The sequence below is a fragment of the Bos javanicus genome, chromosome 21 (assembly GCF_032452875.1).
Source record: "Bos javanicus breed banteng chromosome 21, ARS-OSU_banteng_1.0, whole genome shotgun sequence".
NCBI classification, from domain to species: domain Eukaryota; kingdom Metazoa; phylum Chordata; class Mammalia; order Artiodactyla; family Bovidae; genus Bos; species Bos javanicus.
In genome coordinates, this window is record NC_083888.1 from 30522024 (window position 1) to 30592706 (window position 70683).

At 44.9% G+C, this 70683-nt stretch overlaps 3 protein-coding genes across 8 annotated transcripts in view; 1 reads left to right on the plus strand and 2 right to left on the minus strand.

The window, feature by feature from the left end:
* Positions 1-640: 640 nt before the first annotated feature.
* CHRNA5 (cholinergic receptor nicotinic alpha 5 subunit) lies at positions 641-29121 on the plus strand. The gene is made up of 6 exons (XM_061394711.1): positions 641-1237; positions 16478-16629; positions 20938-20982; positions 22621-22730; positions 24645-25476; positions 28595-29121. The coding sequence occupies exons 1-6, from the start codon at positions 1111-1113 to the stop codon at positions 28754-28756; spliced, it is 1428 nt and encodes a 475-aa protein (XP_061250695.1). The 5' UTR covers positions 641-1110; the 3' UTR covers positions 28757-29121.
* On the minus strand, positions 26019-47724 carry CHRNA3 (cholinergic receptor nicotinic alpha 3 subunit). Of its 6 annotated transcripts, none has more exons than XM_061394705.1 (7): positions 47348-47724; positions 45615-45754; positions 45457-45501; positions 44245-44354; positions 38172-39183; positions 32951-33075; positions 26019-28701 (listed from the first exon to the last, which is right to left on the minus strand). In XM_061394705.1, the coding sequence occupies exons 1-7, from the start codon at positions 47430-47432 to the stop codon at positions 28698-28700; spliced, it is 1521 nt and encodes a 506-aa protein (XP_061250689.1). In that variant the 5' UTR covers positions 47433-47724; the 3' UTR covers positions 26019-28697. The 6 variants fall into 6 exon arrangements, with proteins under 6 accessions (XP_061250689.1, XP_061250690.1, XP_061250691.1 ...); XM_061394706.1 differs by having other exon boundaries at positions 32937-33075; XM_061394707.1 differs by lacking the exon at positions 47348-47724 and adding an exon at positions 47194-47237.
* A 3929-nt stretch (positions 47725-51653) lies between these two features.
* CHRNB4 (cholinergic receptor nicotinic beta 4 subunit) overlaps positions 51654-70683 on the minus strand; it is a 19130-nt gene continuing 100 nt past the window's right edge. The window contains exons 1-6 of the mRNA XM_061394712.1: positions 70543-70683; positions 65442-65590; positions 58861-58905; positions 58648-58757; positions 56870-57860; positions 51654-51891 (exon numbers count right to left, since the gene is read on the minus strand). The exon at positions 70543-70683 is cut by the window's right edge and continues 100 nt beyond it. Coding sequence (XP_061250696.1) covers positions 51751-51891; positions 56870-57860; positions 58648-58757; positions 58861-58905; positions 65442-65590; positions 70543-70597 — 1491 coding nt within the window. The 5' untranslated portion in view covers positions 70598-70683 and the 3' untranslated portion in view covers positions 51654-51750. The remainder of the gene's footprint in view (positions 51892-56869; positions 57861-58647; positions 58758-58860; positions 58906-65441; positions 65591-70542) is intronic.

Here is a 70683-nt window from a genome sequence, read left to right on the forward strand (position 1 = left end):
GAGTGATCACACCATTGTGGTTATCTGAAGAACTATGGTTGTGAAGATCTTTTTTGTATAGTTTTTCTGTGTATTCTTGCCACCGCTTAATATCTTCTGCTTCTGTTAGGTCCATACCATTTCTGTCCTTTAATGTGTCCATCTTTGCATGAAATGTTCCCTTGGTATCTCTAATTTTCTTGAAGAGATCTCTAGTCTTTCCCATTCTATTGCTTTCCTCTATTTCTTTGCATTGATCGCTGAGAAAGGCTTTCTTACTCTCCTTGCTATTCTTTGGTACTGTGCATTCAAATGGGTATATCTTTCCTTTTCTCCTTTGCCTTTTGCGTCTTTTCTTTTCTCAGCTATTTGTAAGGCCTCCTCAGACAACCATTTTGCCTTTTTGCATTTTTTTTTTTCTTGGGGATTGTCTTGATCACTGCCTCTTGTACAATGTCACGAACCTCGGTCCATAGTTCTTCAGGTACTATCTATCAGGTCTAATCCCTTGAATCTATTTGTCACTTCCACTGTATAATCATAAGGGATTTGATTTAGGTCATACCTGAATGGTCTAGTGGTTTTCCCTACTTCCTTCCATTTAAGTCCGAATTTCACAATAAGGAGTTCATAATCTGAGCCACTGTCAGCTCCTGGTCTTGTTTTTGCTGACTGTATAGAGCTTCTCCATCTTTGGCTGCAAAGAATATAATCAATCCGACTTCAGTATTCACCTTCTGGTGTAGTCTTCGCTTGTGTTGTTGAAAGAGGAACAGGCAGGGTGGGGCCAAAACCCGGGGTCTGGGGATCAACTGGGCAGGATGGAGGCGGGGCTATGAGCTGGAGGGGCGGGGCCAGACAGGACGAGGCGGGGCTTGGGCGGGACAAGAGGTAGTGGGGCGGGGTTGGGGGCGGGGCCAGGCTCCCGAGTCTCCTCACGCTCCCTGAGCCCGCCCAAACCCGCCCGGGACTGGAGGTTACCCTGGCGCCAGCGGAGGAGCGGAGCACCGGGTCTACTGCAGCTGCTGGCACTTGGCTCCAGCTCACACTCCCGGTTCTGTTTCTCGGGTCCGCGTTCCCCGCGCGACCGTCGTGTGGCGGCTCCCTGCGTTGACGCAAGGGTCCTGGTCGATGGCTGCGCCGGGGTGGGGGCGCTGGGTCCTCGGCCTCGGGCCCCTCCTGCTCCAGGTCTTCCTCCCTTTCCAGCTGGTCGCAGGGCGCTGGGGTCCGGAGGGCGCGGGGGGCGGCGTGCGCCGAGGTGAGCCTGGGCGGCGGAGGGCGGTCTGGGGCGTTCGCCCTCGAAGCGGGCGGAGGGGCTCGGAGCGGGCGGAGTGCGGCTGGCTGGGACCTCGGGGCGGCCGGGGCAGCTCCACGCCGGTACCCGGAGGTTGCAGCCGTCACGGAAAACCTTGTAACCGAGGGCGGTTATATTCTTCTCCTGGGGGCTTGGAGTGAGGTTTCAGCCTAAATGCTCAGATGTGTTTATTTAAATGTAGAGAAAAGGCCACTTTGACTTTTGTTCCATGACTCTCATCAGTCTGGGTGACTTAGTATATATATACTTCGATACAACTTTTTCAATAAAAGATGCCCTCGTTATCCATCAGGGCTTTACTTTCTTGGTTTCAACTGGGTTTCCCACGTTGTTACTTTATTCTCAGACGAGTATGGAGGCTCCTTCATACTTGCCTGTGAATAAAGGGGGGTCGAACACCCCACTGTGAATAAAGTGGGGTGAATAAAGAGTCGAACACGACTGAGCGTTGCGCTCGCACACACAAGGCTCCTTGGGTTTAATACTAGGGATTAGGGTTTGATCTGATTTGATTTACCGCTTGTCCCTGTCCTCTAACTTGACCCTTGGCGTTTCAAATCTTTCCTTTTGCCGATGATGAAAAGTGTGAATTGTGTAAGACTGGGGAGCGGACTAACTTGGCTGCAGAGCTATATCCATCCTGAATTCTTCCTTAGCATCTTGGAATAGAGTTTTTTCTTCTAGCCTTCTCTAGTTTAAAATGTTTGGGACAGGAATAGAAACAAAAGAAAATGCTTAGTACTTTTTCAAATTGAAAGCTTTAGAAAGTTTGTCAGCCCTCTCAATACCTTGAAGAAAAAATACTACCGCTTATGGAGCGCCTGTAGTGTGATCGCCTGGAGAAGGGAATGGCTACCCACTCCAGTATTCTTGCCTTGAGAATTCCATGGACAGGACCCTGGCAGTCTACAGTCCATGGGGTGGCAGAGTCAGACACGACTGAGCGACTAACACGCACAAGTTCCGTTAAGCAGGAGATAAAAGCTGAAGTTCACTACGCCAGTATTTCAGTTTTTATGAGTAAGGAAACTTTATTTGGGTATAAGCAGAACCTTTTCTTGTCTTTCCTTCCTTAAGGTTTTAAAACTCTGATTCCTGATTCTAGGAAGTGATAATCTTGAAGACTAGAATTATTTATTGCAGGATGTGTTGCTTTACAGTGACTGTAGAGAAATAATTAGGTGAAGGATGATTTAAACAAATAAAATCTGGTGCAGAAGGTGTCATAATTTAACAGAAAGAAAGGAGTGTGATTTTGGAGACAGGCAAACCTGGGTTCAAATTATGACACTTGTGTATCTTCACTTGGACAATCTTGTCTCATCTGTCCTCCTCCTTTGAAAAACGGATGATACTGCTTACCTCTCAGTTGTTTTCAGGATTAAATAATACACGTGAAATGCCAAGCACTGTGCCTGACACTAGAAAATAGTAGTCTCTATGCCTTTTGGAGAAAGTGGATAACTATCATGTTGTATTACATTTATATATATATTTTTTCTCTTGGTCCCACATGAGCTTCTTAAGAACTGTGATCTTATCCTGTGTATCTTTGTATCTCTTGAGACCTAGCTTATTGTAGCAGTCCAGTAAATGTTGGTGGATGAATGATGGAACAGTAAGATCTCTCTGGATATCAGTTTCCTCATCTGTAAGATGAGTGAGCATTAAAGGCTTCCCTCTCTAGCTCTAAAATTCCAAGAAACTGTTGCTTTTAGCACGTGATCATTTGAAGAGTAATGTTGAAAAGACAATGGAATTGCACACTGGCTAATTTATATGCTTTTGTGTAAAACTGCAGAAAGTGAAAGTCACTCAGTCGTGTCCGACTCTTTGCGACCCCATACAGTCCATGGAATTCTCCAGGCCAGGATACTAGAATACTGGAGTGGGCAGCCATTATTTCCTTCTCCAGGGGATCTTCCCAACCCAGGGATCAAACTCAGGTCTCCCACATTGCAGGTGGATTCTTTACCAGCTGAGCCACCACGGAAGCCCCAGAAGTACTCCATTAATTTGCTGTGTTTCCTTGGGCATATTGCTTGACCTTACTGAACCATTATTTCTCCATCTTTAAAATTAGAAAGTGATAATAGATTTCAGGTGCTTCCAATCATAATTAATTTTACATTTACATTTTATTGTTTTCATATTCATCCTAGGACCTTAATAACTCTTCCTTGTGGTTTCCTGAGAGCCAGTCTCTAGGAAAAGAAAATGTCTGGTCTGCCAGCTGCCATACTTATTTAACTGGTGGAAGGTCACGGAGCTATGAAAGAGTCTCAGGAGGCAATTTTGTCTATATTAAAGAGTAGATAATTAACCTAGTACATTAAAAGAATATAAACCTTTTAAACCGACCCGACCCTGATTAGGAGAGGGATTTATGGAAATTAGTCATTGGTCAGTTATATTTCTTAGCTGTATAGTTGTGAGACATTTTCAATGGTTGAAACTTTATTTGTAGTGACTGAGTTCTGTTTCATTCAAAGGGAAATAAAATAATTATATTGTGGAAAATGAGAGCTATGAAAGATTTTTTTCTCCTCACCTTTAGTCATTTTCATTAACATATTAAGAAGCTAATAAAATACACATATAGTGACTGTCCTCTTTACTCTTATTATGATTGCTGCTGCTGCTGCTGCTAAATCGCTTCAGTTGTGTCCAACTCTGTGCAACCTCATAGATGGCAGCCCACCAGGCTCCCCCGTCCCTGGGATTCTCCAGGCAGGAATACTGGAGTGGGTTGCCATTTCCTTCTCCAATGCATGAAAGTGAAAAGTGAAAGTGAAGTCGCTCAGTCATGTCCGACTCTTAGCGACCCCATGGACTGCAGCCTACCAGGCTCCTGCATTATTATGATTACATCCAAAAGAAGGTCGAGATGCATTATGTAAGGACACAGACTCTTCACACAGTTTAATTGAAAATAAAAATTATTTTTGTTTTCTTGCAAATGCTAAATATGCTCTGATTAGACTGAGCACCTGGAAGATAGGGTTTTATTTGTGTATCTCCTGATACGTTTCAGTACCTGAGTTTGTAAATGTAGCCTGTTGATGGAACCTTAAAAAGGTTTTCAATCATTTGTCAGAATAAGGCTTTTTCGACCTATAATGTACAAATTAGATCTAGTAAGTAATTTTTTATAATTAGGATATGAGTTTTTTAATACGTAATTTCACTACAGAACATTTTTCTCTAATAGCATTACATTTCTTCCCTAAAAAATTGGAATTAAATTCTTTCAGATGTAATTTTAAATTTAATATTAAATAAGCATGTCTTGACAATGAGAGTTGGTGAATATTCCTTTTGGAAAAAAGTTTACAAAATGCGTCTATAAAACTGCTCTCCAAAGTGGCAAAGGTGTGGTTTTATAATGGCAACAAGACAGAAGAGATTCTTTTTAACGGTCTTTTTCTGCTTGGTGACTAAAATTTTAATTTAAATGTTTTGTTTCCGCTTTGGGGACGCCTGATATCATTTCTTCTAACGGTGTTTGATTCAGTGACCACATGCTCCTTTCTTCTAAAGGAGAATTATAGTCTTTTGCCAATAAAAATAGGAATTAAATATGAATATTTGAATTCTGACAAAAAGAACAATATAACCTTTTAAAGTTAATGAATTATTTTTGGCTCTGCTGGGTCTTCATTGCTGCTCGTGGGTTGTCCCTAGTTGGGGCGAGCAGGGGCTTCTCTGCAATTGCAGTGCTTCTCATCGCTGTAGCTTCTCATTGCGGGGCATGGGCTCTAGAGTGCTCATGGCACATGGGCTGAGCCTCACGGCCATGTGGAATCTTCCCAGACCACAAGATGCCTGTAGTACCGGCTGAAAAATATCTCCAGATATTGTCAAATGGTTCTTTGGAGCAAAATTGTCTCCCTTTTTCCCCACCCTTGAGAATCACTGCTCTTAGTCTTATATACCAGGGCTTCTCAAACTTTAATGCACACAAGAATCCTCTGGGGATGTTAGAATTGCAGCACTGATTCAGAGACATGGGCTGAGCTTCTGCATTTCTAACAAGCGCCTGGGTGGTGAATGCTCCTGGTCAGAGTACCACACACTGCGTAGCAACGTTGCAGACAGTTTCCCATTCATAGAAAGTGGGTGGATTCTCAAGAGGATGCAATGATAGTAATTATGAAAATAGAGGATTTACAATGAACTGTAGCCCAAACAGGAGAAGACTAATAAGAAGTAAGCTCCATCCCACCAGCCTAACAAATAGAGCCATTTTCCTTTTTCATGTTTCTCCCAGGCCCCACTACTCATTCATATTTGGTCAGTCCTAAGGAGGAATTTTGCAAGAGTCTTATCAAGGTCACACAGGCTATAGTGAGCTGAGGCAACTTCATGTTCTGGCGGCTGTTTTAGTTCATGACACTGGAAATATATTAGCTCATAATACATATTTATTGCCTGTTGAGAGGTTTGTGGTGTCAAATTACGATAGTGAACCCTGCATTTATTCAATATGATGATGCTTAAACTTTTAAAGTGTGCAAGTTGTCTCTTTTTGAAAACTATTGACTAGACCTAAATTTAACACCACCTAAGGTCATTTTCTTACAGCCAGTGTTCTGAGAGTCAGGGCAAGATGTTAAATTAGGTTTACTAAAGCATATCAGTTACAGAGAAACTTTATCCAATACTTCTGTGATAAAAATCAATAGAAAATATAATGAAAATCCTTGAGTGAAAAAAAAAAAAACCTCTGCATTTCATTTATAACACTTAAAATAATGATTGGTAAGCATGCCTACTTGCCACATTGACAATGTTGGATATAGTATGCATTTCTTCTCATTTACAAAATGGTTGATTATGTTCACTTTTTTACCTTGCTATTGCTTAAAATAGACCTCTTTGGACTGCAGCAGAGAGGATCTTTTAAAAAGTATATAAGACACTTTTTGTTAACTTAAAAAAATACAAGGAGACTTGTAGGGGAAGATTACTCCAGGAATGTCTTAATTATGAATTGAGGGTATATAATATATATCACTCTTACAAACTTTTTAGATATATTATTTCATTCTATGATGACCTGTAAAGAAGAAATGGAAAGCTATTGGCAGTAACCAGCAAAATTGAAAACGTGTACCCTTGACTCAGCACTTCTACTTCTGAGAGTAGGTGTCATGGAAGTCCTTGTATTAATACAAGGATTTAACTTGTATGTTAACTACAGCATTTTTTCACTGTAGCACTGTAAGAAATAATCAAAAGCTAACAACAGTATAAATGCCTACCAGTGGTGAGAGCTTACATAAATTATGATACAGCCATAACCCAGACCACTTCATGTCTTATGAGGAAAGCATGGAGATGGATGGATGTACATTGACATAGAGAATTGAATGAAAAAAAAAGCAAGTCGCAAAACTTAAAAAAGAAAACATTTGTTCTTCCTCTGTGTGTGAGTGCATTTTAAGATGGCCACACAACAAACTTAAAAGTGGTTAGCCTTGGAGGAAGGGAGATAAAGAGGAGGAAATGGACAGTTTCTACTTTTCATGTGCTTTTGGTTGGAATCTTGACAGTGATCATACGTGACTTTTGTAATGAAAGTATTATTTTGAGAAGAACAGAGACAAATCTGGGTTCTAGTTCTACCTCTGCTGCCTTCTAGCTACTGTTAGACCAGTGATTCTTAAAGATTCTTCTTAAATCTTTAGCATCTGCTACAACTCTGGTATATTAGAGCCTAACATGTGATACCCAGTTTAGTTTATTCTTTCATTCATTCAGCAAATGTTGAGTGGCTGCTTCCTGTGTCAGTCTTGGTGCCAGAGGTAGAGCAGAAAACTCTGGTGCCTGGCTTCCTGGGGGACATACTGAAGACAAATTTGCATATTTATTTACTTTCATCAGATCATACTATTAAACAGTATGGCTGTGCAGAGAACACCCCACAATGTGAAGGGCACTCCCTGCAAATGAGAATATGGCTGCAGCCCTGAAGTCTGACACAGCGTTACTCAACACTATTGAGTTTGGGCTGGATAAATCTTTGTCATAGGGGCTGTCCTGTGCACTACTGGTGGCTCAGATAGAAAAGAATCTGCCTGCAACGTGGGAGACCCAGGTTCAATTCCTGGGTAAGGAAGATCCCCTGGAGATGGATATGGCAACACACTCCAGTATTCTTGCCTGGAGAATTCTATGGACAGAGGAGCCTGGCAGGCTATAACCCATGGGATCGCAGAGTCGTACATGACTAAGTGACCAACAGACACACCGTGCCCAACAGGATGTTTGGTAGCATCCCTGGCTTCCATCCACTGCTCACACCGCCCCCTCCATGTGACAGTTCAAAACATCACCAAACATTTTCAACATTTTTCCAACAGATAGTCTTGTTTTATTTAAGTAAGTTAGAAAGTGGGGACACATGAATTTAATACCTAATTACTGGTGCCAAGTATTCAAATCACAGTTTTCAGCTTTGCAGTTTTGCATCCTTTCTTAATCACCATACTAAAATTAAGGATCAAGCTGACATTTCTTTGAAAATATGTGTGGTTTCAGTAAGTAACTTAAAAGTGAAACTTTTTTGATAAGTCATTCTTTTAATTCCTCAAACTTGAGACGATACCAGAGTAATGCTACTTGAGGAGTTACAGATGGATTTGTGAAACCCAAATTTCAATCTCACAGAGTTAATAACAGTATACATATTGTACCTTTTATGTATTCAATTTAGTTTTTTCTGTCATTATATTTTTAACTACTTCAGAAGAATTGTCCATTAGTTTTTTGTTCTTATTCTTGTCCTACTTTTAGTGTGTTTCACTGCTAGGTTCTCTTTGTTTTTCTGAGATAATGTGATTCATGTGCTATTAGTAGGTTGGTATTCTAATTATTATTATTAGCTGTAAAGGGTAGAGACTTGAGGAGAGCTTTTCACTGAACTGTCATTGCAGTGTTGAGGGTGCCCAGTGCCACAGATATGTTATTCCTTCATTATTATTATTTTTTTTTTGTGCAAGTTTCCATTTTCTGTGGTATTCTATAGGGAGATGATCTTTGTTAGGCTATCAGGAAAGTTTTATGTAGAAATCAGAGCTCTACAGGCAGTAATTGCTTTGTGATAGTACTTTGGTGTATTTGCCTTTTGAGGTCTATCAGTTATCCTTACTTTAGCAGTCATTTATAGGCGAATAAGAATGACTGTGCTGGTACTTACAGGCACAGTTTTACTTAATCCTCACAATAACCTTATTAGGTTGGTGTTGTTTTAGACCAGTTTTACAGATGATAAAACTAATATGCAAAGAAGTTATATCTCCAGGTCAGACAATAAGTATTAGAAGATAGATAGAACCCAACTCGTGGACTTAAAATCTACTAGTTCTTAGCCAGCATGTTATATTGCCTCTCTTCATACTCAAATCTGAGTAGCACAAGGCCTCTCTACCTTTAAAAAGATGTCTAGTGGGACTCTTAATCCTTAATAGTGAACTTCTGTAGCTCTTGTGACAGTTGCTTTCACAACCAAGGATGAAATTCTGAATTACTAGAAATAAATGGAAATTGTCAGATGGTATTAACTTCTTCATCTGTTCAGGTATGCATTCAACACACAGACCATCTGCTCTGTGCCAGTATGTTGTTAGGACCTGGGGTTGTTGTTCAGTCGCTCAGTCGTGTCTGACTCTTTGCAACTCCATGGACTGCATCACACCAGGCTTCCCTGTCCTTCACCACCTCCCAGAGTTTGCTCAAACTCATGTCCATTGAGTTGGTGATGCCATCCAACCATCTCATCCTCTGTCAGCCCCTTCTCCTCCTGCCTTCAATCTTTCCCAGCATTAGGGTCTTTTCCAATCAATTGGCTCTTTACACCAGGTGGCCAAAGTATTGGAGCTTCAGCTTCAGCATCAGTCCTTCCTTTTCCTGAATATTCAGGACTGATTTGCTTTAGGATTGACTGGTTTGATCTCCTTGCTGTCCAGGAGACTCTCAAGAGTCTTACCCAGCACCACTGTTCAAAGGCATCAGTTCTTTGGTACTCAGCCTTTTTTATTGTCCAGCTCTCACATTTGTAAATGACTACTAGAAAAAGCATAGCTTTAAGGGTCCCAATTTCTCCACATTTTAACCAAAAAACATGTTATTATCTGTATTACTTATTATAGCCATCTTAGGGGGTATGACATGGTATCTCATAGCTAAAGGTTTTGAACATCTTTTCGTGTAATTATTGGCCCTTCTTTCACTTGCTCCTTGGAGGAAAAGCAATGACCAAACTAGACAGCATATTAAAAAACAGAGACATTACTTTGCCAACAAAGGTCCATCTAGTCAAAGCTATGGTTTTTCCAGTAGTCATGTATGGATGTGAGAGTTGAACTATGAAGAAAGCTGAAGAATTGACTCTTGAGAGTCCCTTGGACTGCAAGGAGATCAAACCAGTCAATCCTAAAGCAAATCAGTCCTGAATATTCAGGAAAAGGAAGGACTGATGCTGAAGCTGAAACTCCAATACTTTGGCCACCTGATGTAAAGAGCCAATTGATTGGAAAAGACCCTAATGCTGGGAAAGATTGAAGTCAGGAGGAGAAAGGGACAACACAGGATGAGATGGTTAGATGGCATCACTGACTCGATGGACATGAGTTTGAGCAAGCTCCAGGAGTTGGTATCGGACAGGAAAGTCTGGCGTGCTGCAGTCCATAGGATTGCAAAGAGTTGGACACGACTGAGTGACTGAACTGAACTGAACTATCTGTTTTTAAATTGATTAGGTTATTGAGTCTTTTATTATTCAAGTCCCTTGTCAGATGTATAATTTACAAATTATTTCTCCTGTTTCTCTCTTTAAGTAGTAAGGGAAGAAAAGCTACTCTTAACTTAGTACTGTGATCAGCACTAAGTATAATGCTGTAGGAATGCCAAACTAAAGAAATGATTCCTGCATTCCAGGACATTGGTTTCCTGGAGACCCATGACTTATGTGACATAATTGAAAAATAGTGCAGAGCAATACAGCAAGTCCCTTACATATGAACCTTCAGGTTGTGAACTTTTAAGATGTGAACGTGCCCCTGTATGCCAACTGTTGTACTGTACTTCTATATTTTCAAGGTACTCTAAGATGAAAAATATTTTATTTTTTGTGTTTGTTTCTTATGTATTATTTGTGTGCAAAGTATTATAAACCTACTCAGTACAGTACTATTCAGCTGTGTTAGTTGGATATCTAGGCTAACTTTGTTAGACTTACCAACAAATTTGACTTATGAGTACACCCTCAGAACAGAACTCATTCATATGTAGGGTACTTTCTGTATAGTAATTGCCACAGGATTCCTAGGAACCTAGGTTGAAAGCGATTGCTTTAAAGTATTTATTTTGAGTAGGATGAGCAAATGTTAATTATTCACAACAAATTTTTAAAAATAATTTTTTAGTTTGATTCAGTTTCTATAGAAGTTAGCTTATATATAGTATCACATTTTCTGAATCAGTCCTTACTACTAGATGGTAAATGTGGATTTACCTGTCTTTGAGTACTAGTGCATTTCCAGCATTTGGCATAGTGCCTGATACAAGGCATATTCTGTTAAATGTTTGTTGAATGAATGAGCAAACATTGGTGGGGCTTGAGCTGTCAGGGGATATAACCTTAAACCTCTTTTCCAGTTGTCATGAGGTGGAAGAAATTAATGTGGAAAGAGGAAGAGGCTGCGGGGAGCTGAGCTCTGCCGCTGATGAGCTCTGTAGCGCTGGCCTTTCTGGTCTATATCCTCATTTGTTAAGTAAGGGGATGTGCTGGATCATCTCCTTCTTAATATTTTGGGGTTTATGAGCAGTATAAACTGAAAACACTTAGAACCAGATGAAGAAACATAGCCTCTAAGTAGAGTGTGAGTGCACCATTAAGTTTCTGTGCTAAAATACCATGGACCTTTGCACCTATCATTTCTGTAACATTGAACTAGGAAACTGTTATTTCTAGTATTGGATGTACTGAGAAGGTGTTCACAAGGTAGCACCTTAAGGGTTCCCATTAAGTAGAATGATTATCATTTTATTTATTTATACCCTATCTACTTTCTTTCAAACAAAATTTAAGGTGGCAATTCGAGTTAGTATTTTTTTTCCCCTAAGACAAAGTTTCCTTCAGTTCAGTTCAGTCCAGTTGCTCAGTCGTGTCCAACTCTTTGCGACCCCATGAATCGCAGCACACCAGGCCTCCCTGTCCATCACCAACTCCCGGAGTTCACCCAGACTCACGTCCATCGAGTCAGTGATGCCATCCAGCCATCTCATCCTCTGTCGTCCCCTTCTCCTCTTGCCCCCAATCCCTCCCAGCATCAGAGTCTTTTCCAATGAGTCAACTCTTCACATGAGGTGACCAAAGTACTGGAGTTTCAGCTTTAGCATCATTCCTTCCAAAGATATCCCAGGGCTGATCTCCTTCAGAATGGACTGGTTGGATCTCCTTACAGTCCAAGGGACTCTCACGAGTCTTCTCCAACACCACAGTTCAAAAGCATCAATTCTTCGGTGCTCAGCCTTCTTCACAGTCCAACTCTCACATCCATACATGACCACAGGAAAAACCATAGCCTTGACTAGACGGACCTTTGTTGGCAAAGTAATGTCTCTGCTTTTGAATATGCTGTCTAGGTTGGTCATAACCTTCCTTCCGAGGAGTAAGCATCTTTTAATTTCATGGCTGCAATCACCATCTGCAGTGATTTTGGAGCCCAAAAAAATACAGTCTGACACTGTTTCCACTGTTTCCCCATCTATTTCCCATGAAGTGATGGGACCAGATGCCATGATCTTCGTTTTCTGAATGTTGAGCTTTAAGCCAACTTTTTCACTCTCCACTTTCACTTTCATCAAGAGGCTTTTTAGTTCCTCTTCACTTTCTGCCATAAGAGTGGTGTCATCTGCATATCTGAGGTTATTGATATTTCTCCCGGCAATCTTGATTCCAGCTTGTGTTTCTTCCTGTCCAGCGTTTCTCATGATGTACTCAGCATATAAGTTAAATAAGCACGGTGGCAATATACAGCCTTGACGTACTCCCTTTCCTATTTGGAACCAGTCTGTTGTTCCATGTACAGTTCTAACTGTTGCTTCCTGACCTGCCTACACATTTCTCAAGAGGCAGGTCAGGTGGTCTGGTATTCCCATCTCTTTCAGAATTTCCCACAGTTTATTGTGAGCCACACAGTCAAAGGCTTTGGCATAGTCAATAAAGCAGAAATAGATGTTTTTATGGAACTCTCTTGCTTTTTCCATGATCCAGCGGATGTTGGCAATTTGACCTCTAGTTCCTCTGCCTTTTCTAAAACCAGCTTGAACATCAGGAAGTTCACGGTTCATGTATTGCTGAAGCCTGGCTTGGAAATTTTGAGCATTACTTTACTAGCATGTGAGATGAGTGCAATTGTGCGGTAGTTTGAGCCTTCTTTGGCATTGCCTTTCTTTGGGATTGGAATGAAAACTGACCTTTTCCAGTCCTGTGGCCACTGCTGAGTTTTCCAAATTTGCTGGCATATTGAGTGCAGCACTTTTACAGCATCATCTTTCAGTATTTGAAATAGCTCAACTGGAATTCCATCATCTCCACTAGCTTTGGTTGTAGTGATGCTTTCTAAGGCCCACTTGACTTCACATTCCAGGATTTCTGGCTCTAGGTCAGTGATCACACCATCATGATTATCTGGGTCATGTAGATCTTTTTTGTACAGTTCTTCTGTGTATTCTTGCCACCTCTTCTTAATATCTTCTGCTTCTGTTAGGTCCATACCATTTCTGTCCTTTATCGAGCCCATCTTTGCATGAAATGTTCCCTTGGTATCTCTAATTTTCTTGAAGAGATCTCTAGTCTTTCCCATTCTGTTGTTTTCCTCTATTTCTTTGCATTGATCGCTGAGGAAGGCTTTCTTATCTCTTCTTGCTGTTCTTTGGAACTCTGACAGAATGTGGTCCACTGGAGAAGGGAATGGCAAACCACTTCAGTATTCTTGCCTTGAGAACCCCATGAACAGTATGAGAAGGCAAAATGATAGGATACTGAAAGAGGAACTCCCCAGGTCAGTAGGTGCCCAATATGCTACTGGAGATCAGTGGAGAAATAACTCCAGAAAGAATGAAGGGATGGAGCCAAAGCAAAAACAATACCCAGCTGTGGATGTGACTGGTGATAGAAGCAAGGTCCGATGCTGTAAAGAGCAATATTGCATAGGAACCTGGAATGTCAGGTCCATGAATCAAGGCAAATTGGAAGTGGTCAAACAGGAGATGGCAAGAGTGAATGTCGACATTCTAGGAATGAGCGAACTGAAATTGACTGGAAGGGGTGAATTTAACTCAGATGACCATTATATCTACTACTGTGGGCAGGAATCCCTCAGAAGAAATGGAGTAGCCATCATGGTCAACAAAAGAGTCCGAAACACAGTACTTGGATGCAATCTCAAAAACGACAGAATGATCTCTGTTCGTTTCCAAGGCAAACCATTCAATATCACAGCAATCCAAGTCTATGCCCCAACCAGTAACGCTGAAGAAGCTGAAGTTGAACGGTTCTATGAAGACCTACAAGACCTTTTAGAACTAACACCCAAAAAAGATGTCCTTTTCATTATAGGGGACTGGAATGCAAAAGTAGGAAGTCAAGAAACACCTGGAGTGACAGGCAAATTTGGCCTTGGAATACGGAATGAAGCAGGACAAAGACTAATAGAGTTTTGCCAAGAAAATGCACTGGTCATAGCAAACACCCTCTTCCAACAACACGAGAGAAGGCTCTACACATGGACATCACCAGATGGTCAACACCCAAATCAGATTGATTATATTCTTTGCAGCCAAAGATGGAGAAGCTCTATACAGTCAGCAAAAACAAGACCAGGAGCTGACTGTGGCTCAGATCATGAACTCCTTATTGCCAAATTCAGACTTAAATTGAAGAAAGTAGGGAACACCACTAGACCATTCAGGTATGACCTAAATCAGATCCCTTATGATTATACAGTGGAAGTGAGAAATAGATTTAAGGGCCTAGATCTGATAGATAGAGTGCCTGATGAACAATGGAATGAGGTTCGTGACATTGTACAGGAGACAAGGATCAAGACCATCCCCATGGAAAAGAAATGCAAAAAAGCAAGATGGCTGTCTGGGGAGGCCTTACAAATAGCTGTGAAAAGAAGAGAAGCGAAAAGCAAAGGAGAAAAGTTTTCTTAGATGCTATTAAAAAACATTTAAAAAAATTTTTTAGGACCTACTGTATAGCACAGGGAACTAGACACGGTATCTTGTAATAACCTAAAATGGAAAAGGAACTTCCCTCAACAGCATTTCTGGACACAAACCTCATGGTTCTGAAAAGTCTCTCAGAAATTCAGTGCCTGGCATAGATGTTTTCACTATACACATGATATACATGACCATCCAATATTTACCCAATCCCATCAGAGTGTTATCGCTGTCTTTTAAACAACCTTAAAGTTTTGGTGTTTCAGAGACTATAACATTTTAAAATAGAATTAGAATAGGAGAAACTGGTCAATAATGCTATTTTAACTTTAACCTCTGAAATTAACAGCTTTTAAACATTACAGAGAATGACTCCTTCGTGTATAACATTCTAATTGAATCGCAATAGCCCCAATACTGTGCATTTCAGCAGGAGACTTTTACAGAGGCGTGGCACAAACTTATGGTATTTATAGGTTAGATCAAAGAGCTTAAATAGCCTAGGGAAGCAAGACATAAACTCTGAAGACTGAGCTGCTCTATTAATTAAGGAATAGGCAGTGAGAGAAAATCCGAGGATGGATTTCCTCTAGCTAAAATAACTAGATACTTTTTAATAGCTCTACATAGAAAACATGGTCTCTCATAACAAAAAGAGATTTTGTGAAAGTGCTAATTTTCTGTCAAATCATTTTTTCAGGTTAGAGAAAGATCAACACTAGCTACTCCAAACCTGCAATATATACTTTATGATAAACAAGCCATTGACATTTTGTTTTAAATAAGTGTTTTTTCTTTGTAAAATCATGAGTTTTGAGTAAATATCATCCTTGAATTTCACAGATTCCACATTTCCTAACAGATACTCCAGTGTCCATAAAACACTAAAAACCCATTTCTTTAAAGAGACATATTTAAACTCAGTAGAAGTGTAAACATTACTATGATCCATAAATCTAATTAATCTTTGGCTATGGCATCTCACACTTTTAAAATTTTGTCTTTTTTTTTTAAGTCTTGAACCCTAAGGTAATTGTATACAATGTGTAGCAAAGATATGACAAAGCTGAATAATTTACTCAATATTTTTGTGTCCGTATATATTAAATGCATGTAAATTAAAGCATGCAGTTCATGGGGTCTCAAGGAGTTGGATACGATATAGTGACTGAACAACAACAACAAATTAAAGCAGGTTTATTTTATATTTATGCTGCATGCTAAGTTGCTTAGTCGTATCCGACTCTTTGCAACCAAGTGGACTATAGCCTGCCAGGCTCCTTTGTCCATGGGTTTCTGCAGGCAAGAATACTGGAGTGGGTTGCCATTTCCTTTTCCAGGGATCTTCCAGACTCAGGGATTGAAGCACGTCTCTTATGTCTTCTGCATTGGCAGGTGGGTTCTTTACCACTGGCACCAGTTTACCAATACATTTTAATACATCTGTTTTCTAGGTTTGGAATTTTATGACAAGCAACCCCCCAGCCCTGGTAATTTAAAAGCTTTTGTTACTTAGATTTTAAATTACTCTGTGTTAAGTACTGAATGCTTCTTATGGAACTCAGCATATTTCCATGTGAATAATCTGATTTAACTAAGAAATATATCTGAGCCAGAGTGTCCCTCCTGGATCACAAACATTTATATTAATATTTTATATTAAAATCTCCTATGTCAATAGCCTAAATAATACTTTGTTGTTGTTCAGTCGCTCAGTCGTGTCCAGCTCTTTGTGACCCCATGGACTGCAGCATGCAGGCTTCCCTGTCCTTCACTATCTCCCAGAGTTTGCTCAAACTCATGTCCTTTGAGTCGATGATGCCATCCAACCATCTCATCCTCTGTCGCCCCCTTTGGTTCATTCGTAACGCTGAACTTTTTAAAAGTCTATGTGTTTCGTGGGAGAGAAGCCAATCCACTAACTTCTAAAAATTTGTTGTACAGGATTAGCTGAACCATCCGTTGTTGCCAAACACGAAGATAGTTTGTTTAAGGATTTATTTCAAGACTACGAAAGATGGGTTCGTCCTGTGGAACACCTGAATGACAGAATAAAAATAAAGTTCGGCCTCGCAATATCTCAGTTAGTGGATGTGGTAGGTGTGCGCGTCATTATGTATTCGTTTCACACAGGTTTATGCAGAGCGTCTTGTGCACGCAAGCCCGTGCCAGGCCACAGAGATAACGGGTGAATGAACACGGCCGTTGTCCTCAAGGAGCTCACCAGGGAAAAACAATGATTACACCGCAGACACAGGAATACTGTATGTTTATGTAATCTGGTAGAGTTTAGAAATCATTTTATCTCATTTGGTGATTAAAATAGGCCTATTCTTAATAAATTCGAAGTGATTAAATATTTTATATGGAAGTTTCTCCTTAAATGTGTTTTAAAAATATGACCAAAAGATCAAAATTTTAAAAGAAAAAATCCAAGAGTTAGAGTTGTAGATTTTTAGAACCAAAAAGGATCTCAACAGATTATTGCTTCAGTATCACACTTACAACGTTTCTGAGATCGTTTCATGTGAGATTTACCAGGAAGTAAATTCTCTTCATAAACTTGTTTTTGTTGTCAAGAGATTCTTTCTATTTTAAACTAAAAGGTTCACACTAATTTTCAAACTAGTTTCTTCTTGTTCTGATCATATTAATCAATATTTCCCTGTTGTGTTCCCAGAATAGTTGACAAGTATGTGTGTGTGTGTGTGTGTTGGTGTGTATAATGTAAGTGTGCCTTTATTTTCTGATTATAGAAGCAGTGCATAGTTTTTGGAAAGAGTTTTGAAAGTTCAAAAAAATACAAATAAGAAAACAAAAATTGACTGTAATTCTACCACCCAGAGGTGACCACTGGTCATGTTTTGTTGTATTTCTTGCCAGTTTTTTCTTTATGAGTATGTTATAAAATTGTGATATTATTTTAGATATAATTTTGATTACTACTTTTTCCCCTATTGTTATGTGATGAACATTTTTTATGTTAATACATAATCTTTAAATTAATTTTTAATGGCTATATTTAATTTATAATTTATTTTAAACATTCTTTTATAATAGCAGAAACTTTTGTAAAATTGTTCCCGATTTTTCCTATTATAAATGACAATGATGAATATATTTGTACATAATAAGCAAGGAAGGTGGTGAATCAAAAGATATACAGTTTTTGAAGTCTGTTGATTAATATAGGTCACCTCATTCCTTCCAGAAAGATCAATCAATATGGATTCTGTGCTTGATCCTTTGCAGGGCAATCCAGGGAGATTTTAAATATAAATTAAAAATAGGGAAGTAGGATGTAGTTACTAGGACTTGCTTTCAACCTTTCTTTCCAGTTGGGATCGTGAGCATGTAAATGGAGTAAGGGTAGAACACTGCAGTACTAAAGCGTGATGTCACAGAAATCTGGCTATTCAGATCTTGGTGACTGAGACTATCAAAGAAGGCAGAGTGCTTGAGCTGGCCTTGTGCTAAGCATAGGATCTGGCACGCAGAGAAGAAAGCACTTTAATAACAAGGAACAGGATGATCACAGTGATTACGTAAGTGATGCTAAGCCTTTTTGTTGAGCGGTTCAGATCAGTGGTGTGACTGGACAGGAGAGGAGGTGGCGAGTGATACCTGGCTGCCACCGTGCCTTTGCTCCTGCCGTCGCTGTTTGGGGGACTTTCCTTCTCAGCACAAGCCATTTTTCCTGCAAGGCCAAATTCGTCTGTCAGACTCTGAAATCCAAACTTCTGAAGACAGTCTCTCCTCTGATCCAGTTACACTGACTGGCACTCATGTGCTGCCTCCTCACTAAGGCAGAGTGAGCCTTAGTCCTTGTGTCTCTTCTAACATGGTGTCTGGCACAGAGTAAATGCTGAGTGAATGAGAGATCTGATGGGTAACAGACATGGTAAAAGCAGAACTTTAGGAAGATTAATACAAATACATGGCTTTGAGGAGGGAAAGATTAGAAGCTTGAGAGGCAAGTTAGAAGACCACATATAAGAAGGAACAGGACTTGACCACTGAGTATGGGGGGAGGCGTCTGATTCTGAAGCCTGGATGGTTAGAAGGGTAACCAATTGGAAAGTAAAACCTAGTTGTGATGGAGGCAGGACAGAGAAGATGATGGATTTGCTTTTGCTATGAGGCCATCATGGTGCATTCAAAAGAAAATGTTGGCGAGGCCCCTGGAAGGTCAAGTCTGGGTCTGAAGTGAGAGACAAGGCTGAGGATGTCATTTTGGAATTACTGGCCTAGGGGTGATTGTTAAAAGCTTTGAATTGGTGCGTTTTTAAAGCAGAGAGAGCAGGAGCCTGATCCTTCAAAAACATTCATAGAAAGTGGGTGGGTTAGCCAAGCAGAGAAGTTGAGGAAGGGTGGCCTCTTAAGAGAAGAGCCCAGAAAATGTACAGTCATGGCAGTGGGAGGGTAGGGGGACTGTAGTGAAGGAAGATGAGGGCCAAGGGTCCTGGACATTGAGACCAGAATTTCACTGAATTGCTTATCAGTAGGTTTATGTTCCTTTCCATCGCTGAAGTCTTTGCCCTGCAACCTTGTGGTCATGTTTAGTGGCTCTGGAACTTTCCTCAGATTCCCGTTCCATTGTGTTCTCGCTCTCTTTTTAAAACCTCAGTGTTGGCTTGTTTGTTTTGATTTTATTTTTATGGTCAGGTTAAAATCAATCTACTAATCCTAAAACTTTTCTGCTTTGCTTATGAGTATTAACATTTCATTTATTTGTGGTTTCTTCCTGAGTGTCATCTTACACTTTTCTTTCCTCAGTTGCATCCTCCACTGGGTTAAACACACGACACATGCTCGAGAGACACTTGAGATTGAAATAAGCTATATCCCCTGAGTCAATGGCTACTTCCACATCTTTTGAGCCAGTTGTGAATTTATGGATTATTCTTTTATCTATGTTACTGTTGAAGATACTAAGTACTGACTAGGTCCTACCTCACAGGGTAAAATTGATGTGTGTTCACATTTTCTGGGGAAATGGTCTATAATTTTCGTCAGAGTCTCACAGATGACCTACTGGCATGCAGCATGCCTATTATGTGTTTACCAAAACTCCCCTAATTTTTGATGCCTCTGTTTAGAACTTCTGCCTGAAAGGCATATTCTAATAGAGGGCTCAGCAGTTATTCTGGATGGTGTGTGACTTTGGGGTGGGCAGTAGAGCTGGTGGTGTAGGGTTTAAATTTGGGAGTTTTGAGTTCCAGAGTAGATTTTACCCACAAACTGGTGGTGTGATTTTAAGCAAGTTTCCATTGGGCCAGTTTCCACGTTTGCAAAATGAAGGGATTATGATAGAAAAAATCTCTAGTTCCTTTCCAGCGCTAGTATTTTAATCGAGGAAAATTGCTCTTTGGAAAACACAGCATAAGCGGGATGGCCATGCTGTTTCCTAGGACCCATTCTCCATGTAGGGACTAACAGCTGCCTTTGTGCCTAGGGGTATGCTTTTTTCTGTCCTGCTCCTTTCTCCTAGGACTTTCATGTGTTGTTTGGATGGGATAGGCAATGGGGATACTCTAGTCACCTAAGCTATTTATACCCCATCCTGTTTCCCCAACTGTAGCGACTGCCTTGGCTTCTGTGGGTCTCTGTGCTCTGAGCATTGTATCCTATACAAGGTCCGTTTGTGGTTGATGACCATGATGATCTTTTAGTGGTGCAGTTGGCTCTATGACATTTCAGTAAAATTTAATGGAAGAGCTGCCACTTTAATTAGGCCTTGAAAATTCAGTGAAGGACTGGCATAAGCAAAGATGAGACAATAGGAAGGTCTAAGTGGCAAGGACCCCTGGTTCTCTAGAAAAGTCGGATGTAAAAGCTTTATGAATTTAACATCCAAGTCTCTGACCTCCACACTTTTTCTACATAACAGCTCCATAGAGAGATTGACATTTGTGCCTTTGCAGAAGCAAATGACAAGTTATAGCCCCTCAAGAATGCATACACTGTATCTCACCAATTGTAGGATGTACATTTCCCCACGTTTTAGTACTTCTGAAATCAAGATGTCTTATAATTAACGACAGCTTACAATTCATTATCAGCCTTTTTCTTTCTTCCTTAGTGCTAAGTACATAAAATAATGCTGTGCTTCTTAGATTGCATCTTAGATTTAAGGAAATGTAGTCTTTGAGACTATTAACGTTAAATGGGAAAATGCCAATGGTGGCCTTTATGGCAGGTTATCTGAAATACAGAGTATGTTGGAAGGAATAATGTGAGATTAGGCTGGAAAAAAAGATCCTGCTTTTCTAGAGAACCGGAGTGATGAACAGAATGTACTATTCTATAGAGAGGAGTGCTTATATAAAATCTGATAAAATTCTTAAAGAATTATCATTTCTGTAATTGAAATAATCAACCTTTTAAATTTTTTTATTTTATAGGATGAGAAAAATCAGTTAATGACAACCAATGTCTGGTTGAAACAGGTATGTATTGAATTTGAAGGGCCATGTAACTGTTAACTGGTGCCATTGTTATTACAGAGTTTGTAGCACAGAAGGGACATGAATATTTGGTCTCGGTGGACAAGCAGGAGGCAGAAAAGTGAGGTAGATGGAGTCTTGTATTCATGCAGTTAATACTGAGTGCCTGGCATTTGGCAGGCACTGTTCTGGGCACTGGGGAAGCAGCAGTGAACAAAACAGACAGAAGTCTAGCCCTCAAGGAACGTCATTCCAATGGGGGGCAGTGGGATAAATAGGAAGTTGTATAGTACTTTTCAAGCTGATAAGCTTGGAGAAAAACACTGAAAAGGCAGACAGGAAGTGTTGGGGACTGGACTTTTAAATTGGATGGCAGGAGAAGTGCCACTGAGAAGGTAAGATTTGAACAAAGACTTGAAGAAGCAAGCCACGCAAGTATCTGGGGGAGGAGTGTCCAGGCAGAGGGACACAAACGTGCAAAGGCCCTGAGGTTGGAAGGTGCCTGGTGTGTTGAGGGAGTAGCAAAGAAGCCAGCTGCTAGGGGTGAGTGGCCATGGGGATGGGAGTGGGAGATGAGGTCAGTGAAGCTACCAGAGGCCGATGGGTACTCCTAACATAGGTTATGAGTAGTGGCTTCTAGGCCACTGTAGGATCTTGGTTTTTACTCTGAGTGAGATGGGAGCAGGCAAGAATGTAATGATTTATTTTTATTTTCATAGTCCCTTTTATATAAAGGAGTTTTTCTTTCTGTTTCTGGACCGTCATATGTGCCCAAGTGCTGTTGAGTGCTTCCCTTTGTTTGTTCTTTATTACTCCTGACTTTATTTATCTTTGATTGCACTGGGTCTTCATTACTGCGCACAGGCTTTCTCTAGTTGCAGAGAGCGGGGGCTACTCTTTGTTGTGGTGCACAGACCCATTGTCATGGCATCTCTTGTTGTGGAGCATGGGCTCTGGGGCACGGGGGCTTCAGTGGTTATGGTGCAGGGGTTTAGTTGCCCTGCAGAATATGGAATCTTCCCAGGCCAGAGATGGAACCCATGTCCCCTGCATTGGTAGGTGGACTCTTAACCACTGGATTACCAGGGAAGTCCTGTCCCTGATTTTTAATACTTACTACCAGTTCTCTAGCCCCAAACTCTTTAAAGGCGTATGTGCTTTCCTTGGGGTGCAAGTCTTTACCTGATCACAGAATTATTACGATGTGGAGGTGGGATGGTGTGTTTAACTATGTGGAATGTGTCATAAATCTGTCTGCTCTTTGCATGGCCTAGTCCAGCTAAGTCAATGACAAAACGGCTAGAAAAGAGAATGTTTTCCTTGAACCTGGACCTTTGCCTGGCCTGGACCAGGCTGTAGCTCCTGGGTATGGTTAGCTGGTAGAAGAGGTGTCGAGCAGAGCAATGAACGCACCCAGCTCTGGTCCTCACCTGTCTCATGAGGGCCATAGTTACAGCCACCTCAAGAGGGGACAGGGCTGTCCCCCAGTGCCCATAAGAAGGATGTGGAGGTGAGTTTTCTCTGCTGGGAGTAGAGGTGACTTCGTGTCTAAAATATCTGAGTTTGGCAAAAAGAGTAGAGTTTTCACTGTTTTTGGCTATTGCTTTTATTGAAATTGATTCAGGTTTCTTTGTTTTAAAGGAGTGGATAGATGTGAAGTTGAGATGGAACCCTGATGACTACGGTGGAATAAAACTTATACGTGTCCCTTCAGACTCTCTCTGGACTCCAGATATCGTTTTGTTTGATAAGTAAGTTATAGTCAAAATACCATTTTATGTTTTCTTAATAAAGAAATCATATCACCATTAGGCACCAGTATTTTTTTTTTATTCCCTTTGAACATTGTTTGCCTACGTAAAGTCCCATGACTTAATCTTGTGTTCTTTTGTTTCATGAGCCTACAAATATGTTCTGTGGATTCTCTCCATTTTTCTTGTGAATTATTTTCTGATCATAAAAGTGTCCTTGGATTTTAAAAATTTGTAATCCATTTGGAAAGTCCAGGAAGGTATGAAGAAGTTGGGGGAAACATAATCAGTCCCGTGAGCCCACCACATGGAGCCAGCCACAGCTGCTGGCTTACCTGCACAGTGAGCTTACTCTGCCTGGCAGTGCGCTCAGTGCCGTGCATGCTTTAGCCATCTGAGTCTCAAGATAACCTCACGAACTAGGGATGACTACATTTATGTGCCAGATGAGAAAATGGAGGCCAAGGGTAGTTATGTTTTGTCTAAGATCACAGCTCACATGTGGTGGTGGGGGTGGAGGTGTTCATAGTAAAGCAGCCTGACATTCCTGTTTACCTCCTATCTTCAAGCCTACATATTTGCTGACTGCCTTCCAGATTTTTTGGTATTATTTTTTTTAAATAGTTAAGGTCATACTTTATGTTTAAATGCGCATCCTTTTAATTTGCTTAGATGTTTAGATGTTTGCTTGATGTTTCAATAATTTGGAAAATTATGTTGTCATAATTTTCCCACAGTGAGGAATGTTGGGTTGATTATTAGCTCGTATTAATGAGTATTCTACCTAAATGTGTTTCAATTATGGTTTTTGACTTAGGGGAGAGGGTATTTCTGGATGCCAGTTTCATTTTTTTCTAGGACCAACCACTCCAGGACACTGGGGAATCTGTGCTCATCCTAATGTACTTTATCTTATTTGCAAAAAGGCATTGGCTTGAGGACAGAGCAAAGGCTGAGCAAAAATGTTTCTCACTTTTCAAACCTTTACCTCCATGCTTTTCAACATGGAAGGAGTGAACGGAGCTGCAAGGTAGCATGATGCAGCTTCCTGAAGCATCATTTTACTCGAAGTCACTGCAGTTTTATATTTAACATGGATATATTGCAGAGGAGCGTGCAAAAGCTACATGAATTTTAACATAGAGAACAATAAAGATAGCTCATGTTGGTGGTGGTGTTTCCCGCTAGACTTCTCCAGTGTGTGAGTTCACGTGGTAACAGACTTCGAGAGGGACAGCTGTTTTCCAGGGCTCTGCCCAGCTTGGGACTGTTGTTCTTTCCCCATGACTGTAGGAAGTGTCCAGTATCTGTCATGGAGGGGGACAATCACTGGAGGGAGTGGGTCTAGGAATATGGATTCAGGTTCTGGCTCTATGCATGTCCACTGTTATAAACAGCCTAGTTATATTTTGTGTGTGCATGCATGCTAAGTCGCTTCAGTCGTGTCTGACTCTTTGCGACCCCATGGACTGTAGCCCCCCAGGCTCCCCTGTCCGTGAGATTTTCCAGGCAAGAATGCTGGAGTGGGTCACCATTTCCTTCCCCAGGGGAATCTTCCTGACCCAGAGCTCAAACCCGTGTCTCTTGCATCTCCTGCATTGGTTTTTTACCACTAGCGCCAATTACCTTTTGTGTGTAATCAAAGTGAAATCATTTCAACTACATGAATCTCTAGATTCTGTAAATACAGATCTGTTGGTCCTGGAGTAGACATGGAAACAGTGGTTCGACTTCAGTAGAGTTAGATATTTAAGGACTCTAGATTCCCCTACATGTTGTAGGTATATCTCAAGTGTAATAATTTTAAGAATATTTCATGCTATAATGTAAGCTTTCTTATAGACATTAGGCTTGTAAAACATACGCCCGGGTTGTTCACTCTCTGCCTTGTTACTGTGTGTGTGTGTATTTCAGTGCAGATGGACGTTTTGAAGGGGCCAGTACCAAAACCGTCGTCAGGTACGACGGCACGGTGACCTGGACTCCACCGGCAAACTACAAAAGTTCATGTACCATCGACGTCACATTTTTCCCATTTGATCTCCAAAACTGTTCCATGAAATTTGGTTCTTGGACTTACGACGGATCACAGGTTGATATAATTTTGGAGGACCAAGATGTAGACAAGAGAGATTTTTTTGATAATGGAGAATGGGAAATTGTCAGCGCAACAGGGAGCAAAGGAAACAGAACCGACAGCTGTTGCTGGTATCCTTACATCACTTACTCGTTTGTAATTAAGCGTCTGCCTCTCTTTTATACCTTGTTCCTCATTATACCCTGTATTGGGCTCTCATTTTTAACTGTACTTGTCTTCTATCTTCCTTCAAATGAAGGTGAAAAGATCTGTCTCTGCACTTCAGTACTTGTGTCTCTGACTGTCTTCCTTCTCGTTATTGAAGAGATCATACCCTCATCTTCCAAAGTCATACCTCTGATTGGAGAGTACCTGGTGTTCACGATGATTTTTGTGACACTGTCTATCATGGTCACTGTCTTTGCTATCAACATTCATCACCGTTCTTCCTCAACGCACGACGCTATGGCTCCGTGGGTCCGCAAGATATTTCTTCACAAGCTACCGAAACTGCTTTGCATGCGAAGTCATGTAGACAGGTACTTCAGTCAGAAGGAGGAAGCTCGGAGCAGCCGTGGACCCAGATCTTCTAGAAACGCCCTGGAAGCTGCACTGGATTCCGTTCGCTATATCACAAGACACGTCATGAAGGAGACCGATGTCCGTGAGGTCTGTGACCACATGTATTTACAAATCCATGTCTGTTTTGATTCGAAGTCAGGCCCCTGGCATGACCCTTAAGACTAAGTATAGATTGAGGGCCAGAGATATTTACAGACTGTTTTGTAAAAGACTGTTACTAAAATTTCAGTGAAAACATCTGCAAAATGTGGCATATACACAAATCTCACATCTCCTTTTCCCCCATTCGCATCTTGGATGACTTTTTTTATTGGAGGATAATTACTTTACAATATTGTGCTGGTTTCTGCCATATATCAACATGAATCAGCCGCAGGTACACATATGTCCCCTCCTTCTTGAACCTCCCTCCCGTCTCCCACCCCATCCCACCCCTCCAGGTTGTCACGGAGCACTGGGCTGAGCTCCCAGTGTCACACAGCAGATTCCCACTGGCTCTCTATTTTACATACGGTGTGTATATGCTTCCATGCTACTCTGTCAATTCGCCCCACCCTCCCCTTCCCACACCATGTCCACAAGTCTGTTCCTGAAGTCTGTGCTGGAATGCTTTTAGTAACGCTGTGTGATTCTGGTGTTCTGTTTTCCTAAGGCATAGTTAGCTTTGGCTAACAGGATTAACTGTTTGAATTTGATCTTCAGTAACTTTGTTTCTGAATTCTATGGTCATCTGCAGGCACAACTGCATTGTAATTTATCAAAAGTGAATTTAGTTTTTTAAAGAATGACTCTAATGTAGGCTTTATAAATACACCCAAGATATTTTTCTAGAATCCTCTTGTTGTTCGCTTACAAGAGAATGTTAGTGAACTTAACAGCAATAATGTCTCAGGTGTTATGCATTATACATCAGATATATGTCTAGTATTTAATAATATGCTTAATTCCTTAAAAACAAAATTTGCTCCAAACATTGTTATAGAAAAATAACTCACTAGGTCCTTATTTAATTTTTAAAATGCAAGAATTAAACTATGAATACATTTTATTAATGTGTTATTGAACTGGTGTTCTTTTCAAAATATTTCAGTCTTGTCACTATTCTTTATTTCTCTTGTGTAATATTTTTAAAGGTATGACTATAATAACGACTTTTTATAATTGAATTTACTTTTAATAGTTGCATTAAAATTATATGAATTTTCTCACAGGTACAGAAAACAAACTAGAGGTTACCAGTGGTGAAAGGGAAAAAGGGGGCAAGGCAGGCCAGGGGATTAAGAGGTACAGGTTACTATATGTAAAAATGCTATCAGGATATATTGTACAGCACAGGAAATATTTTTTTAAATGTGTATCTTTTTGGCTGTGCCAGGTCTTCATTACTTTCTTAGTTTCAGAGAGCAGGGGTGCTCTTTGTTGTGGAGCACAGGCTCCAGGGCATGCTGCCTCAGTAGCTGTGGAGCATGGGCTTAGTTGCTCCTCAGAAAGTGAATCTTCCCGGACTGGGGATTGAACCCCTGTCCCCTGCATCAGCAGACGGATTCCTATCCACTGTGCCACCAGAGAAGTCCCTAGCTGATATTTTACAATAACTTAAATGGAGTATAATCTATAAAAATTTTGAATGACTATTGTATACCTGAAACTAATATTATATTGTAAATAAAAAGAAAATACAATAGTACCTAACATAAAATATGTATATGAATTCTAATCTCGAAAACTTTGTTAAATGGAAAAATTTCTAGCACGTGTGGTAAGCAGATGGAATTAATCTGGTAAAATACTAGCCCTCTCCGTCAAAGGGACATTGACATATGTTTCTAATAAACTTAAAAAAAAATTTTACTCAAGTATAGTTGATTTACAATGTTGTATTAATCTATAAACTTTTAATACTTGTGAAACATAAAGTTTCTATTTGATGTAAGTATCTAGTTAAATTAGTTTATAAGGTGAAGCCATCAAAGGAGTCTTAAAAAATACAGATATTAGGTAATAGTATGGATTGAGATAGGATTTATTTATTTGGCCAATCAGTGCAGCATGTGGGACCTTAAATCCCCGACCAGGACTCAAACCCACACTCCCTGCATTGGAAGTTCAGAGTCTTAACCATTGGACCACCAGGGAAGTCCCTCGACTGTATTTAATGAGTGTCTGCAAAGTGTTGTACAGCAGGGTCAGGGCACCTTCCATGAGACCAGTAAAGGGGGTTTATTTTCAAGGAAAAAACTTGAAAGTAGAGAAGCTGTAGGGTTTTATAATCCTCTAAATTTTACATTATCCTGAAACTTCGGTGCACAGTTCCTATAGAAGACTCTGTGCTTCATAGCAGGGGCTAAGGAAGCCCATGGTCAAGGACATGGCCTGTTGAGTAGGACCCTCTGGTGCTCAGGGCCTGGTCTCAGCCTGCGCTTTCCTTGAGGTCACTCACACCTGCTGAGCCAGCTCTCTGCTTGGGCTGCAAAAACGGGGAGGGAATGCGCTCTCTGCTGGCAGATCTGAACTCATGTTATTGTTGTTCGGTTGCTAAGTCATGTCCGACTCTTGGTGACTCCATGGACTGCAGAATGCCAGGCTCCTCTGTCCTCCACTATCTCCTGGAGTTTGCTCAAATTCATGTCCATTGAGTTGGTGATGCCATCCAACCATCTCATCCTCTGCCATCCCCTTCTCCTTTTGCCTTTAGTCTTTCCCAGTATCAGGATCTTTTCTAATGAGTCAGTTCTTCGCATCAGGTGGCCAAAGTATTGTAGTTTCAGCTTCAGCATCAGTCCTTCCAATGAATATTCGGGGTTGATTTCCTTTAGGATTGACCGGTTTGATCTGAACTCATGAGCTTAGGTTAAAATGGTCCCTAGGAAATCCAGAACTAAATAAAGCAAGTGAGGCGAGGAAGAAGATTAACAGCTGTTGAATGTATATTATTCTGAACCAACTTTTCATTTGTCATGAGATTAACTTCAGGCTGGATTGTCTTTAAAAATTAAAACAAACACTCCTGGGCCAGAATAATTAATAGAAATAACTATATATAGTAAGAATTAAAAATATTTTTAAAGTTTATTGTAAGATATGCAAGTACTATATTTTATTAAAAATTGATTAAAATAAGCCACTTGTATTATAAGTTGACGTGTAAATTTACAAATTGTGTCTTAATTATTTAACATTGGTTTTTGTTTTTTTTTTGGTACAGGTTGTTGAAGATTGGAAATTCATAGCCCAGGTTCTTGATCGGATGTTTCTGTGGACTTTTCTTCTGGTTTCAGTTGTTGGATCTCTTGGGCTTTTTGTTCCTGTTATCTATAAATGGGCAAATATAATAGTACCAATTCATATTGGAAATGAAAATAAGTGACACTTTCCAAGGGGTTGTAGTAGGAATTTAGTTAAAAGGCACATATTTCTTATGGCACCTATGAATTACAAAAATGTAAATTGTGTTTCAAATTTGATGCAACCAGCATCAGTTTATCTCAATAGATTGCCCATTAAAATATTTAGCTGCATGACTGAAGTAGTAACTGAGTGAATAATATTTGATCTTCTAAAAATAATAGCACAAAATATTATCTAAACTGAACTAATAAAAATCTAATGTTTGTATCCTGGCAAATAATTCTACTTTGTAATCAGCAGTGAAGTTCATCTTTTGACTGTGCTGGAAAATCCTGTTGTATTTGAAGACTGATTTCATTTGGTAAAAGTACACATTTAAAAATTCTCTCTGTCCTGTATTTACTGCATAACAGCTACAGTATACTGTTGTTTTAAATAAGCTGGCTACTTGGTATGATAATGATTGAATATGATGCAGCTTTTTTATAACCAGTATTTTTAAAAAATGAAAAATGGGAATTGGGAATTCCTTTAAGGCTTACTTTATTTTGTAGATGCTGAAACTAAACAATTATTAACTATTTTTACAGCTTACCTTCCATTATCAGGTCATACAATAGACAATTCCTATGGACATGCAGTATAGCATATCCCTAACATTATTTCAATTCTCTTGTCTACTTTTTGCACAATTAATAGGACCACCTTTTTATATAAATTCTGGTAGCATCTTTTGATCCTTGACCTTAGAAGTGTCCACTACAACTAAGTGAATCCCATTTTAAGAACACGTCTGTGTATACTACTGAATTGTTCTGTGAGAAAACCATCTTCTAATATTAAAGGTGATATTCTAATTATGTATAAGCACACTGTTACATACCTGTGATGTTTCAGTTTTACCTCTTTCCTTCCAAAAATTACAGTACAGTAGTAGAATATTAGAGTTGTGAGGGCCTTTAGATGTAATCTAGTCTTAGCCTATTACTACTTATTCAGTATAGTATCATGTATCGCAGGTAGACAAGTTAAAATTTCATCTCTAAATTTTCCTGATTCAGCTATGACCAGGAGGAAAATACTGATAGAAATCTTGCATTCAATTTAGAGTTCTTAGCTCTTGACACAACAGATACCTTATTTATTTTTAGTAAGCAACAGGTCTAAGTTCAAGTCAACACTCTTTGGAAGGCAGAGGGGATCCTATCTAATTTGCATTTTATTGTAGGCAGGTGTTTAGTGCTATTTAATGAGTGACAGTCTCCTGATTTGATGAGTTTAAATAAGTCTGCTGGTTGTCACAGCTTGTCTATATCCCCGATCCTTCTTCTTATATCTCCACTACCCTTACTTTAAAAAGTGGAAGTCATTCAGTCGCGTCCGACTCTTTGGGACCCCATGGACTGACTATACAGTCCATGAGATTCTCCACACCAGAATACTGGAGTGGGTAGCCTTTCCCTTCTCCAGGGGATCTTCCCAAACTCAGGTCTCCTGCATTGCAGGTGAATTCTTTACCAGCTGAGCCACCAAGGAAGCCCAGGAATACTGGAGTGGTACCCTATCCCTTCTCCAGTGGATATTCCTGTCCCAGGAATCGAACTGGGGTCTCCTGCATTGCAGGTGGATTCTTTACCAGCTGAGCCACCATGGAAGCCTTACTTTAAAAATTTACATGTAAATACATTTTATAGAAATCTCTTTTAGCTTATTGAAACATGAGTCACGGTGGGCTGCAATTTTGTCAGTTTTGTTTTTGCATAGGAAAAACATCATAATGACTAGTGAGAAGATTAAAACAGTCTCTGTAAATCATCATCTTTTGCCAGTACTCAGATTCAGAAGTAGAGTATGGGATATGCTCTGTTTAATAATTTATCTAAAGCAATGGTTCTCAACCAGGGGCAGTTTTGTCTCTGAGGGGACACTTAAAATCCTTGGAGACATCTTTGGTCATTGTACCTGGCAAGGGGTGGGGTTATGTTATTGGCATCTAGTGGGTAGGGGCCAGGGTGCTACTAAAGATCCTACAGTGTACAGGACAGATCTGCCCCTCAACACAGAATTAATCTGGCCCCAAATGTTACCAGTCCTAAGGGTGAGAAATCCTGTTCTGAAGGCTCATTAACAACGAATGTGTGGCTAAGAATAATCTCTCTCCAGTTCAGTTTAGTTCAGTCACTCAGTCGTGTCCGACTCTTTGTGACCCCATGAATCGCAGCACGCCCGGCCTCCCTGTCCATCACCAATTCCCAGAGTTCACCCAAACTCATGTGCATCGAGTCGGTGATGCCATCCAGCCATCTCATCCTCTGTCGTCCCCTTCTCCTCCTGCCCCCAATCCCTCCCAGCATCAGGGTCTTTTCCAGTGAGTCAACTCTTCGCATGAGGTGGCCAAAGTATTGGAGTTTCAGCCTCAGCATCAGCCTTTCCAATGAACACCCAGGACTGATCTCCTTTAGGATGGAATGGATGGATATAATCTCTCTTAATCATTTAGAATTATGCAAGATAAATAAGGCTATCCAAAATGAGGGCATGGTCCTAGGACTCTTGAAAAACAGTAAAAATAAAAAAAAAGTGCATGGTAAGAAATGATAGTAGTGAGGTCTTGCTGAAATGATATAAACTTCAAGGAGATCATGAGCTAAATAAGAAAACCATTGTGAAATCTGTTGTGATACTGAACCAGACAATTCTTCCCATTTCTGAACAGCAAGGTTTTTCTTTTTTCTCATCCAGCTATGTCTCCACCACTAAAAAAAAAACCCCTACAGTTTCTGTAATTAGTCCATTTTTACATGGTCCATAGCACAGCATGCTACTTATCACTGTAGAAGAATTATACTTTGACATTTTTTTTACCTAATCCAAAGGCTGGTTAAATGTTCATTTACCTATAATACTCTTGACATTTTTCTTGTGTGAATCTTTTTTTTTTAACAAAAGTCAAGACAACTGGATAATAAGTAAGCTTTGAAATGCCAAAAGCAAAGCCAGTAGTGTGATGATAGGAACCTCTATTAAGAAAAAGCTTACATGTTAAGACCTAAAACAATTAAGCTCTCAGAAGAAAACAGGACAAATGCTTTATGACATTAGATTTGGCAGTGGTTTCTTGGATATGACACAAAAAAGCACAGGTAAGAAATGAAAAAACAGACAAAGTGGACTTCTTGAAAATTTTAAAAATTTGTGCATCAGAAGATACTATCAACAGTAATGAAGACAACCCACAGAATGGGAGAAAATATTTGCAAATCATGTATCTGATAAAGGATTAATATCCAGAATATAAAGAGAACTCCTAAAACTTAAAAAACAACCCAATTCAAAAATGGGCAAAGATCTTGAAGAGACATTCCTCCAAAGCAGACACAAGAATGGCCACTAAACACATGAAGAATGCTCAAAATTACTAATAATTAGAGAAATGCAAATCAAAACTACAATGAGATACCGCTTCACAACCGGTAGGTTTGCTATTGTCAAAAAAAAACCCAGAAAACGATAAGTACGATGAGGATGTAGAGAAACTCGTGCGTTGTTGATGGGAATGTAAAACGGCACAGCCCTGGTGGAAAACAGAATGGCAGTTCCTCAAAAAATTAAAAATAGAATTAACAAATGATCGAACAATTCCACTTCTCGGTATATCCCTAAAAGAACTGAAAGCAAGGTACAGAAGAGAGATTTGTACACCCATGTTCGTAGCAGCATTATCCACAACCGGTAAAACCTGGGAGCGACCCAAGTGTCCATCAACAGATAAATGGACAATAAAATGTGTATACTTGCAACTGAGTATTATTTAGCCTTAAAAAGTAAGGAAATTCTGCAATATGCTACAACACGGATGAACCTTTAGGGACATTCTGCAACATGAAACAGGCCAGTCACAAAAAGACAAATATTGTGTGATTGCACTTACATGAGTACTTAGCTTAGTCAAAATCATAAAGACAAAGTATTATGATGGTTGCTGGGGAGAGGGGAGAATGGGGGGTGATTGTTTAACTGGTCTAGAGTTGGGTGGGATGGTGGTGATGGTTACATAACAATGTGAATATATTTACCACTGAACTGTGGACTTAAACGTGGTTTAGATGATAAATTTTATGCTGTGTACTTTACAATGAAAACTAAAAAGTGAGCCCCCTCTCCCTCAACGCCCACAAATAACCTCATAAATAACACACAGTTTAGTTCTTACGCGTCGTCCCTGGTCATCAAGGGTTGTAGAAACAATCCTGCCGTCCCTAAAATGCACACCAGGATAAAAACCCACAGAAAAATACGATCAATCACCATGGCAACATATTTCCAATCGTCTTGAATCTGAAAGACAAAAACAAAAATCATGAGAGGAAAAAATAAAGCAGGAAGGAAAAGGCAAACTGAACATATTTTCAACAAATATTTAATAAATGGGTTTCAAGAGGAGAAGAAACCATTCTGCTGCCAACATGCAAGAAAACTTTTTTTTCCTAATTAATGTAGTCTGAGGAAATCTCCCTTCTCACATTTCTCTTTATGTACTAGAGAAACAAGAATAAAGTGTCATATTAAATGCTTTAAAATCAGAAATTTCTTTTTTTAAAGATTTTTTTTGATGGGAACCATTTTTAAAGTTTTTATTGGATTTGTTACAATATTGCTTCCGTTTTATGTTTTGGTTTTCTGGCCGGGAGGCATGTGGGGTCTTAGGTCCCTGACCAGAGATCGAACCTGCACCCCCTGCCCTGGAAGGTGAAGCCTTAACCACTGGACCGCCAGGGAACTCCCATAAATAAGAAATTTCTTAATATATACATAACCCATTTCCCCCACCCCCCCAAATTGAATTCTAATTTATAAAGTTAGTTAAACCAGTTATTTGACTTATACTTCTGTGGGAGGATTCTGGGCCCTTGTTAGAATAGCTAAAGCAATCCAACATCATTTACCATTATTTCAAAGTACTAGCTCTTATCCAGTTTTAGATTCTAATTTCCTTTTAACATCTGTTTCAAAAATGAAACAAGCACACCAGGGCAAGCCCCTCATCACTCTTTCTCTCACACAGTCCCCCTGTCCACAATACCCAACTAGCCAACTATCATCTTCAATTATAAGGCCAAAGTATCAGGGAATTCTGTATAATTATAGGACAGGTTCAAAGTCAGAAACAATTGCTGACAATAAAGTAAAAGATGGAAGAAAGAGCGAGTCTAATTGTATATAATAGAGCTTCAAATTCTGGCTTGAAATAGGAAGGAGAACTGCACATTAATTATACTCCTAGACAACTCAGAAAGCAAGGAAACCATAATTGGATTGAGAAAAAGAGAACCCATGAATCAACTGATTTTTTAAGAAATAATCACATAATAAAGAGGCAGCATGTGATTTTGTAATTTAATTAAGTGGACTGAGATGGGGCTGGGAGACCAAGATTCTATTTCACCATTAGGAACTTGAGTCAATGCATCCTCTCGATGACACTGAGAAGTCAAAGGATTAGAACTATAATGCCCTGTTTGCCACAAGGTACTTTATTCAAATCCCTAAGACTGGTTTGTAAAAGCTTCAAGTATAAAATAGACCCTGTAATTTCTACTAACCCCGCTACTGGCTAAACCTCCTAAGGCTCTAGGAAGCAGTGGGGTGGAAAAAGCAAGACTTGTTACAATTCCCAGCTCTGCTGCTTTCTAGGTGTGAGAATCTGGTTCAAATATGTGACCTCGCTTAGCCTCAGTTTCCTCATTGGTAAATCAGGGATAAGAACAGTACCTACTTCAGAGAGTTGTTACGAAGATTAAATGAAATACGTGCCTGGCACAGGGTCCTTAATGAATAATACCAATTGATATTCATGCTGATTTTAAAAATGAGGCATTATAAATCTCCCTCTGACAGCATTTCACATGGTTTAGCCTGGTGAAGAAAGAGTGAACTCGGGTCTTACACATAATACAAAGAGTGCTGCAAAGAGATCTGGGGGAAAATTAACTGTATGTCTGACTCTGGGTATTTCGGCACAATGCTATTGGCTGTTCTCTGGAAACTTTGGCACCGATGATGCGTGAACAGGTAGATGCGTGTTAGGCAGAATGGTAACCTGGCCCAAGTGCCTGGTGTCATCCCTCAGCCCATCCCCGGAGATATCCCAGAAAAGAGACTGCAGTAAAGACGGTCAGAAACACGCACGGGTGTGGCTTGGTGAGTGTGAGCATGAGCGTGGGGTTGGAGGAGGAGGGTCTTGTTAGAAGGAAGAACTGGAGAGGGATTGATTGTGCTCTTCTCCCCCAACCCTGTGCCTCCTTCCAGCCTGCTACTCCTGGCCCAGACAGGCAGGTGGGGCCACTTGTGAGCAAAGTGGAGCCGGGAAGAGAGAGGAGAAAAGGTGCCCACTGACTGGCGGGGCCTGAGACGTCCCGCCTCACTCCCCACATCAAAGATGAAACCACCACAGCGGAGTGAAAGGGACGAGGAGGAGATCTTGAGGGACAAGGTGACAGAAGAATAAAAAGAGAGCACACGGCTTTCAATCAGCAAAAGAAGTTTCATGTTTCTAAAGCACGACAAGAACCGGGGCAAAAAAAAAAGTAAATGCAAAACATGAAATAAGATGCCCGAAATTTAACCCTCGGAAATCAGTAATTACAATACATATAAATAAATCGTTGATCAAAAGTCAGACTCTGGTTGGAATGAATGAAGTAACAGATATACATACATCTATAGATATATCTCTGTATCTATATCTCAACCAAACAAGTGCCTCAGGCTTATGAGCTCAGAAGGTCATGGCTCTGATCTGTGCACGCCTCCAAGACCTCAAGAGCAACTCATGCAATGGAACCAGTCTTGAAGGATCAGCTGTCAAAACCGTCAAACGAAAGTATTAACAGGAGACCCACAAGCTCCCTGACTAGTTTTCTAATTTGGAACCCAATCCTACCTTAACTCTGAATTTAGAGTGTTAGTGAAACTCCTCACAAGTGTGAGCAAGTAAGGGGCACCAACACAGCTCGAGAAGAGCCAAGGCAGGGGACACGGTGACACTCCTGTCCCTGTGGGGCCTGGTGTGTCCAGGGACAGTCATTCACAGGCTCCCAGCACCCTCACGAGATGGCTCTGGGAGAACTGGGCCTGTTTGGTTTGAATTCCTAGGAGGTCAGGACAGGTAAAACCAGCCAAGTTGGAGCCGGGGAATTAGGAAATTAAAACATCTCTGGGAAATTATGTACACAGCAGTGTGTCAGTCACACAGTAAGATAGAAAAAGGAATCCTTCCGACAGCCCAACTCCCCAGAGCACTGAGTAGGCATCTTTATTCTAACACCTGCCACCCTTTCACAAACAGCAATCCACTGCCCTGTGGTCCAGATTTCTGCATTCTCTGGAAAAACAATGGGACCACATCACCAGATGACCAGAGGTGAGCAGTGGCTGCCTCATGAGATGAACCATGTGCCTCTAGTTGCGAGCAGCCAAACACATAAGTGTAAAGCTTCCCCATCATTAATACCTATCACTATTTCTAACCGAAGATTTTTGGAGGAAATAGAAGTCCACCCAATTATCACTCCAAAGAAGTGATGATTTTAAAAGTAGATAAATGTTAGAGAGTATCTGCAAAAGTGCTTAGTGTTAGACCAACAAGAGGTTTTCACTAATCATGTACTCAATGTCCAACAATTGCTTCAACAGAATCTGAAGGCAGGCCTGGCCTTTTGGCTAAATTTCTGACATCATCGGGCGGCTGCGCATTGTTACAGTCACAAGATGGGCACAGAGTTGCTCGGATGGGTGGGGTGAGGAGATAGGGCCACTGTCTCTGTCTCCCTCCTGTCTCATCCACTCCTATTAATATGCCATTCACAGCTGAAAGAGGGGATCTAGACATTCCCTACCAACATTAATTACCTCCAGGGCATCAGGAAATGAAATTATCTAGTAATTAGCTCTCTGCTAATAAGCAACTTAAGGCAGAGCATAATAACCTTGGGGGTAAACAGAGTGGGAGCAGCCAAACACGTAACGCTTCCCCATCATTAATACCTATCACTAGTTCTAAAATAAGATTTTTGGACAAAATAGAAGTCCACCCAATGAAAAAACCATGGGCAAGCGTGTGAATAGATATTTCACAAAAGAAGATATCCAAATGGCCCATAAGCATATGAAAAGGAGACCCATTCATTACTCAACCAGGACATGCTAATTAAAACATCAAGTGATGCCACTTCACCCCGCTGGCGAGGAGAGGCGGCAGCTGGGGACTCGCAAACGTCGCCAGTGGGTGTGTCAATCGGCTTAAACATTTTGGAAACCTGACAGTATCCACTTAAGTGGAAAATACATCTCTGCAGTGAGCCAGCAGTGCCGTCCTTAGGTGTGTATCCAGGAGAAACGAACGTATGTATTCACCCAAAGATATGTATAAGAACATTTAGAGCCGCTTTATTCACAATAGCCCCAACCTGGAAACACCCAACAATTGTAGATGGAATTAATAAACAGAAGGCGGTGTTGTCTTATTGCAGAATACTACACAGCAGTAACAAGCCCAAAGGATGAACCTCAGACGTTTTGTACATTTTGTTGAAAGAAATAAGTCAAATATGAAAGAGGTTATGCAATGCTACTTATATGAATTTCAAGAGTAAGTAAAATCAGGGACTTGCCTGGTAGTCCAGTGACTAAGAGTCCACTCTCCCAATGCAGGGGGCCCAGGTTCAATCCTTGGTCAGGGAACTAGATCCTGTATGCCACAACTAAAAGCTAGTGCAGCCAATAAGTTTTAAAACATTTTCTAAAGAATAGGTAAAATTAATGGAAAAGAGGCCAGGCTCAGCGGCTACTAAGGAGGGAGGGAGTGGGGTACTGACTGCGAGGGGCACGAGGGAGCTTTCTGGGCACTGGAAATGTTCTATGTCTTTATCTAGATCATGGTTCCACGAGTGTACACATAATGTAATAATTCACTGAACTGTATGCACACTTAAGACACGTGTACCTTATGTAAATTACACCTACAGGGGGATAGGGGGACACAATCAGTCAAGTTTAAAACGTCAGCTCAGCTAATCAATACTAATTGTAGGTCATCTGGTCTCATTCCCTCTTCCAGCCTACCTCCTAATCCATTCTCTCTTGGCATTAGGAGTTCCTATGGCCTAAACGGCTGGCAGCCCAGGAGCTAAATGCAAGGCACTACATACAACCTTTATCATCCCATTTTACAGAAGACAAGACAGGCTCACACAAGTGAGGCAACACATCCAGGGATATGTAACTGGTACATGGAAGAGCAGGTCTGAAAACAGCTCACTGATGCCAGTGAGTTAAGTCTAATTCCTTAACCCCACCCTAAGCCTTGTCCACAAAGAACCAATAAATGTTTGTTGAATGAGTGAATGCTAATGTAATAACAGACACAGCCTTACCTCTTTGGCTTCATTTTGTGCTTTCATATTTTCAGCAATATACTTGACACTTTGGATAGCTTCTTTGATTTCCGGTGACAGAGCAGAGAGGGACAGCACAGCGTCAACAGACTCAGAACTGGAGCTTCTCGTGAGGTTGGCACTGAAATTGGAGATTTTTGCCCTGCGATGGTGGCAGTAGCCGCACAGCCCGTCCTGGCAGGGGTAGCCTTCCTTGCAGACCTTGGACTCTATGCGGCTGAAGCAATTCAGGTTTGAGAGCTCAGCGCTATAGAAGGGTCTTGGCCTCTGAGTGTTGCCCTCGTTGCTTGCTGGCCTGGTCATGAACATGACCCTGGGAAGCAAGTTCAAGAATATGGTCTTCACCCATGCGGGCATCGTGTGGGTGGTCGGGGTCCTGTAGTGCACGTTGAGCACGAAGACGGTGATGACGATGGACAAGGTTACAAAGATCATGGTGAAGAGCAGGTACTCGCCGATCAGGGGAATCACCAGTGAGGTGGACGGGATGGTCTCGGTGATCACCAGGAGAAACACGGTCAAGGAGAGGAGCACCGAGATGCAGAGGGTCACCTTCTCACCGCAGTCGGAAGGCAGGTAGAAGACGAGCACAGTCAGGAAGGAGATGAGCAGGCAGGGGATGATGAGGTTGATGGTGTAGAACAGGGGCAGGCGCCGGATGTAGAGCGAGTAGGTGATGTCCGGGTAGATCTCCTCGCAGCAGTTGTACTTGATGTCGTGCTTGTAGCCAGGGGCTTTGATGATGGCCCACTCGCCGCTCTCCCAGTAGTCCTTGAGGTTCATGGAGGAGCCGATCAGGACCAGGTCGATTTTTGCCTTGTCGTAGGACCAGGAACCGAACTTCATGGTGCAGTTCTGGTAATCAAACGGGAAGTAGGTCACGTCGATTTTGCATGAGCTCTTAAAGATGGCTGGGGGGATCCAAGTCACTTCCCCCGTGTACTTGAGTAAAGCTTTGGTCTTGTCGTCCACTTGGAAATCCCCAACAGCACTGTGAAAACAAACGGGAGGTGTGTGGCACACATGTGGTCATCTAGTCCAGCCTCTCACACTGCCAGCTGGTAAACAGCAAGTGGCGACTTGTAAAACTGCAGAATGTAAGTGTTCAAAGGGCTATAAAAAGTCTCCCAGGCCACCATTCCATTTACCAATGGGGATACTGAGGCCCAGGACCCCCCACCCACAGACAGTCTGACACACTCATCATCATTCTCCCCAACCCAGGCCATGTCACTGGTTCATTCCACACCATACAACTCCCTACTTGAAACTTATCGAGTGTGTGCATGCTCAGTCGCTTCAGTTGTGTTCGACTCTGCAACCCTGTGCACTGTAGCCCGCCAGGCTCTTCTGTCCATGGAATTCTCCGGGCAAGAATACTGGAGTGGGTTGCCATTCCCTCCTCTTGGAGATCTTCCCGACCCAGGGATCCAACCCACATCTCGTGCATCACAGGTGGATTCTTTACCCACTGAGCCACCTGGGAAGCCCTGATATTTACTGAGATACTCCAAATGCGAGGGAGTTTTCTCCTTTAATTAATAAAAGAAATTAATGAACGTGGCCGTTTGGAGGCAGGTGTTCAGGTCCCTATAGTTTAGTCCTTGTAATGCCGCCTCCTTCTGTCCTCAATTGGGTGTGCAATATGTGTACACCCATGCATGCAGAGCACACCCTGGACCTCCAAGGGCTGTGGAGTCCACCGTGGGCACCCACTCCCATTAAACTGAGCCCTGTTAGATGGGTCTATTACCAGGCCCTGTCTCTGGATTCTGGTTCTCCGGTTCACCACACTCCCCCATTCTTCCCTGCACTGTTCTAGAAAGAATAATCACATTTTCTGATTCCTTGTCTTTTAAACCCAGCACAGCAGGTTCCTTTGCCTTCTGTGTCCCTATCCTTCCCCATTTCTCCCCCACGCTCCTTCTCCCTTAGCTACATCCACCCTGACTTCCTCTCTAGGCAGAGATATATATTATTCTTAGAGTTGGCTTGCTGGCATTTATCAGCTGGCTTGTGCAGTGGAAGATTTGCTGTCGACCAACTCAATACCCTGTCCAGTCTCGCATCTGAGAGTGAAGCCAGCCAGTCCTCAAAACAATGGCTTTGCCCAGTGAAGGCTCTTGATGTTTCCCTGGGTCAGCCAGCCTTTGACTGGTTTCTTAGAGTTGTGCATTTGAAGGCGTGCATGTCCTTCTAAAGGCAACAACTACCATACCAATTTGCCCAAAAAGCTGGGGGGAAAAAAAAGACAAACCTAAACATTTAGAGATATCCTGTCCGGTTGTTATTGGATACCATTGTGTGAAGACAGAAGGGAAGTGTCTGCGGCCTGTCTCCTTGCTGGTCTCTGGCCCTCCCACCCTCCCATGTTCTGTTGAGCAGGACAGTCATTACATGTGGAACTTGATGTCAAACCCATTAAGCCCTTTACTCCAGCTGGACTGTCCCAAAGGTGCCCTGCGTTTATATGTTCTCAGCCCCACTTTATCATACTGGGCCCTCGATTCCCCAGAAGATGATTCCTGACCCCAGGAAGAAAGGAGGAGGGGTATGAGAAGTGGGGGGGTAGGGACCCACGCAATCCCAAGTGGACTTGACCACGTGGGGCAGGGAGGAGCTCTGGGAGGCTGGCCTACACTCCATGGAGGGCTGAAAGGACCCCTGGGAAGGCAGAAGCCTCCGGAACAACTTTCCTTAAGGCATCCTGGATCAACAAAATGGACCTTCAGAGCCCAGGCACTAGTCCAAGAGTTGGCAAGCTATGGCCCACTGGCTTGGCCCCTATTTCTGTGAATAAATTTTTATTGGTGCACACACCCATACACATTTGTGGCCTATTGTCTGCAAATATTAAGTGACAAGGACAGGGCTATATCGCCATGACAGAGGCTGTAAGGCCTCCAAAGCCTAAAATACTACCTGGTCTTTCAGAGAAAATCTTGATGATCCCTGCTCCGGTCTAAGCCCCTCATTTCCTTGAAAAGGAAACGGAAGGTCAGAGAGCAGGACTGCTTGCTCAGGGTCCCACAGAGTTTGTGGCAGAGCCTTGAACGCTCGGAACTTGAGTCTGGCCTTTTGGACACACACTTGAGGACTCACTGCCCACATCACCAGCAGAACTAGGTTACGTGGAACCCTATGAAGCTCAGATGTGAGAGTGTGGGGTCAAACACCGCCACCAGTGGTTCCTGCATGGGCTGCATGTGAACTCATGATTGTGGCGTGTGGGATCTAGTTCCCTGACCAGGGATCGAACTCAGGCCCCCTGCATTGGGACTGCAGAGTCTCAGCCACTGGACCACCAGGGAAGTCCCTACACAGAGCATTTTAATGCTTCAAGGGGACTACTGGAGGAGGGAACTCCCAAGCGGGTGACACAGAGTTGCGCTCTTACCCACAAAGGCTGTAAACAAAGACAGCAAAGACGGATAGATTGGACCCCTTATTAACATACTGTAAGAAAAATATGAAAAGTAATTGAATAACATGCAAGCACACAAAAATACAGCCACAGAACAGATGAAACGGATAACCTGACATTACAAATTAACCTATAAAAGCAACCTTTAGAGACTTTGAAAGAGCAGCGTAAATTAGAGACAGAAAAGGTAAGAATCTGGGTAAGCGACAGGAGTTCAATAAAGAACAGATGAAACGCAGGAAAGAATAGGAAAAAAGAAATTTTAAAAATCATTTCAGAAATAAAGACTAAAACATAACAACAAGCAGACACCATGGACAGTGTAGTGATTGAAACAAAAAGAGAAAGGAGAAAAATGTAAATCAAAAAGAGATAAAAGAATTTGAGAAAAAATAACAGAGAATATAGGTAAAGAAGTTGTAATTTATGTGAAAAAGGAGTTCCTGGAGAGATAAAGCAATAGAACAAAACAATCTTAAAAACTCTAATTCATAAAAAATTTACTGGAATAAAAGAAGTCTTATTATGTATATGATACAGAGTGAAACAACTAGATTTTAAAGGTAAATGAAAAATATCTTTGGGTTACTCAAGAAAAAGCTGGGTATGCATCCCAGCTGACTATGCATCCTAATGTTTCAGGATAGCCCTGGTTTATTTCTGTGGTCCAGGCACACTTATTAATAGAGTCCCTTTTCTCTCCCCAAAGTCACCAGATTATACAAGAAAAAGAAAATTAGATTGGCAATCGTTTTTGACAGCAATACTTCATACTAGAACATGAGTCAGCATTTTTAAGATTTTCATGGAAGGAAAATGTGAACCAAGGATTTTATATCAGCAAAATGACAAAAATATTACCTAAAAAGGGTACTGTGAGTTCTGAACGTGTGAGAACTTAGGGTATATGGTGTCCATGAACAATTTCTGAGGATTCTACTAGAGAACGAACTTCAGAAAACAAAAAACCATAGAAGAAACTGGCATAAGAAGGTAAAAGGTGTTTCTAGTGTGTTGAGATGAAACTTTCACCTGAGGTTTAGAGAAACTGAAGTTTTAGTTAGGAGAGAGGAGCTGGATGATTTTCTCTAAATGTTATTTTCAGCTTCAGATTCCAAGGAAATTCCTTTTGATATTTGTTCCTCTCCACATCTGCTTTGAAACATTTCACTACATCTCTCATTACTGTTAAAAGCATACATCCCTAAAGCACCCCAGCTGTTCACCCAAGACTGCCAGCAAGAAAACAGCTATGACTTTCAAATCATAAGATTAAAAGCTGTGCCCACTTTAATTCTATCTCAGGAAAAATTCTCACCACCCTGCCCAGCTCCCTAAGAGCCTCTGGACCAGGAGATTCGTAGGATGCCTCACATTCTGCAAACCAGTTAATTTATCCCCTGTCCCAGTTCTTTAAGTGCCAATTTACAAGTTGCATGAAAGAAATATGAATGCTGTCTTTTCTTGGGAAAGCAATAAATAAAACATGGAGCATCTTTGGAATGGATAAAGGACTCCTTCTTTTAGTTCTTTTAGCCCATGACTAGAAAGTGGGATTCAGCTCCTCTAGTCCCAATACTAATAGTAAAACATATTAATTTGTACTAATCTGGCAGACATACCTAAACATAGAACACTTTAAAATCAGATTCGACTAATTCTATATCAAGTGTTTTGCTGAAAAATGCTCACTGCTTTTTTCAAGACACTATAACTCCAGAGATAAGCACAGGTGCAAACATGAAGTTTTGCAATACCCAGAGAATAAACTAGTACATACTGTAAAATATCCATTAAAATTCTGTGTGTCTGAGATGGCTGGATGGCATCACTGACTGGACGGACATGAGTCTGAGTGAACTCTGGGAGTAGGTGATGGACAGGGAGACCTGGCGTGCTGTGATTCATGGGGTCGCAACGAGTCAGACACGACTGAGCGACTGAACTGAACTGAACAGAGGTTAAATGCGCAAAGTGTCAGGTTGGCATGTAAAGAGAGGCTGGTTTTGGAGGTGCCAGGATGTACAGGTTCAGACCAGCTGGAAAAGAACCTTTGAAAGTGAGAAAGAAGCAGGGCTTCCTGCCACTGGTGGGCAAAGGCGTACGTACAGCATCAGGCTGGGAGGGGAGCATCAGTTAGTTGAGTAGAAGAATGAAGCTTTCCCATGCCCTAACCATAGGGCCTGGTGGGACCTGACTTTCAGGGAGGTTCAGCTCCTGCCTTGGTGACCAATGCCCACTCCCATGTATCTCCTTCTTTGCCCTTCCTCTCTCTCACTGTATGTTTTGATATTATAACTCATGCCTGGCTTCCCTGATGTCTGGCAAACTCCTAGAGGCAAGAGGAGTGGTGGTTATTAATGTTTTGTGCCACCTTATCTCAACAACAACGGGATATGATTCTGACTTAAAGATGAGTTTTTAGCATGAGGAAAGGGAAGAGGGCTCTCAGGCACCACGTAACACCTGGCATATAGGAGATGCCCAATAAACACCTGTGGAATGAATCAGATGAATGAAGCCCTCTTGGCAAAGGTCTCAGGACGCCTAGGCTGTAAAGCACAGAAGGCCAAGGACCCCGGTCCAGGCTGACAGCCCCAAGAGGGTCGGGGCCACCCGGCACCTTACTTGTTGTACAGTACAATGTCTGGCTTCCAGATCTTCTGCGCAGGGACGCGCATGAACTCGGCCCCGTCGTAGTCGGACGGGTTCCACTTCAGCTTGTAGTCGTTCCAGATCTGGGGGGAGGAGGCGGAGAAGGACCAGCGTGGTTTTACTTCTCTTGACACCACCCATCTTGGTGACCTCCCACCTCTGCCACACATCGCAGAGCCATCTCCGTGAAGACCACACTGGCCCAGTTCCTCCTGTGGGTGCTAGTCACGGGGATAGCACTGGGCTGGTGCTGGCTGCCGGGAGCCACTGCCTCCATGGTTGGGGCAAGCCCAGCCCCCAACAATGAGTTAGGACCATTAGGGCTTTCTCCAGTCACTTCCAGTGCTAGGTCCAGGTCCATGCCTTATGCTCCTGCTGTTTACATTCCTGAAACGGCTCAGATATGCCATGAAGCCCTAATAACAGAGTGCTAATGACACAGAGAATCCCCTTTCTATCTCCAAGTTGAGCAGGGTTGGCCTCTGAAGGGTTCTGGGGAAGGAACCATAATCCCACCAGGACCCAAGAAGTATCTGGGTGCAGAGGCTGGGAGAGCTGAGTCCTGAGTGCCTAAGGAGAGAAAGGACCTTAGGCTGTGGTCAAGGGGCATCTGTGCCACAGAGCGCTCACAGAAGGCTGCTCAGCTGACCGGCCAGTTGGCTGGACTGGTGGAAGAATCAGCCTTAGGTCAGTGGGTTATCTGTCCATGTCTGCACAGAGCTCCCTGGGGAGGACATGTGGGAGCCGATTTCTTTGGTCTCAATCTGAACAAGAAAATCCAGAACCCCAGCTCCCACCCTCCCAACTACAACGGCATATGATTCTGACTTAAGCATGAGTTTTTAGCAAGAGAAAGGGAAAGAGGTGTCTCAGGCAGCACCCTAGAGTCAGAGGTCAGGGCTCTAGGCCTGGGTCTGCGCCATTTTGTGTGAGCATGTGGGGCGGGGCAGGGTCTCTCTCTCTTTCCAGGCTTCAGTCTATTGTCTGTGACTTGAGGGGCTGGACCCTGCAGTCCTTCCAGGAGGGTGTAGGGCACTGCATGTGACCCCAAGCCCAGGAAGAGACAGACCAGCTAGTCAGTGGACCCCATCTAGGTCCACATCTAGGCCCTTTGTTCTCGTTCAGGGATAGCAAATAAAATAGTCACCACCAGGGGGCAGCAGTGCTCAGGGTCTGGTCACTTACTTGCTTGAGCCACAGGTTAGTCTCCATGATCTGGTTTACTTCATCCTAGACAGAGAGATTAAAGTAGATGGTGAATTACAAAAACAAGGCTGGTTCTGGGAAAGGCTCTTCCAGAAGCTCCATCCCCCACGGCCACGGCTTGTGGCTCTGACACTCACCACCTTCACCAGCTGAGACATGGACACCTCAAACTGGATGATGACCGGGTCAGACACATTGGCCACTGGCCGGATGATCTCGTTGTAATCTTCAAACAGGCGCTCAAACAGGCGATGCTCTGCGTCGGACGTGCTGGCCACTGAGGGAAGTAGCCCCGTCAGATCCTGGGGTAGTCATCACTTTCCCCCTCCCCAGGAACATCACGTACCCACAGCCTCCCCTCCACCTGCTGGGGGTACTCTCTGGAACTCCAGACTTTCAGACCAGTCCCGCTCCTTCAAGTTTACAGACGAGAAAACTGAGGCCCAAGACAGAAGGGATTCCATCAGATCACACACATTCGGTGAGAAGCACAGTGGTTACAAGCACAAGCTCTGAATTCGGATAGATCTGGTGCAAATCCTGACAGACTGCCTGGCAGTGATGTGAACTGAGGCAAGTGGCTTGACCTCTCAGTGCTGGCATGTGGTAAGAGCTCAAGAACCATCATCTCTGTTATTACAGGGCAGGGGCGATACAAGTGAAGTCTGCCAGGGCACAGCCACAATGGAGAGATGACCAGTCCACTCCCAAGGCAGGGGCACCCCAGGGTCAGAGGGAGACTGCAGCCCAGGACTGGGACTCTCCTCCTTCCCACCCAGGACCTTGCAGGGGTTTGGCCACCAAACGTCTTAGAAGCCGGGTGCCTACATGGCTCCCATGATCTCAGAGTGTGACCCACGGTCCCTGCTAATGATGTCTTCACATCTTGATCAAAGACTCTTCTCTCTCTGAAACCCCTGGCGACCCCCTTTGTTTATAGGCCACACCCCAGGCATTCTGAGTCAGCTGTCTTTTGCTTCTCGCTTACAGTTCTGGGAGAAATCTGGGGATGGGGATGAGGGGAATCCTTGGTGAAGTTCAGCTCAACTTCTCCAGGGATTTTGACTGCCCTCCCCGCTCCGCCCCGCAGATAAAGACTGGGCCACAGTCAGGAGCTCCGTGTGGAGCGGACGGCGCTCTGTGTAGTGGGGGCCTCAGCCCCGGAAGGCAGGATCAGCGTTCTGAGTGCATGGTCACAACGTCGTCTCCCAACCGACATCCAGCCCAGCTGCAGGGACTGCCGTCAGCCCTGCCAAATCCCTCGCCCCCTCGTATCTACCACCCCTCGCAGGACACTCACAAAGTTTTCTGGCGTCGTCGGGTCTGGGCCGGTATTTCCCTAACAGGCTCCTCTAAGCAACCTGGCGGAAGGCGGGGAGGCGCCAGCAGCGCCTGAGAGGCGAGGACAAAGAGGAGAGGCTGGCGCCCCGAAACGACTCCCCTCCGCCCCCAGGTGGCCTTGGTCAAGCCTTTAGCCCTCAGCTTCCCCATCTATTCGTAAAACGAGGAGGTGGGCGGGATGCGGAGAGTGGAACCCGCGGCCTGGGCGCGCCAGTGCGCCAAGCAGGACGACAGGCAGGGCTGGGACTCGAATCTGTAACCCCGGGCTGGGGAAGACAGGCCCCCGGTGCGGGCCCTCCCCGCGCCTCCGGGCCGCGCCCAGAAGACTCTCAAGAATGGGGGATTCGAGGGGGAAACACGCACGCACCCACCCACCTCGCCGCCGGGTCGGAGCCAGACCACACAGGGTGCAGGGCCCCGGCCACGACGCCCTTGTCCCCGCCTCTCCGCGCTGCGCTCGGGGCCGCAACCCCTACGGACCCTGGGTCCCGGCTCGGTCCTCCGGGTCTCCGTTGCCCCGCGCCCGTACCTGGCAGCAGAAGCAGAAGCAGCAGCGGCGCAGCCGGGAGCGGCGAGAGCTTCGCGGAGCGAACACCGCGCGGGTGGGCGCCCATAGCGGGTCGGCCCGCGGGCCGGAGGCTCCGCGCGGACGGGGCGGGCGGCCGGCGGCGGGCGGGGCGCAGCGGGGCCGAACAATCCGGAGCCAGCGGGGCGGTGGCGGAGACAGACTCGCGCGGCCAGGCGCGCAGCGCAGCCGCCCCGCTCAGAGTCCGACCGGGGCCCGGCGCGCTGAGCCCCGACTGCCCCACCCACAACCTTAGCGCCGCCCCGCCCGCCCCCGCGCGGTTCCGGAGCCTCTAACCCGAGAGAGGTGCGCCCGCTCCTGGAAGGTGGGCCCCCGGGCGCCAGTGCGCTGTGCTGAGCGCTCTCTCCCCTCGCTCTGTGGTCGGTGCCGCCCACGGACAGACGGCTCCGCGCCGGGCCAATCGGAGCAGGTCTTGACCGACCGCGGGGAAGAATAGGGGCCGCATCTCTGTCCCTGGCTTCCTGGGTGAATGGGAGTCTTCCCCATCCCCGGGGTTGGGGACCATCGGGCTAGACGGACGATCGTCTGTCTGCCTGGAAGACTCTAACGTACCTTCAAGACGAGGGCTCAGAATTTTGAAACTATTAAGTAACTGTTCAATATTTTAGGAGTGATAATGGTAATTGTGTTTTTAAAGAATCCTTATAGTTTACCACGAGGGGAGAGGGTGTGAGTCCGTTGAAACAGTTTTGGCCCTGAGCTGGGGGTTTGTTATCCTATTCTACTATTGAGTATGTTTACAATGTCCCTTGATGAAAAAGTAAAATAAGAGAAAGAAATAACAAAAACGAGGCTTGGCGATGGAGCCAGCATAGAGAGCAGTGTGCTTTCCTGCCCTGGAACCCTCCAGAATCTCCACTGCCCACCGGCCCATCTGCACCCTGAGTGCTCCAGGACGGTTGTGTGATCAAGAGACAGCCCTGGGGCCCCTTGGCCTGTCTGACCACCCACTGGCAGTGCGGTGGGGTAGCTGCGGGCTTGCTTGCAGTCGCTTTAGCACAGGACAGGTGAGTCACCTTCATTATTTCTACAATGGTCCGCCTACCCACATTAAAACCAAACCAAAGGAAACATTTTGCAAGACTGAGAAAATGTTTGTAAGAATTGGGACTTACTTTGAGGCCCCCATTTAGAGCATCCTCCTTGTCCTGGCAAGAAGCCCTTTATCTGAAAAATATTGCAAATCACATATCCAACAAAGGACTTGTATCCAGAACATCTAAAATAGCCTCAAAACTCAAAAGAGGGACTTCTCTGGTGGTCCAGTGGTTAAAAAGCCACCTTGAGATGCGGGGACGCCGTTCAATCCCTGGTCAGGGAACTAAGATTCCACATCAGGGAGCAACTAAGCGGGGTTCCACAGTCAGAGTCTGTGCACTGCAGTGAAAGATCCCATGTGTTGCAACTAAGACTTGATACAGCCCAATAAATACTTTAAAAAAAAAAAAGATTATCTTCCTTATTTAAAAAAAAAAAACAAAAAAACCCCTCAAAAGCAGGAATGGACGGGTATGAGGGATCTTATTAGAGTGATGCCAGTGTTCTAAAACTGAGTTATAGTGATAAACTTATTAAACTCATTGAATTGTACACTTAAAATGGGTGGATTTTGTGATACATAAAATGTAAAGTAAAAGTGTTAGTCACTTAGTCGTCTCCAACTCTTAGACTGTAGCCCGCCAGGCTCCTCTGTTCATGGGATTCTCCAGGCAAGAATACTAGAGTGGGTTGCCATTTCCTCCTCCTTGGGATCTCCCCGACCCGGGGATTGAACCCAGATCACCTGCATTATAGGCAGATTCTTTACTGTCTGAGCCACCAGGAATACCCAATACATAAATTATACCTAAATAGTTGTAAGATCTCAGGAGTAAGAAAACTAAAATGCAGTGTTAAAAATGAGCAAAAGAGTTAAACAGACACTTGACCAAAAAAGGCAAAAAACTCATAAAAAGATGTCAAACATCACTAGCATTGGCAAAGTAAAAGTTAAACATACTCTCCCCATATGTGAAAGTTGAACTATAAAGAAGGCTGAGCACTGAAGAACTAATGCTTTCAAACTCTGGTGCTAGAGAAGACTCTTGAGAGTCCCTTGGACTCCAAGGAGATCAAACCACTCAATCCTAAAGGAAATCAGCCCTGAATAGTCATTGGAAGGACTGATGCTGAAGCTGAAGCTCCAATATTCTGGCCACCTAATTCAAAGAGCCAACTCATTGGAACAGACCCTGTTGCTGGGAAAGATTGAAGGCAGAAGGAGAAGAGGGTGGCAGAGGATGAAATGGTTAGATAAGATAGCCGACTCATTGGAACAGACCCTGTTGCTGGGAAAGATCGAAGGCAGAAGGAGAAAAGGGTGGCAGAGGATGAAATGGTTAGATGGCATCACCGACTCATTGGACATGAATTTGCCCAAACTCTGGGAGATAGTGGAGGACAGAGGAGCCTGATGTACTACAGTCCTTGAGGTCGCAAAGAGTCGGACACAACTTAGTGACTGAACAACAACAACCCCATGTAACCCACGAATCACATTCCTGAGTATTTATCTAGAGAAAGGAAAACTTTTGATCACACAAAATCCTATAAGTGAATGTTTATAGTAACGCTGTTGATAATTGCCCCAAACTGATAACAACCTAAAATGTGCTTCAACATCCATATGATGGATGCAAAGAACAAATTATTGGTACCTTCACCAACTTAGATGAATCTCAAAGGCATTATGCTGAATGAAAGAAGTCACTCTCCAGACGAAGGGATTCTTGAAGAGACTAAACTGTACTGGAGAAGAGCTCAGTGGTTGCTGGGGGTTGGGGTGCAGGGACACATGACCATAAAGGAGTAGCAGGTGGGAACTATTTTGGGTGATGAGTATCTCCTGTATCCTGATTACATAAATCTGTGTGTGTGTTGGGCTTCCCCGGTAGCTCAGTGGTAAAGAGCCACCTGCCTGCCATGCAGGAGCTGCAGGTTCGATTCCTGAATCCATGACTGAAATGACTTCTGTGCACTAGTCGCTCAGTCGTGTCTGATTCTGTGTGACCCCATGGACTGTAGCTTGCCAGGCTCCTCTGTCCATGGAATTCTCCAGGCAAGAATACTGGGGTGGGTAGTCATTTCCTTCTCAAGGGGATCTTTCTGACTCAGGGATTGAACCCTGGTCTCCTGCATTGCAGGTAGATTCTTTACCATCTGAACCACCAGACATGAATCTATACATGTGTTAAAATTAACAGAACAGTACATAAAAGTCAGTTTTATTGTACAGTTTTTAAAATAGATTTTTTTAAAAAAGCTCCTCCTCCATTCCACAAATATTTCGAGTGCCTACTACATGCCAGGCACTGTGCAAAAGATAATATGTGGGGGAAGCCAATCAGAGCATCAGTGAAGGAGACACACTTGACCCAGGCAGGATGAAAAACAACGTGACCAGGGCTGGGGAGCGTGGAGGAGACAGCCATTCCTTTCAGGTGGGGAACTGCAGAAATGCTCAGAGGAGGGTGCAGGAAGGAGGAATAGGAGCCTTGTATTCATTCAACAAACATTTATTGAGCCCCTACTGTGTGCTGAGCTCTGTCCTGTGGGGATATCGCAGTGAACACAAAGGTCTAGGTCCCCGCTCTCACGGAGTTCACACTCTAGTGGGTGAGAGGTGGACAATAAACGCTCTAATGAGAGCCTTGGGTGCCGAGGAGCACTGGAGGAAGGTGGTGGGGTAACACGGCTGTGGGGGAGAATGCTTTGGAATGAAGGGCTGAGGGAGGCCTCTGGGGGAGGTGACCTTGGACAAATGATGGGGTGGAGCAGAGTCCTGAATGATGCAGCCGTTTGGAGAGCTTTCGAGGCATCCAGAGAAGCAGATATTGGTAGAACGTACAGCAAAGGCAGGGGCTCTAAGCTGGGAAGATACTGAAGCACGTGAGGGACTAAAAGAAAGCCAGTGGACCTCGTGGACAGGTGCAGTGGAGAGAGATGGAGTGAGAGGTAGGCCGGGATGCAGGTAAGATGCCTGGTGGCACCTTGGATGACAGTGTTATGCTCATCTTTATCTGCATTGTCTGCTGGGGAAGGAAGACAGGCCAGAATTAAGGTGTCCAAAGACCTTCCTGCTGGGGGTTTCCCAAGGCCTTCAGAGAGGACAGTCCAGGCCCCTCAGCCTTGCCGTGCCCCCTCTCCCGCCTCCCTCCATGGCTATGGCTGTTGGATGGGGCTGATGGCTGATAGACTCATTTCTTTAGGGCCTCATCTGCCGTGACCCAGAAGGAAGTGGCACACTGCCCACCTGGCCCTCACAGCATTTCAGCCCACAGCCTGGGGGCCTCAGACACACGGGCAGCCTAGGGTTCTTCAGAAGGCGTGTGAGTCTGGAAAAGGGGAGGTAGGAAGAGCCCCACAGTGCCGAGCACACACACCACCACGAACACCCACAGGAACAGCCGGTCCACCACCATGGCCACGTACTTCCAGTCCTCGATGACCTGTGGGCAGACAGAGGGGCCGGTTACAGGCGCGAGTGAGGGGGGTCCTGTTTTCCCTCTTCCCCCTGAGTCGGGGCCCCACTCTCTGGCCAGGGACCCTGCAGGCCACTTAGTACTTGGAGGGCAAGTTCTGAGTCTGGGGCCGGTCTTTCAGCCGGGAACCTGTGTGCCTCTCGGGTCCTCAGCCCACCCCTACACACCCCTATCTCAATCCACCCCTCCTCCATGGCATCACGGAGCCACTGGGAGCTGGGCTGTACACAAAGGTTAGGAGGAAGGGGTTATTGATGCCACATATGCGATTCAAAACCAAACTTGATTACACATAAGCGGGGCAGGACCTGAGGATCACAAGGCCCCTGCTCTCATTTCTACCCCAAGCCCCCTATCTGAGCTGGCTTCACCCAAAGGAAGACTTGGGGTACACCGAGCTGAATGGGGGCTGGGCAGTGGGGCCTGCAGGACAGCTGGAAATCCTGCTGTTTAATTTGCTCAATTCTGTTAACAGCAGATTGTCTGCTAGTTCTCTAATCAAGACCCACTCTTCTACATCATCTAGGTTTCTCTCTTCCACTCTGCTGCCCTTCCCCCAGCTCCCCGACCCCACCCCTATACTCCATGTGGTTCTTCTCAGAGTCAGCTGTGGGATAAAGGATTGGCAAGAACCTGGCTGGCCTCCTGAGGTGCCACTGCAGATGTGCCTGCCTCCCTGGCCTGGGAGAGATGCCCCCAGAGAGCCCCAGCCTCCTGGTCTTCCTCCCCCACCTCCGCTTTCACAGCCCAGCCTGTCTGGATCCTTCTGCATGTGAACTTGCTCTGGTGGAGAGTGGCTGGATCAGCAAAATTCAGCAGAGGCTCTGGAGCTGGAAATTCGGGCAGCAATGGGCAGGCTGGTGTCAGTGACCCAATTTTTCAGAGCCCTGGTCAGCAGTGGGCATCTACCCTCCAGGAGGACAGCTGGTCACCCAGTCCCACACCCCCAGCCAAACACAACCGCTGCAGAAACCTCACACTCTTCACATGGGGCTCTTGGGTTTCTTTTTGACAGCCCTAACTGCCAACGACTCTGTGTGTGTGTACATGCCTCTCCCCCTCTTTTTATATTTCTGCACTATTTATAGTGACCCGTTAATCACCAGGGAGGGTGACAGTGCTGAAGATGAGAAGCAGCCCGGGCTGGCTTAGGGGCAAGCGAGCACGCTCTGGAAGGGAAGAAAGCCTCTTTTCTCCAGCTAGGCACGAGAAAGTTGATCAACAAATAAGGCCACCATGTGTCAGTTCAGGGTAAGGCACTGGGAAGGGCAAGAAATGTTAATGACATCAGAAAGATCTGAGTGTGGAGCTGGGCTCTGCTCCATGCCAGCTGTGTGACCTTGGGCAAGTCAGTGAGCCTCTCTGGACCTAGTTTTCTCTATTGTAAAATGGGAGTTTGAGTAAATGCCACATCATAGGTTCCTGGGAGAGTTAGCAGTAACGTCTGTCAGGTCCTGGCAGAGCGCCTGATGTGTGGTTGGAGCTCAACGAACACAGGCCATTATATTATGGTAACCGTGGGTCATGCCTGGCTCCTTCCCACAAGATGCTTTTAATTAATTGAGTTAGAAACTGGAGGAGGTCTACAGGAAGGGCTAGAGGGTGGTGAGACCTTTAGAAGAGAGAGCTCAGGGTAGGGGTCCGGCTCAGCCAAGGGTGCAGGAGAATAGCTTCTTACCCTGCGTCTGCACAGGAACTGGCAGGGATCTGGTTAAAAATGTGGCCCTTGGACTGCCGCCCATAGCGGTCCTGGCTCAGTCAGAACAGGTGGCCCCAAAAGCTGTATTTTGAAAAGTTGCCCAAGTGGTTCCTAATTAGCCAGCAGGGCCCCAGGCTGCATATGAACATTTGGGAGTCAATGAATTAGGTGATGCTCAGCTACTGATCACTCACCTAGAGCCAGACATCCTGGAATGTGAAATCAAGTGGGCCTTAGAAAGCATCACTATGAACAAAGCTAGTGGAGGTGATGGAATTCCAGTTAAGCTATTTCAAATCCTGAAAGATGATGCTGTGAAAGTGCTACACTCAATATGCCAGCAAATTTGGAAAACTCAGCAGGGGCCACAGGACTGAAATAGGTCAGTTTCATTCCAGTCCCAAAGAAAGGCAATGCCAAAGAATGCTCAAACTACCGCACAATTGCACTCATCTCACATGCTAGTAAAGTAATGCTCAAAATTCTCCAAGCCAGGCTTCAGCAATACAGGAAACATGAACTTCCAGATGTTCAAGTTGGTTTTAGAAAAGGCAGAGGAACCAGAGATCAAATTGCCAACATCTGCTGGATCATGGAAAAACCAAGAGAGTTCCAGAAAAACATCTATTTCTGCTTTATTGACTATGCCAAAGCCTTTGACTGTGTGGATCACAATAAACTGTGGAAAATTCTGAAAGCGATGGGAATACCAGACCACCTGACCTGCCTCTTGAGAAACCTGTAGGCAGGTCAGGAAGCAACAGTTAGAACTGGACATGGAACAACAGACTGGTTCCAAATAGGAAAAGGAGTACATCAAGGCTGTATATTGTCACCCTGCTTATTTAACTTATATGCAGAGTACATCATGAGAAACTCTGGGCTGGAAGAAGCACAAGCTGGAATCAAGATTGCCGGGAGAAATATCAATAACCTCAGATATGCAGATGACACCACCCTTATGGCAAAAAGTGAAGAGGGACTAAAAAGCCTCTTGATGAAAGTGAAAGAGGAGAGTGAAAAAGTCGGCTTAAAGCTCAACATTCAGAAAACGAAGATCATGGCATCTGGTCCCATCACTTCATGGGAAATAGATGGGGAAACAGTGGAAACAGTGTCAGACTATTTTTTTGGGCTCCAAAGTCACTGCAGATGGTGACTGCAGCCATGAAATTAAAAGACGCTTACTCCTTGGAAGGAAAGTTATGACCAACCTAGATAGCATATTCAAAAGCAGAGACATTACTTTGCCAACAAAGGTCCATCTAGTCAAGGCTATGGTTTTTCCTGTGGTCATGTATGGATGTAAGAGTTGGACTGTGAAGAAGGCTGAGCGCTGAAGAATTGATGCTTTTGAACTGTGGTGTTGGAGAAGACTCTTGAGAGTCCCTTGGACTGCAAGGAGATCCAACCAGTCCATCCTAGAGGAGTTCAGCCCTGGGTGTTCTTTGGAAGGACTGATGCTGAAGCTGAATCTCCAGTACTTTGGCCACCTCATGCGAAGAGTTGACTCATTGGAAAAAACCCTGATGCTGGGAGGGATTGGGGGCAGGAGAAGGGGACGACAGAAGATGAGATGGCTGGATGGCATCACCAACTCGATGGACTTGAGTTTAAGTGAACTCCAGGAGGTGGTGATGGACAGGGAGGCCTGGCGTGCTGCGATTCATGGGGTCGAAAAGAGTCGGACACGACTGAGCGACTGAACTGAACTGAACTGAGCTACTGAATGGTTCTGAACTAAAGCAAGCGTAATTCAATCTACTTTTTAGAAAGTGAAATCTGATCATTCTGTAGAGCTTTGTGATTCTCAAACTGGACTGAGCCTAGGGATCCACTGGGGATCTGGTGAAAATGCAGCTGCTAAGCCACCAGGTCTAGGGTGGCGGTGGGAAGACTGGGGGCAGGCAGTTGAGACGCAGGCTCTCTAACCAGCTCCCAGGCCAGGCTGGTGCAGCTGGTCCAAGGACCACACTCCCAGGACAAGGGTGGAGAAGAGCTTGTGTCCTATATTCCGCTTGTTAGCAAAGCTTTCTCACAGGGTAATTTTGGAGCTTTTCCACCCTGTTCTTTTCTCTCGGCACTAACTAATGGAATCCCGGAACCATCCCTTGAGAATAAGGCTGGTGAAAAGGAATTGCAGGAAGGTAAGAACATGGAGATGCCCTCTTTTTCCCCGGGGAAGCTGCATGTTGTGTTAAAAAAAAAAAAATCTGTTCAAAGAATCTTATCCGATAAGGTGTTAAGATGCGAACATTCACAAGACTCTGAAACTTGTTCTCCTGCCGGGTTTGGAAAATTTCTAATTGTTACCATTACATTCTGTGTTTAGCTGTCATAAAATTGTTCTCTGAGGCATTACTTGTTCAGTGGAATCATTGAGATGCCTGAGCTCTAGAACTCATTGCTCTGTCCTATGAAAGTAAGCTTAACCTCTTTTTTGGCAATCTGTAATTGTAGTCATCCAAGTTGATAATTTATTACCCCGGTAGCAATAATATTTGAATGGATAGTTCTACCCTCCTAAAAGCTATAAATGTTTGCGTGGCTTCTTCACAAGCCTGACAAGCATGGGAGTGGAGATCCTGGGTGCCCTGGCCCACCTGTGTCCTTAAAGGCTCCAAAATCATTTTCCAGCCCACGGACAGCCTCCCACTTCCTGCCTGCTTCTCCTCTCTGCTCTGCCCCCAGGCTTCCTCCCGCACCAAAGCTGCTTGCTCCACAGCCAGCTGGTGTCACCAGGAAGTGCAGGGGAGTTCGTGCCCCAGGGCTACTCGAGCAGTGGGGGATGGGAGTGATGGGCAAATGCCCTTTTCTCTCCCAGGGGATGATTCTGAGGCATGCTCCCACACTTCTGCAGGGAGTCTCTGATGCCCCAGACCCCATAGCAGCATCCTGCTCACTGATACCCACACTGGCAATCCTCCTTTCCCCGTCTCACTTTCTCCACTTCTTAATGTGCTTCGTGGGATCACTTCTCAGAAAAAAAACTACCTCTGCCTAGGTCCTTTTATAGAGCTCTGCTTTTGGGGAACCCAAAACAAACTAAAAAGGATCATTGGTACTTCCTTCCTCTCCCTGGATGCACAAAACTAAAATAAAACTCATTTTACTCTTGGATTTCTTATTCAAGCAAAGAATCTGAGAGCCTTTGTCTCCTGAATTAACTTCAGGAAATGGGAAACTGACTGTAGAGTCCAAAGCTCTTCCATTGGGCGGGTGTTGGGGGCTGGGCTGGCAACTTACACTCTGGTCCAGATCATCACTCTTCATGTGCTGGGCAATGAAGCTGACGCCCTCTAAAGCCTCCTGCACATCCTGCCTGAACCTCCCAGAAGACCTCAGCCGGAAATCTCTGGGGATACCCGCTGAGTCTGAGGCCACTGGAGACTTGGGAGCTGCCAAGCCAGGGTTCACAAAGTACATGGAGTTCCCATAGAGATTGGACGAGCTGGTGGGGCCCATGGCCAAGGTGGTGGTGGTGGTAGCCTCAGACTTGGTCAGGCGAGCCAGGCTGGACTGGGGGGCCCTAGAGGGGCTGCTGTCGGGACGCTTCATGAAGAGGAAGGTGGGGAGCTTGTGTAGGAAGCAGCGCTTGACCCAGGGTGCCATGGTGTGCGTGCTAGGTGAGCGGTGGTGCACGTTGAGCACGCAGACGCTGGTGACGATGGAGAAGGTGACCAGCACCATGGTGAACATGAGGTACTTGCCGATGAGCGGCACGTTGAGGGAGGTGGGCGGCACAATCTTAGAGATGAGCAGCAGGAAGACGGTGAGCGCCAGCAGCACGGAGATGCACAGCGTCATCTTCTCGCCACAGTCGGACGGCAGGTAGAAGACGAGGATGGCCAGGGAGGTGATAAGCACGCAGGGGATGATGAGGTTGATGGTATAGAAGAGCGGCTTGCGCTTGATGATGAAGTCATAAGTCACGTCCACATAACTGGGGTCCTGTGGGTTCACTGTCCTTCGCCCAGGGAGGGCGACAATGTCCCATTCGCCACTGGGGGTGAAGTCATCCATGCTGGCCGAGGGCATCTTGAGGACCATGTCAATCTCCGTGTGGTCGTATGTCCAGGAGCGGAACTTGAGGGAGCAGTTCTGCTGGTCGAAGGGGAAGTGCTTCACCTCGATCTTGCAGGCGCTCTTGCAGATGGCAGGGGGCAGCCACATGACACTGCCATTGGAGCGGACCACCACGTTGGTATAGAGAGACACCTCGTAGGTCCCGTCGGCGCTGGGGGCAGGGGCAAGGCACGGAGGAGAACATCATGAAACCCATAGATGACGTCCGGCTGTTCTTAGAACTGGCCAAAGAGCCCTGTGGGATTATTTCTCACTAGTCACTCTTCCAACCCCCCATGCTCTCAGTGGAAAGGCCTGCTTTAATTGGCAATTGCACAGCAGAGAGAGACCCTTCCATGAACAGCTTAAAGGCTTTATGTATATGAGCTCATTTAAGGCTCACAACGGTCCAATGAAGTAGGTATTATTAATATTATTGTCCCCATTTTACAGACGGGAAAACCAAGGTTCAGAGAAGTCAGCTGTCTTCAAGTTCAGAAAACTAGTAAGCAGTACCTCTAAGATTTGAAGTCTGGTCTTTCTGTTTTTACACCACCTACTCATAATCATTTCATGCTTTTGCTAGTACAATTATGACCTGGGAAGTCTGTTAGCCCCCTCCACCTATCTGAAATATGTATGCATATCAAGTCAGTGCTACACAGACAAAGAAATATATATGCATATCAAGTCAATGCAACTGACAGTCAAAAAGATGGTATGGAGGACAGAAAGAGCCCCGGACTCGGGGTCAGAAGGCTGGCCCTGGTGCCAGCAGTGCCTGAGTCCTAAGATCCTTCCCATCTCTTGGTCTCCAATTCCTCTCTGTAACTGAGGGTGCTGGCTCTGTGCTTCTCTAATTCCTCTTGTAGCATGACAGCTGGGAGGTCTGGGTGAAGCCCAGGACTGGAGGACCCCCAGGCTTGGCCCTCACCACCGTGGCCAAACCTTTCACTTACTTGTTGTAAAGCACGATGTCAGGCAGCCAGACGCGATTTGCAGGGATCCTCAGGATGTTCACACCCTCATAGCGAGAGCTGTTCCAGGCCAGGCGGTAGTCTGTCCATTCCTGAGCAGACAGGCAAGGCCCGGTCACTTGTAGGTCCCTCGCTGCCAAGGGGCAGCCCTGGAGAAAACGTCTCCTTGGGCTGGGGACCCTGCAGGGCACTTACCTGTTTCAGCCAGATGTTGGTGGTCATGATCTGTTCTCGCTCATTCTGGGGAGGGAAATGCAGCTATCAGTTCACCAAGTAGGAGGTGAACAGATCCCACTTTATCAAGCAAAAGGCTGTGAGCTTCAGGGCCATGTGACCAACCGCTGACCTAACATCTGCAAAAGGCTCAGAGGTATTTCATAACCAGCGTGCCTGAGACAGAGCTCCTTATCTTCACCCAGACCTGGGCTTCCACTGGCATTGCCATCTCAGTGAATGGCACCCCAGCCATACAATTCCACAAGCCAGTAAACCTGGCAGATGTCCCTGATCCCTGGCTCTCTGATTCATCAGTAAGTCCTGTAGATCAACAGGTTCCCAACCATTTTGGCACCAAGGACCAGTTTTGTGGAAGACAATTTTTCCATGGACTGAGGTGGCGGGGGAGGGGGGGGGGTGGTGGTTTCAGGATGATCAAGAACATTACATTTATCGTGCACTTTATTTCTATTTTGTGGCAATCTCAGGATATTCCACCTTGACTTTAGGGTTAGGATTTGTGCTCCTCTGAGAATCTAATGCTCCTGCTGATCTGACCTGAGGCACAGCTCAGGTGGTCATGGGAATGATGGGGAACAGCTGTAAATATGGATGAAGCTTTGATCGCTCGCTCACCATTCACGTGCTGTTCAGCCCAGTTCCTAACAGGCCACACTGCCAGCCCGGGGGGTTGGGGACCCTACACAAGTCTCAGATTTGCCTGCTTGAGATCAGCCCTGGGATTTCTTTGGAAGGAATGATGCTAAAGCTGAAACTCCAGTACTTTGGCCACCTCATGCAAAGAGTTGAGTCATTGGAAAAGACCCTGATGCTGGGAGGGATTGAGGGCAGGAGGAGAAGGGGACGACAGAGGATGAGATGGCTGGATGGCATCAGTGACTCGATGGACGTGAGTCTGGGTGAACTCTGGGAGTTGGTGATGGACAGGGAGGACTGGCGAGCTGTGATTCATGGGGTCGCAAAGAGTTGGACACGACTGAGCGACTGATCTGATCTGATTTGACCTGCCCATCTCCTCTGCCACTATCATCTCTTGCTTCATAGATACTGCATCTTTTCTGAATTCAAGGTTTGTGGCAACTCTGTGTGGAGCATCTTATTGACAGTTTTTCCAACCGCAGTTGCTCACTTTGTGTGTCTATGTCACATTTTGGTAATTATTGCAACATTTAAAACTTTTTCATTATTATATTTGTTCTGGTGATCTGTGATCAATGATCTTTGATGTTACTACTACAAAAAAATTACAACTCAGACGATGGTTAGCGCTTAATACTATTGCACACTTAATACAGCATAGTGTAAACATACCTTTTATATGTATTGGGAAACCAAAAAAATCATGTGACTTAATATTCACTATATTGTGGCGGTCTGAAACCAAACCTGAAGTATCTCCAACATAATATGGCAGTTATGCTCTACAAAGTCAATAGGGACCTTCCAGATTTCTTCTCTTCCACACCTAGAATGTGGTCCTCATATGCATGGTCCACAATGACCACTGCAGCTGCAGCCATTATACCCACATTCTAGGCTCTTGAAGGGTAGACGGAAAGAGGAGAGAGAAGATGCATGTCAGTTGTCTTTTTCCCTCAAATGTCTTGTTTTAATTAGAGTATTTAGACCATTTACATTTAGTGTAGATACTGATATATTTGGGTTTAAACCTACCATCTACCTGCTTTCTGTTTATTCCCTTTCTCTCTTTTCTTGCCTAATTTTGGATTAAATAAAATAAACAAAATTAAAAAAAAATTAAATAAAATGGATATTTTATTATCCATTTCTCCCCTTATTAATGTGACTCTTCTTTTAGTAGTTACTCTGGAGACTGCAAGATGCATAATCCTAACCTTTTAGCACCTAATATAAATTAGTACTTTTATCACTTCTAGAACAAGGCAAGAACTTTAGAACATTTCGTCTACACCCTCCTTCTGCTGCTGCTGCTTCTGCTAAGTCGCTTCAGTCGTGTCTGACTCTGTGCGACCCCATAGACGGCAGCCCACCAGGCTCCCCCGTCCCTGGGATTCTCCAGGCAAGAACACTGGAGTGGGTTGCCATTTCCTTCTCCAATGCATGAAAGTGAAAAGTGAAAAGTGAAAGTGAAGTCGCTCAGTCGTGTCTGACTCTTCACGACCCCATGGACTGCAGCCCACCAGGCTCCTCCATCCATGGGATTTTCCAGGCAAGAGTACTGGAGTGGGGTGCCATCGCCTTCTCCCACACCCTCCTTACTTTGGGGCTATTGTTATGTATTTAATTCTACATATAATAAAAATCTTGCATGATATATTTTTTGTTTTATACTGTCAATATCAGTTCAAATTCACCCATATATTTACCCTTTCTGTTATGCTTCATTCTTTCCTACATTTCTGTATTTCCATCTGGGATCATTTTTCCTTATGGTTGAAGAACATCTTTTGGTATTGAGTCTTCTTTTATTAAATTCTCTCTCTCTTTTTGTCTGAAAACATCTTTATTTAACCTTCAGTTTTAATTATTTTTTTTTTTACTGGTTGCATACATCTAGGTTTGCAGGTTTTTCTTACAGCATTTAAAAAATGTCATTTAATTTTTTGGCTTCCATTTCAGCTGTTAGTTTTATTGTTCCTTCTGACTTGTTTCTTCCTGACTGCTTTTAAGATTTTCTTTGTCTTTGGTGGTCAGGAGTTCATCTATGATGTACCTCGGTAAGATTTTCTTTGTATTTATCCCACATAGAGTTCATAGAGCCTCTTGCACCTGTATCTTAATATCTTTAGTCAGTTTTGGAAAATTCTCAGTATCACTTCAAATATTGCTTCTGTCTTATTTTGATATGCACTCTTTCAGGAACTCTAGATGCACATGTTAGACCCGACATTTTTATCACATACCATATTATCTTCATTTCCATGTTTTCCTTCCTTTTTTCTATCATTTGTCTAGATATTTTCGATTGACCTTTCTTGCTGTTTATTTTCTCTTCTGCTATGACCAATCTTCTATTAAACTCATCTAATACATTTTAAATTCTCTATCACTTTAAGTTTCCTACACATATTAATGCATGTTATTTCCTTTTTAAGGAAATTTATTTTGTTTATTTTTAGTAGTGATAAAATACATATAACACAATTTTTACCATCATAATGCAAGTTATTTTAAAGTCTATGTATGATGACTTCAATATCTGAATCATCTGTGTGTATTTCCCTTCTTTTATCTGTTTTTTCTTTTCTTATTTCATCTTGTCTTATTGCTTTCTTAGTAGGTTTTTATCTGACTTTATCCGCCTCCAGGGAGGACCAACTTTGGCTTTATGGCAGGCAGTCAGAGGAAGGGCAAATCATTTTCATTGTCTGTGACTGAGCTGGCTCAAAGCAGGGTTTAGTTTTTGTGAGGGCTGGTCTGTGCTTGATTCCTTTTGATTCTTAGGGATGGTCCTTTCAAGGTTCTCACCAAGGCCCCATCTCCTTGGTGGGGCTCCAATTCCAATTTGTGTCATCTCAGCCCTGCAAGAGTGGCAATGATTCAGCTAGGCTTCCCAACCTCTTAGCCACCACTTTGGATTCAGCTCCCTGCCTCTTGGCCCAGTGTTTGCTGCTGCTGCTGCTAAGTCGCTTCAGTCGTGTCTGGCTCTGTGCGACCCCATAGACAGCAGCCCACCAGGGTCCCCCATCCCTGGGATTCTCCAGGCAAGAACACTGGAGTGGGTTGCCATTTCCTTCTCCAATGCATGAAAGTGGAAAGTGAAAAGTGAAAGTGAAGTCGCTCAGTCGTGTCTGACTCTTAGCGACTCCATGGACTGCAGCCCACCAGGCTCCTCCGTCCATGGGATTTTCCAGGCAAGAGTATTGGAGTGGGGTGCCATTGCCTTCTCCAGCCCAGTGTTTACCAATCATCAAATAAGGGGGAAAGCACCAGAGACTGTCAGGGCCACCTCCTGGGTCCTGGTCCCTCAAATCCTAGACCTAGAAGTTCTCTAAGACCTTCAAACTAAGTGTGGGGAGGACAGGCATTTTTGTCTGGCTTTTCTAAATATTCTTGTGAGAAAGTTAATCTGCAACAAGCAACTCTGTCAATAATGGAAGCTGAAAACCTTCATCTGCCTTAAAAATTATTTTTAAGTGGAGGTACAATTTACATACTGTGAAAGGCATAGTTCTTAAGAGGTACAATTTGATCAGTTTTAACAATGCATTATCCAGGTAGCCCATCTCCTTTCAAGGTAGAACAATGCTATCACTCAGAAAGGCCTCTTCTTCTTTAGTCCCACGTCTTAGTCCTCTCTACTTCCCCAGCAGCTGCCTTCCCAAAGACAGCCCCAGCATTTCCAGAGTGCAATCTCTGAAGGCCTGTGGGCCTTCGCATGGCACAAACTCCCTGTTTGCGCCCTAGAAACTTCCATCTTTAAGCTGGTTATGCCCTAATCCTCCCTTCTCGAAAACCAAACCCTGAAATAGAGTAGGGAAAGTAAGCCCCCAAACCTCACATCTGTTCCATACACAGCTTTCAGGATTATGATGGCTCACAGGTGTGGGAGCTGGAGGCTGTGTGCCCTCCTCTTTCTGGTAACTTCTGTTATCCCACAGAGTAGATCTGGGAGGGGCAGCCTGACCCTGGAAGCATGGCAAGAGTTGCCTGCCTGTCTTTCCTCACTAGGGCAGCAGCTGGGCTCACCCCATTAAGCAAAAAGCCCTTGGCTGGACAATAACACTCAGACATCAGCCTGGGAGTGGCCTGGCCGGAAGCGCTTATTCCTTCCAGTTGGCCTGCGGAGAGGAGATGGGCAGAGCGCACAGGCTTTTCACCCCTCCCCCATTTGGGAGCTGTGCTTCCTCCCAGGGGAGGAAGCCAGCCAGTAATTTGGCCAAAGCCTTTGCCAGGGCTATAGGTTGGAGGGGCTGGCTTTGTGGGGCCCGACTGGGCTAGGGAGAGAGGCTGGGGATAAGAAGGCAGCCGCTGGACCAGAGGAGGTTCAGCCATCTTGGCCGGCTCCTTCCCCTTGCTTGGACACAGTACCCCACACACTCCCCATGTGAATGCTCTTCTCAGAGCCGCTTTCAGAGGCAGGGTTCCAAACCTGTGCATGGGGATGTGGAAAGGGCCACAGGGAAGATTAACAATGGGCCATGGTTTTCTCAGGCACCCCCAAGTCAGAGACAGTAGAGGGGAGAGAGGGAGCTCCTTGTACCTCAGCACCCCTACCCAGGTTCCGCACCTACACATGACAACCCTACTTGTGGACTCTACAATCCATTCTTCATTTCCATACCCACAGTGACTACCCTCATTTATCCAGACCCTCACCCAGTTGGCTAGACCAAGGCAGCAGCTGACTCTGGCCCTGTCCCTACACCTGAGCCTCTGTAGCCATCGGTTTCTGTACCCTGATTCCTATTTCCCCTCGATAGGTAGGGGATATGTGAGGTCATCTGTTCAACAGAGAGGGGAGATGATAGGATAAAAGGAGGAGATGCTTATGGCCATGTTGGAGGCCCATCTGTCTGTGGCAGGCCTGTTGGCTGCCTGCTCAGTGGTCATTCCACCCTTATAACTTCTTTGTTAATAAAACTATGACTTTGTTAGATACTGCATACTCATGAACTTCATGGGCCCTTCTCTGGCCTCCTCGCCACGTACTTTATTATATATTTAGCTGTGCCGGATCTTAGTTTCATCACGCAGGATCTTCGTCTTCATTGCAACATGCGAGATCTTTAGTTGCAGCATGCAGGATCTAGTTCCCTGTCCTGGGATAGAACTCAGGCCCCCTGCATTGGGAGCATGGAGTCTTAGCCACTGGACCACCAGGCAAGTCCCACCTCATATTATTTAAGTCTTAGCTAACCGTGGTAATTCCATTCCTCCAGCCAACAATCAGTGAAAGCTTAGGCATGAGCTGCAGCCCTGGCCACTGGGATGCCCAGAGGTGGGGAAGTTTCTGGGAAAGTCTTCCTCATACTCAAAAAGGTACCCAAAAAAAGATTTGCCATTTCCTGCCACAGACATTGTCATGTGAAGATTTTATGTTTGGAACCATGGCCACCATCTTATGATCAAGGTGGGGGTCGGTGGGGGGGGCGGCGCAGAAAACAAGAGAATAACAGTCCTGACATCATTGCCAACAACCTAGAATCCTGACATCACTGAATTACTGCATTAATTGAAACATTTAACGACAACACTGAAACGACTGGCCTGCTCTCCTGTTATGCGATATAACAGATGTCCTTATTGTTTTAGCCACTCATAGTTGGATGCTTTGTTGATCATCCAACTATGCTTGAAGCCAAAGCACTGTAATTGGTATCAGGGTCATGGATGTGCAGGCGGCTCCAAAGTGTGGAACAGAGTGCACAAAGTGGGCAAGACCTCTCTAGCAAAGAAAAGAGCGAGCGCAAAGACACAGACGGCAGTTTGGGAAAGAAAAATAGTAACTTAGAGGCCGAGTCAGGGGTCTCAAAGTTTAGGCAAATTCCTTAATTTTCACACACAGAAAAAGATCAGATGAATAACCTTGGGGCACGTCTGCCCCCAGTACCTACCACGCTGATGAGCTGGGCCAGGGAGAGCTGCAGCTGGATGGAGATGAGCTGGGAGGAGCTGGTGGCTGGGCGGATCAAGTTGTTGTAGCGGGTTTTGTTCAGAAGGTCGTCCATGAGCTTCTCCTCTGCATTGGCCACACGGCAGTCCCCTGGGAAAGCACACAGTCAGATCTGCAGGATCCTCATCCAACTGATGGCAAGGAAAGGGAAAGCTGCAAAGGCCAGGGAACACAGGTGCCCTCAGGGCCGGTCGGAGCAGCTAAGATGCTGCCAGGCCTGCCTCTCCTTGCTGCTACTGCTAAGTCACTTCAGTTGGGTCCGACTCTGTGCGACCCCATAGACGGCAGCCCACCAGGCTCCCCCGTCCCCGGGATTCTCCAGGCAAGAACACTGGAGTGGGCTGCCATTTCCTTCTCCAATGCATGAAAGTGAAAAGTGAAAGTGAAGTCGCTGAGTCGGGTCCAACTCTTAGCAACCCCATGGACTGCAGCCTACCAGGCTCCTCCATCCATGGGATTTTCCAGGCAAGAGTACTGGAGTGGGGTGCCATTGCCTCTCCTTGGGGTCTTCCAATTATATCTGTCTAAGACACAGCTCAGCTCTCTCCCCCCTTGCCCTACATCTTCCTCCTTCTGTCCACTCTGACAGTGAATGGCACCTGGGCGTCTATTTCTGACCCCTCTCTTGGTTCATCCAAGTGGCCACCCAGTTCTGTCTCTTCTACTTTCCAAGTCACTCAGTCCGTCCTCCTCTCTCCATCCCTCCAGCCCTGATCCTGGCTCACCACCCTGCCCCCAGGCTCTTCCAGGGAGACCTCTTTGCTGGTCTTCCCTCCCTAACTCTGCCCCTGCTGCCATGTCCCATCAATGCCAGAGTGGTCTTCCTACAGCTACTGGATCAGACCCCATCCCTGCCCATAACCTCTCAGAGCTGTAGGCAGAGTTCACATCACATGTTTCAGCTTGGCATCCAGAGTCCTTTGCTCCTGGCACCAGCATCACTTCCTCAACCTGATCTTTCCTTACCTCTCCACCTCTGTGCCTAGGTGCTCTATATTTCACCCATATATACTGTTTTCATTTCCCCATGTGCCCTTCACTGTCTCACTTCTAAGTCTTCCAGTGTACTCTTCTGCCAGAATAGCCACCAGCCGTCAAATATCTGAGTGTCTTTCTTATGCCAGGCACTGCGTTATGTGCTGGTATAACAGCCAGCAAAGACCCAGAAATGGCTCCTGCCCTCAGAGAGCCTCCCGTGTAGTGGAGGAGAGACATTACTCAAACGTGAATTTGTGTTCAGAGCTGGGGAGATGGTGATGCTTTCACTAAAAGAGAAAAGGCCTGGCCCAGGGGGCAGTTTCCTGGGCTCAGACTCTGCCCTACAGAGAGCAAAGTGTCTTTGAAATACCAAATGAAGGGGTCCAACTGGCAGTTGGCTCCTGGTCTGGAGCTTAAAGGAGGGGTCTAGGCTCAACCATATTTGAGACCCAGCAAAGGCAGCCTTCTGCAAGGAGCCTGATGTGGTCGTGAGCCCCACTGAACGCTCACAGCCCCAGAGCTCCCCTTTCTCACACCCCAGATCTCTTGCCACGTGGCATCTGTGCCTTTGTCCTGTCTCCCTCACACGTCTGGAAGTGAAGGTGAGGTTCAGGAACTCCATCATGTTCATTCTGGTGACTTCAGTTAGGGGTAGGTGGGGAAAGGGCCTTGGAAAGAAGGACCCTCCAAGGAAGGTCAAGAACACCTGAGCGGGAGATCCCAGGGATAAGGGAAGAGATGAGGGTGTACAGAGGAAATAGTGGGGCAGCAAGAAAGAGGGGGAAAGGATGAGGGAATAAGGAAGGCTGAGGAGGTGGGGGTGGGTCTGCTAGCTCAGCAGGCCCCGCACTGGGATTACATCTCTGGATGTGGCCAGAGGACCCTGAATGTGAACTGCCCAACAGAGCAAGTCTGAGGTGGACTCCTGGGTGGGAGCTGGGCTGGATGCAAGGCCATGGAGGGCAGCTACTACCCTGCCTGCTCCACACACTTTCCAACTCGTTGCCTATCTGGAGCAGATGCAATATTTAGTGCCTGTGAAAGATGCTCCCGGCGCACCTGCTGCCCACTGTCCCTCCCCCAAACTGCTCCAGGCTGCCCAGAGGGTCCTGTGGATGCCTGGCCTACATTCTGAGCTCTGCCTCTCACAGCCTGGACCCCCTCCCAGAGGCCAGCTGCTGGAAGCCAGTCTGTAGCCCCCCAAGTTGACACACCATTTCAGCAGGGTATGACTTGCCCAGGTCCATCTGGCATGTCTGGGACAGCTCAGGTCAGAATCTGTAGCTCCTGGCCCCCACCCCTGAAGGGCTGGATCCCACATCTCTGCAGCCCCAGGAGGCTGGTTTACCTGGGTATCTAAGAGGCCAGGGCTGCTCTGCAGGCTGTGGGAGCCCGTATTCCAGCTCTGAGCCCCCTGGGAGGCTCAGATTGCTCACCTTTGGGGCTGTCCTTTCTCTCAGGCATTCATTTGGCCCCCAGGGACCCCTTCCCATTTTGAGGACCAACTGTGGGTTCCAGAGAAAGCGGTTCCAAAAACCTTAGACCACTTATCCCACTCTCTATTTCTTATCTGGGGAAACTGAGACCAAAGAGGGGGAGGAACTTACTCAAGGAACCCCAGCAAGTCAGAGGCAGAGCCAGGTTTAGGAAGCTCTTTCAGGTAGAGCCTCGCTCCCACGCCAATCCCCAGCCCCTGGGTCTTCTATCACACCCTTAAGGAGCCTGTCCCTGCGGAAGCCATGCAGGGGTCCAGGGCCGAGTGTGTACTCATGCCTGTGCCTGCATTTGTACTTGTGTACGTGCAGAGGGCGGGGCGGGAGGGGGGCAGCAAAGGTGAGGGGGGCTTCAAACAATACATGTTTAGGCTTTTCAATCTGCTGCTTTATGCCTGTGAGGCCTGCCAGGTTTAAAAGACAAGGAACAGGCCTCTCACTCCCAGATGATAGGGGTGGCCCAGAAGAGGTGAAAGCTTCACAGACACAGTGAGGGGGTCGGTCACCTTGGAACCCTGAGGCCAGCAGAGATACACAAAGAGGCCACCACTAGGGGTCAGTCATGACCCAGTGATTCTGAGGAGGAGTGGGCCCCACCTGCCTAGGTCCAGCGCCTTGTCTTCCTAGGCCTTCCCTGCAGGTGTTAATAGTCTGAGAGGGGTGACAGTCTGCGAGGAAGCCATGGCTGGAATTCTAAACTGGGTGAGTGTGTGAACAGTTTGAAAAAGCAGAGCTTATCATAAAAGCTATATTGGAAAAACGGAAAGGCAATAGCTATTGGTTTGTAATATGAGCCCCACAGCTATTGGGGCTTCCCTGGTGGCTCAGATGGTAAAGAATCTGCCTGCAGTGCAGGTTCCATCCCTGGGTCAGGAAGAGCCCCTGGAGAAGGGAATGGCAACCCACTCCAGTAAGCTTGCCTGGAGAATCCCATGGACAGAGAATCCTAGCAGTCTACAGTCCATGGGTCGCTAACACTTTCTTCTTTTCACAAATCACAGAAAGTGAAGGGTCACTTTTATGGAATCTTGGCAAGTGGGCATCTGAAAGGCAGAATGATTTTCAGTTGAGGATGTTTGTCCTTAACAGAGGAAGTGAACAAGAGATTTGCATTTATTAAAAGGCAGCTACGGATTTTTTCCCCCAAAAGTTGAGGGTTTTAGCTTTTACAAAGAGCTCATGATATATTACCAGTAGCTTCTCCAATCATGTGTAAGAATCACCAGGATGCTTGTATAAATGCAGACTCCTGGGCTCCATTTCCAGAAATTCTGACCCTGTGAGCCTAGGATGGGGCCCAGGGATGTGTACTGGGTGTTTCTGATGCAGGTGGCCCTAGGACCATATTTAAGAAACACTGCAACTGACACACCGGAGAAGGCGATGGCACCCCACTCCAGTACTCTTGCCTGGAAAATCCCATGGACAGAGGAGGCTGGTGGGCTGCAGTCCATGGGGTCGCTAAGAGTCGGACACGACTGAGCGACTTCACTTTCCCTTTTCGCTTTCATGCATTGGAGAAGGAAATGGCAACCCATTCTTGCCTGGAGAATCCCAGGGATGGCGGAGCCTGGTGGGCTGCCGTCTATGGGGTCACACAGAGTCGGACCCAACTGAAGTGACTTAGCAGCAGCAGCAGCAACTGACACATGAGTCCCCAAGTATGTAGTCAGGGCATATCATACCCATAGAACAGACAGGGAAACGGAGGCCCAGAGAGGGTCAATGAGCAAGTGGTGACAGAGCCAGGACACACACATGGAGTGCAGACATCATCTCTGGGGAGAGCTCCACTTCCCAGTAGGAAATTGCATGTCCCCCCATCCTCTTCCATCACCCCCTGGTATGTCTCTGTCCAAGAAAGATACAGCCCTGGTCCTCTAGTGGGCTGACTAGAGCCTGAAAGATAAGCTTGGGCTGGAGGGTAGGGACTGAGAGTCCTTGGAACACAGATGGGGAGACTGAGGCCCAGAGCAGGCAATCCTCACCATACCTGACTCTGCTTGGGCAGGGCTGACTGGGTTTCCCTTCGAGGTAGAGGCTGCAGGTTCCTGAGTGGCAGGCCCAACTTCACCAGCCCTGCACTCAGCCAAGCTGGCTGTCCCGACGGCCAACCCCTAGGGGGTGGGTGACCAGAGCCAGAGGTGCCAACGAAGTGTGTTTCCTAGGAGATCCACCCCCAAACACACCTGGATTGGCAAGTTGAGTACCACCCCCACCTCCCCACCCCAAGCTAAATTTCGCTGTCTCTACAATAGCGCTGGGGTTGAGCACACCTTCCTGTCCACTCAGCCCCGCTACCCAGCCCAAAGGCGCTCGATTCGGAGGGTGGCCCTGGTGGCCACGCAGAGGACACGCGGTCCCCACCCCAAACTCGCAGACCCATTCATCCTGCCCCTCCCCTACTGCTGGAGAGTGGGCTTAGCCCCGCCCACGCCCCCACTCGTCGGGGACCATCTCGGGCCACTCCCCCGGGTGATAAGCACCCCCCCTTCCCTCCCACCTATAGCCAGTTCAGCCCGGCTATGCCAGACTCAGTCGCCCCTCCCTCCTTCCCCGAAAAGAACTCACCTCGCCCGCAAAGGGCAACCAGTGAGAAAAGGACCAGAGGGAGAGCGCTTCTCATGACGCGAAGGGGCTGGAGAGGTAGCCGAAGCGAGTTCAGCGGTCGGACCGCCCGGGCACAGGCAGCCTCGAGCAGGCTAGTGAGAG

What these genes read in the sequence shown, in the direction of transcription:
- CHRNA3 (XM_061394705.1), bottom strand. Translation starts at nt 47,432, where the DNA reads ATGGGCGCCCACCCGCGCGGTGTTCGCTCCGCGAAGCTCTCGCCGCTC. An exon ending in CTAACCTGTGGCTCAAGCAA is followed by an intron (nt 44,355 to 45,456) that starts GTAAGTGACCAG and finishes TCCTCCCCCCAG; the next exon opens with ATCTGGAACGACTACAAGCT. An exon ending in CACAAAATGAAGCCAAAGAG is followed by an intron (nt 33,076 to 38,171) that starts GTAAGGCTGTGT and finishes TTTGTCTTTCAG; the next exon opens with ATTCAAGACGATTGGAAATA.
- CHRNA5 (XM_061394711.1), top strand. Translation starts at nt 1,111, where the DNA reads ATGGCTGCGCCGGGGTGGGGGCGCTGGGTCCTCGGCCTCGGGCCCCTC. An exon ending in TATCTCAGTTAGTGGATGTG is followed by an intron (nt 16,630 to 20,937) that starts GTAGGTGTGCGC and finishes TTTATTTTATAG; the next exon opens with GATGAGAAAAATCAGTTAAT. An exon ending in AGGAGACCGATGTCCGTGAG is followed by an intron (nt 25,477 to 28,594) that starts GTCTGTGACCAC and finishes TTTTTGGTACAG; the next exon opens with GTTGTTGAAGATTGGAAATT.